We start from the raw sequence: 72,089 nt of genomic DNA on the forward strand, positions 1-72,089 counted from the left end.
CAGTACCATGATCTGCTGCCCCCACCCACTCTACTCTTGTCCCCACCACCCTGACTACCAGCAATATATCCCCTCTTCTGGCATCTCCATGGAGACAGGCTCCAGGGCCACCTGGAAGTTCACCCATCATCCCATTGATCTGGCTGGTTCCAACCTGTGTCTCACCCTACTTTGGTGCTTATGATGAATTAACTTAATCAGCTGACTACTCCAGCCCTTTCTTTAAAAAAAAAAGTATAAAATAAGCAACCTTATTAGATGAACTGATTAATTTGACATTGCAAAGAAAAATATCATGCTACTGCATCAAAAGAACCACACTCTCACATTGCTAAATGCGATAGGGGTTTAGAAACTGAACTGTAGAATGGACTCCAAAATGTAATGTGAGAAGCACGCTGTCAAACAAGGGGAGGCTGGAGAGATGCCTCCGTGATTAACAGCACCGGCTACTATTGCAGGAGACCCAGGTTGGGCTCTCAGCACCCCCAGGGTGGCTCACAACCATCTGTGACTACAGTTTCGGGGGGGGGGGATCAGATGCCTTCATAAATGAGAATAAAAATGAATGTTCACAAAATGGATTAAATGAGATCAGCAGGAGAAAGAAAGAAGATGAATTATAGAGAAAAGTGGATGATAAGAACAAGCAACATCTAGATATTATAGTGAAGGGTGAGGAATGAGGGCTTATGCACAAAGTGCTTTATAGGCTCCTTACTGATCAGTTGACGGTAGGGTCTTATGCAACCTGTATAATATTTTTTAATTAAAAAAGAAGAAGACTATGACACATCTTTAGATGAAGATAACAATCCTCTAAGCAGTATAAAAATCTTTCTTTGATCCTGGCTGCATGTCAGTAGGTGATGATTGTGTGTGTTCAATTTCGGGATGGTGACAGATTTCCAGGAAGAGTGGAAGCAGGAACCGAGAAATCACATGTGGCCACTGCTCAGCAGCTCCCAAGGGTCCTCCTGGAACACACCATCAGATCAGGAAGCTGAGCCCGGAGCCAGACACAGATCTCACTGTGGTCAGAATCTGTGTAAGTCATCATGCCTCTCTCCTCCTGTCCCCTCCCTGGAAGCCCCACTCAGCCCATGGTGGCCTCTGATTCCGCAGCCTGGCTCTGTAAATTGTTTGATCTCCAGGGCCCTCGGCCCATCCCTGGTGATGGCAGACTCCCTGTGGGTTTCCATGACACCTCAGTCATATTTCACCCACTCCTCACCTCAGTTTCATCTTTGTATCTCATGTATCCATTTCTCCATCACAAGTAAAATTGAGCGTCATGTATGAGTACCCACCTCCTTAGTGCAACCCCCAGCAGAGGGTAGGCATCCAGTGTGTTAATCTGTCTTAAAGGAAAAACAGCTGGGGCTCTCCACATAGCCCTGCAAAGCCAAAGGTCCTTAAGGGGAACAATGGCCTCATTATCTGGATGCAGGTCCTGACACAAGAGAAAGAAAGAAAAATGCGTCCTTCAATAAAAATTTCCATCAATAACTAACGTTAAAGTAACTGGTTTGATGAGGGCAAGGAAGATGTCAGGCAAAAGAAGAAAAAAGAGCAATTTTACATTTAAAAAAGGGGGAGAGAAAAATGAGAAAGGATTTTATGCATTACGGCTCCTGGAATTCAGAATTGATTGAACAAATTCCAAAGGCTCTTGCTTAGGATGTGATTAGTTATTCATACAAGTGGCATTTGTTTTCTACCTGCATGGGCATTTTAAATATGATTTTGACAAGCAGAAAAAAAAATAATAATAATTTCCACGCTTGACTTCCAAGTGGACAAAAATTGCAACTTGAAGGGCGTTGTTGTTTGGAGGCGAGGCGGAAGCAGGAGCTGTCCAGCCTGGGGCCTCTCAAACAAGGGAATGAAGGAAGAAGAAATGTAGGCTACGGGAGACAAAGAAGGAAGAGGAGGAAAGAGAAAGGGAGGAAGGAAGGGAGAAGAGAGCTGATGTGCCAAAGGAATTGATGAGAAGGAGAGAGAGAGAGAGAGAGAGAGAGAGAGAGAGAGAGAGAGAGAGAGAGAGAGAGAGAGACTTCCCATAGGAAAGTATTAATCAGAAACTCATTGTTTTTAAAGCCTATGCCACTAAAATTAGAAATAGACTCAGGAGGGGTCTAGATAAATGGACAGATAATTGCCAGGAAATTTAAATTACTTTAAATTAAATTACTTTAAAGGTATTTCATAATGGCTCCTTTAGCTTTTTTCCATTTCCAGGCTGCTGAGCTGGAAACCCAAGGTTAGCCATTTCCACGGACACCTGTGCAGCCTCTGACCTAGGTGATCAGACTTCGGGACTGCGGTTGAATTAACCCAAAGTCATCGGGAACCTCAGAACGTGGCCCCAGGTAGAAGTAAGGCCTTGGACGAGATAAGGAGTTAACCATGTGAGTTCATATCAGGTTGAGGTAAGGGATGATGGCTGTCCCTCTGGCCAGAGAAAAGGGCACAGAGACACAGACTTCGAGGGAGGGAGTCACGGGATAGTTGAGGTGGAGAATGATGCAAGCCACCACAGAAATCAGGGACAGCAGAAAGAGTGGCAGGCAGGGGTTGGGGGATGGGGGTGGGAATCTCTTGAGTCTCCAGAACAACACAGCTTTTCTGGTGCCTTGACTTTAGATGGCCTGTTCCAAGAATTTAGAACAAATAAACTGGATTACACTGGACCGTGTGAAGCTCCGTATGGAGATGATAGGTAACTGAGGAGCTGAGATAAAGGATGTCTTCACAGTGGGGCCACCATCCAATAGGACTTAGAAGAGAGTCCCTCCTCTCCTCTCCCTTCCTCTTCTTCTTTCTCCCCCCTCCTTTCTCTCTCTCTTTCCCTCCCTCTCCCTGTCACCCACTACGCCCCTTATGAAGACAGTAAGCCAGGAGGAACCCTCACATAAATCAAAACACTCTGGCACTCTGATATTAACCTCCCAGCCTCCAGAACCACAATTTTTAAAAAATGCAACTCATTTGTTCAACAGACTCAGCCAGTGGTATTCTGTGCTAATGGCCAGAGTTAACCAGGACAGCCATCAACTGTGGGTAACCAGCCACAGCAGCTACTGAGCTACGGATTGCAGAAGATTTGCAGGGCAGGGCAGGGGGTGGTGATGCATGGAGAAGTCATCACTAGAATGTCAAAGTTTACCTATCATGTTTGAATGGAGACCCTCCTAGTATCCTTCCTCTTGGACACAGACTGAAGGAGACACACTCTCCATTCTGTAAGAGACATTCAGGAAAATCTCACCCCTGGATAGAAATTCACACTTTCTACCCAGATGCATCCCAGGCTCTCTCTTGTCTGACTCAGAACCCATCAATGGAGAAGTCTGGGAGATGGAGGATGATGGGAGCTTGCAAGAAAATAAAGCAATTTATACAACTCTTTGAGGATCAAACTCATAGTTCATGAAGGTAAATTCAAACCCCAGGTGCAAGCATGACCCCCATGTGCCCAGGGAGCCTGCTGATCCCAGGGCATGGAGGTACCCTCAGCATAGGTAAAGGCTGAGAGTCAGCCAATGAGATGTAGTGGAGATGCTGTCAGGAAGCTTTGGGCTGAAGTCACTGCTGTTTTGAGTGTCTTTGTCCTTGCTCCACACTGAGTAGATGAGTCATGTTCTCTAGAGAAGTGATAGGAGGCATGTATATTATAAAGGGGACTTATTAGATTGGCTACGTGACATGGGCTCAGCAGCCCAACCACGACTGTCTGCACTCCAGCAAGGATAAAAAACGCAGGCTGCTCTGTCCACAAGACTGGATGCCTTGAAACCTGTTGCTGATGAGCTGGAGGATTCCTGGAGAGGTGTTGATCTTCAGGGTGTATTGGAAGGCCAAGAAGATGGGCTGTGACATCCTTGAAGGATGGCTGCCATGAGAGCAGCCATGGGGCAGACGCACTCACCAGTGTGGAGGGAAGACTGCCAGCATCAGCACCACTTTCCCTCAGACCTCTTCATAGCTAGGCTGTCACTCTGGGGAAGGGTCTCACAGATCTTCCCAGAGGGGCATCTTCTAGCTGACTCCCTATCCAATCAAACTGACCATCAGCAGGCATGTGGCAACTTTGTTCTTGCAGCCTCAGGTTGCACCACCCACAGGTGAGACACACAAGCCCTCCAGAGAGAGACAGGTCAGCTTCAGAGTCACCACCTGCTTGATCACTGTCCCCTCTGCCTTATCTGGGACCACACTTGTGTTCTGAGTGAAAAATATCCCCCCACCTCCGGCTTGTGGATTTGAACCCTTGCTCGTTGGCTAGTGGTGCTGTTTGGGGAGGTTGTGAACTCTTAAGGAATCGGAGCCTTGGTAGAGGAAGTGGGTAACGTGGGCAGGCATTGTGGTTTCATAGCCCAGTCCCACTTCCTGTTCTCTTGCTTCCTGTGTGTGGTCACAATGTGATTAGGCCCTTTCTGCTCCTGCCACCATGCCTTGGCACCCATGATGGACTCTGTCCCTCTGAAACTCTAAGCCAAATAAACCTCCTCTCCCTTAAGTAGTTTTTGTTTTGTAATTTTATCCTATTAACAGAAAAGTAGCTGGAGAGATGGTTCAGTGGTTAAGAGCACTCAATGCTCTTCCAGGGGACTAGAGTTTAGTTTCCAGGACCCAACTGGCAGCTCACAACCACCTGTAAGTCCAGCTCCAGGAATATGGTGCCCTCTTCTGGCTTCTATGGGCACTGCACTCATGTGCACAGACACACAGATAAACAAAAACACAAATAATTTTTTGACCAAGAGAAGAGAGAGAGAGAAGGAACATGCATACATGAGAGCTAAGACCATACCCTACCCATGTGCTCTAGTGGCCAGGCAGGTACCATAGTGAGTGGTCCTGGTGACAGAAACATCTGGGAAACTGAGGCAAGCAGATGCTTCAGCCATTGCTGCCATGCAGGGCTAAGCCTGTTGTGGCTAGACCCATCAGTTTCCTAATAAAAGTTGGTTTCTGCCTCTCCACATTAAATACTAAAATAATATATGCCCTCAGATATCAGGAAAAAAACTGAAAAAAGGCCCTATGTCCACACAGAATCAGCTTTCAGCAGATCTAGGAATCTACAAAACGTTTAAATAGTTGTTTTACTTTGTCTTTTGAAAATGCATGGTGTGTCTGCTCTTTGAGTCACAACTCACCTTTGTTCATATCTGCTCTTGGCCACGGGTGTGTCTCCTGGGTTTCTGCTGCTTGGAGACACAACAAGGTCCACAAGTCACTGCCACCCATACTAGACTGCGTTGCTATTTAGCAGGGTCACTAACTACTATCCCACTAACCAACTTCCCATCCCTCATCCCCTTTCACTCACTTCCTTCCTCCTTTTCCCTCTTCTTCCCTCTCTCCAGCCCCTTCTGTGGATTCTGGATGCCTTGGAATCCAGGTCCCTAGAAGCTGTTCCCTTCCCCTTGAGCAGAATAGATTTGTTGACAACGAAAGCCCAGGGAGAGAGTGTGCCTGGGAACATAAACGATGCAGGGCAGAAATAAGACAAGAGAAAAATAGAGGAAGAGACTGCTATTTTTAAGTAGAACATTCTTTTCTCTCCAATGACTTGGGAGAAAGGCAGACCCGGCGGAAAAAACGAGTCTCTACTTACAGCGAAGTGCTGGCGACTGGGAATCTATTTTGGACCAGAGCTGAAAACAAAATCTATTTTGAGAAACAAGCTGTGATTGGCAGCCTGCTTTGTTTGACTTTTGCAGGCCATTGTCCCCGGCAGAATGAAAAGCGTCTGTGTTTGCTCATTATTTAAACAGGCAGTACTCTTTCTCTCTCTCTCTGCTTTGCAAGATTTGAGATTTAAACTTTTGTCAGAACCCTCTCAGCAATGAAACAAGGCAAATTTGCGGAACTCCAGCAGCTCTGCCCTCCGGTCCTGCTGCTGCTCTGTCTTTGGGATTCTTGCCTGTATCTCTTGTCATCACTATTACCATCATCCAGCAAGCTCTTGTCCTGAGAAAGGCATTGTGGGATAATCCAGAGAACACTGAAACATGTCTGAAACATGAATCCTGTAGTCTGAAATTTGGGGTCTGCCTGTTCCCAGCTGATGTACCATGGGGGCCCTTCTCTTGAGGCTTTGAGGTGAGCCCCTCAGGGTAACACTTAATCTGAACAAACTTAAACAGGAAGGACTTAAGATGAGAGAAAGGCTACTGTGTCAATTATTGACAGAACCTCAGGTAGGAGATAATGTGATTTGTTTCTCTTAAAGGAAGGTGTCTTGTATCCCAGGTTAGACCACTTATCACATTCTCATTCTCTTCATTCACTGCGCAAAGAGTACATGGGACCATTCCATTCCATCTTGGCCACTACCTATGAATCTATAGTTATTTAAAAGGAGATTTTCTTTTAGACAAAAAAAAAATATGTCCCAGACACCCTCAGTCTTGTTTCTTTAAGATGTCAAAAGACCATAGGCTCTGGAAGCCTGGAGTGTGCCAGTGTGTGACTTGGTGCTAACTCTGTACATAAATTTATACTGAGTAGCATCCAGGATTGTTCTTGAGGCATGAATAAGTGATGTGTTTACATTGAGCTTTTCTTGTTGTCAAGCTGTGATACTGCCTGGATGATGAAGTTAACATGAAAACTCATACTTAATGTATAATTTCCATTATAAGCAATTACCAAGGACTACGGAGATGGCTCAGTCAGTAAGTGCTGCGGGGCAAGGATGAAGAGCTGCCTTTGGATTCTCAACAGACATGCAAAAGCCAATCATGGGGTCACATATTGATACTGTAGATACTGGAGAGGCAAAGGCATTAGATTCCCGGGGCTCTCTGCCTAGATTAGATGATTTGGTGATCTCTAGGTTCAGAGAGAGACCCTATCTCAAAAAATAAGGTGGAAGGTGATGGAAGAAGGCTATATCATTGACCTCTGACATACATGCTCACACATACATGCACAGAAATTACTGTGTGAAAGTGAAATAACTGTAGATATTGACTATATCCTATCTGCAGATTGTCACAGTGACCCAATGTGATCACAAGCATTTTCAAGATTGTGACCCTATTTTCAAGATTCATGACCCTATTGCCAGGCAATAGGGCAATAGGGTCATGGACCCCAACATAAAGAGATGTGGCTTCCTGTCTGCAAGATGTTGTTGGAGACATTGGAATATAAAATCACAATGGTAGCATAGATGGGTTGTGTCATATCTAAATCACATCAAGCCCTGAAAATACAAAAGAACAAGTTTAGATAAGGAACCAAGTCAGAGAGTAGCCAATCCTCCTGAGACAATCAAGAAGGAGCATGGGAGACAGCTTTGAGGCTGGCAGTGGGGTTTGCTGAGTAAAGACTGTTGATTCCTTTTGTGTCTATTTAAATTTTAGAAACTTTCTAGTATCCATGGCAACTGGATTTGATGATGAGATCAACTGTATTTATCAACACACATACACACAACATAATATAACATAGTTGTGCATGATTTTAGACCTTTCTCGAATACTAACTTTTGTAGACATCAGTATGTGCTTGACAACTTTGATTTTTTTTTTTTTAGTATCTCTGTGACAGATGGATGGGGTCACTAGGAGACAGCGTCAGGAGTACATTTGACACCCTTTATAAAGGTTCACCCACGTGTAGAGACTCTCAGATGAAGTAAATTCAGTAGAGAACAGAAAAGGACACCAAGTCTCCAGGGTCCTTGTGTGAAAATTCTTTTATGCTTATTTTTCCTTTGAAAATTTTCAAACAAGGATTAAAAACAAAAAAAAGAAAGAAAAGAAAAAAACAAAAAATAGGGATCTCTGCTTCAATGCACCTGCATCATACTTAACTGAGTTTCTTAATGCCTGTTTTCAAATGAGTCAATTATTTTCTTCACTGACAGAAACGAAACAAATCCTAAAAAGCATTTTGCAATAGAATTCTCCCTGAGTGGGGAGGGAGGCAAGCTTTCCTCAGAAGCCACTGGCTCCATGGTGCAGTCAAGCCCTACACTCCCAGGCCCACATTAGCTGTTTGCTGAGGCTAAGCTAATTAAAGGCTACCAGCTCATTTTGCATGAGATTTCCAAAACCTTAAGGTGCTAATAAAATTGTACTCTTAATATTCTATATCAATCACAAAGCGACTTCATTTACAAAACAAAAACAAAAAACACTTAATTGGTAACTAATTTGCAATACAATTTTGTTAACCACACTCCAGATGTGCATACTTGCTGGAAAGGTTTTTCTTTGGGTTTTGGGGTTTTTTTGGGGAGGTGCATTTTTTTTAAAGATGGGAAGGGGTCTCATGATCCTGGATCACATTTGTGGATCTGTGTCTTGATTGGACTAAAGATGAACCTGAGGACTCATGTCGAATAAAACTCAAGACTCAAATGAATTCTAGATGCATGTGGCCTTATTGTTTTACCTTTTATTCTCTATAACAAAGTGGCAGGAGCTGGAAAGATGGATCAGTGGTTAAGAGCATAGGCTGCTCTTTCAGAGAACCCAGGTTCAGTTCCCAGAACCCAAATGGCAGCTCACAAGCACCTGTAACCCCAGGTCTAAGGGACCTAATGCTCTCTTCTGGCCCCTGAAGGCACTCTATGTGTGGCGTACAAATATACATGTAGGTAAACACACACACACACACACACACACACACACACACACACACACAAAATAAATAAATAAATCTTTAAGAAATAAAGTAAAATGGTAATTTTCACACAAGATGATAAGAGCCCATGGGAATTCACTCTAAATAACTCAGAGTTGCCTCTGTCTTCTTTTTTTTACAGTTATTCACTGCCAGCTACAATGGCTGGATTCAATAACACTTTGTAAATTCATTTTTGACTGAATTGATAAATTACTATGAAAAAAAATCTATGAGTTATTTCATCAGAAAACAAAGGTTGTCAAGAGGGTTATGTGTCTGTGACTCAGCTTTTACAAGATTGTGCATGTTCAAGTCCATCAAATAGTCAGGAAGGATTGGGGTTTGCTACATGACCGACATTAACACATACTACCTCCAAATGGAAATGGTATTTTTAAAGATTTTTTTACTTTTACTTTTTGTGTATGAAGGTTTTGCCTACATACATGTATGAACGCTATGTGAGTGCAGTGCCCAAAGAGGCCAGAAGAGGGCATCTGCTCCACAAGAACTGGTGTTACAAATCATTGTGCGCAACCATGTAGGTTCTGGTAACTAAATCCAGGGCCTCTAGAAAAACAGCCGGTGCTCTTAACCACTGAGCAATCATCTCTCTAGCCCCTGAAGAGGTATATTTTTGCACATCCAATGTTCCTGCTATGGACCAGAGGAAGGTCTGAGCTTGGTCCAGGATGGGGGCCAACATTGTTCTATCTCAATGGATAAGTAATATGCCATTGTTAGGTATGAGAATATACCTGGGTACTGATAGATTACTGCTTCAGGCTGCAGGAATATATCATAAGAATTCAGCTTGTTATGGCAAAGTCACTACCTGGAGGGATCAGGGAATTCCTCCAGAGGAAGCCAAATTCCAAGGAGCTTTTGGTATTATTTGGCTTGTTATATATCAGTTGTATTCTGTTATGAAAATCATGTGTGCCTTCATAGCTTTCCCAATTGACTTTTCCCTAACAAGAGCTAACAGTGTGGACTGATGACTCTCAGGACATACACATTCCAGGTGTTTGGAGAACTGCCTTAGGAAAGGCTTTCTCTGGAATCAGATATCTCCCTTAGCCACTCTCAAGGACTAACAGCAATAACAAGTCTCCTGATTTAAGGTAAATTCCACAAGGAGACACTACCTAGGTCAGGTGGACGTTAAGTAATAGTTTTACACAATTTAGCTCGGACCCTCCTTTCTTACAGCCTTACTAACTTTATAGACCTTTAACTCCTTACCTAACCATTTCTAGAAATATTTAGATAATTTTCTGTGCTGACAGTTATGCTCAGCCAGAACCTCAGTTCAAGCCTCCCTGTAATTATTATCATTGGCAGCATCAGGCCAGGTCCATCCCCAGACAAAGGAAAGTACCTTATCAGAGATACCTCTATACTCTAAGAACAGACTTAAGCATCCAGGCTACCTGTTTGAGAAGGCCTGACGGATGTGCCAATTAAGCTTAACTTCCTTCTTTCCCAAATCTTACCTCTAGTTCCAGATCTCCCTTTTACTATCACCAGAGGCATCTACCTGTACACAGGTTGCCTAGCAACTGATCACACTTTCCCCCACCCTGCAGAAAAAACACAGATAGCTCGGACTGATAGGAGCCACAGGAAAAAAGAAGGCAGTTTTATTTTCTCCCATTGACCTAGCAACTTATAGATCCTTAACATTTTCTACTAATCATGTTTAAGACTATAGTTGAGCACATCCCTCTTCTTAGATATTACCAGAACTTAGCCTTTAGTTAATTCATTTCCCCATTGGTCACTTCCCTTTGGGCTTGCAAATGATATTTAATGGTTATTGCCTCTCTATGGGATTCTTATCACCCCTCCGTTTGACCCTGGAAGCCTGGCTTTACATTGCTAAGAGAATACTGCTTGTAAGTGTATATATATACCAGAACTTCCAGGGCACTGGAGGATGGAGAAGAGAAAAGAGAATGGAAGAACTAGATGGGTAAGAACTTGAGAGGAACAAGCTGAGATGGGGAAGAACTAGATTGAAGGGCTAGAAGAGAGGACTAGAGGAATGAGATGGAAGATGAGAAAGAGCCAGATGGGGAAGAACAAGAGGAGGAAGAACAAGATGAGAGAGAAGGAGATGGGAGAGGAGCTGATATGGGAAAGAACTAGATGTAGATGAATGAGAACCTAGAAGGGGCAGAACTAAAAGAAGGAATTAAGATAGAACTTAGAGGGGACAACAGATAAATGTAAGGAGAAATTGGGCAAGAAAGGAGCTAAAAATGAGAGCAGAGTATAAGCTTGTAGAGAGAGAACTGACACAAAATAATAAAGTATATGGACTAAGGAGTTTAGTGTACATAGATTCATTTCTTTTCTTCAAATACTAATTATCAGCTGGTTGTAGATTCTTCCTGGACCCTGGGAGGGGACTATTGGGGGGCTGGACCCCTGAAGTCCCCAATAGAATACTGTCAGATTCTTTTAGTCTTTCAATGTAAGGCTTAGAATTTTTATTTTAATTAATTTAATGTTTAATTTTTAAATATTTAGATTCAGTAGTAATAACATTTCAATCAATTTTTGCTCAAGCTCTTTATCATGGAGCTGGAAATAAAAAGTCATTTTAACAAAGTAGCATATTCTCACAAAATAGCATCTTCACACAGAGGTGTGTGTGTTCATACCTGGGACTGTATTGAGAATAACAGGGATAAAGACTGAACCAAACCAACCCACATGGCTGTTAAAATGTCATTTTGAAATTGTGCTGTTGAAATTATGACACAGGCACAGTCAGCCAGTGTGTCATTTAGAAGATAGACCTTTGTTACTTTGAGTATCCAAGGATGTGGGAAATCCTCACAATGCTTCTATAAATCATTGCACTGACAGATTCCACCAGCTGAGATGGGTGGAAGTGAGAGTCTGGGACACTTCACCTTTGTCCATCCATTCTACAGATATTATATGACCTTTCATGACAAGATAACTAGTCATAAAGTCTGCCTCCTTGGGAGAATAGGGATGATACAGGTTCACTACTAGCTAAATACTAGGAAAGACCTACGTAGGTGCCATGAGCAAGACACATAAAAGGCAGCAAAGACAGAAATGGTCCTCACCATTGAATATCTTCAGCTGTGTATTATCCATTACATCACATTCATCATCATTTCTCCAAAAGGAAAATAAAGCCTCTCACATGTTTGGAATAAGTAGAAAGTTACTCTGATGGCCAAACACCATAACCAGACACTCAGGCAGAGACACCGATGTCATTTGCAAGTGGGTGGTCACAGCTCAGGGCAGGCCTCTGAGGAGACATCCCTAGGAGCAGAGCTAAAGAAATTGATTTAATCTTTGAGAAGATGAGCTGATATCTCTAACACATGACAAAAGGATTCATAAATATTTATTTTCTAAAAGCAATATGATGGAATGGCTACTCCTGGTTGTCAATTTAACATACATGGAAAGAGAGAACCTCAGTTGAGGGATTACTTCCATCAGATTGGCCTGTGACCATATCTGTGGGGCATTTTCTTGATGAATGATTGACATGGGAGGCCCTAGCCCATTGTGGGCAGTACCATCCCTGGGCAGGTGGTCCTGGGTAGTATAAGAAAGGAGGTGTAAGTAAATTTGTTGCAACTCTGTGGGCTAGGTCCCAGGTTTTGGCACCAAAATGTGAGTTTTGTAACTCTGGGGAAAGGTGTCCTGACTACCAGGCAATACCTTGAGCTGCTTAGGACAGCTCTGACAGCTGGAGCTGCAAAGAGGCAGCCCAACCCTGGAAGGGAAATTTTTTGACTGCTCCGGTAAGTCAGGTCTGGAATGGCTTCAGCAGGGAAGGGCATCCAGACTGTTCAGAAAGTCAGGCTCTACCTGGTGTGATGAGGGATGGTCTCCCCGCAGGATATAGCAAACCTGCTCCTCTCCTGGAGAGCTGCTACATCTGGGCTTTGCTCAGCCCCCACTTAAGGGGGCTTCCTAGCAGAGCTCTGCTTCTCTAGCCTAAGATGTTGCTTCTTTTGCTTCACTCTGCAAAAGTGGAAACCCCTGCAGAAATGTAGCAATCTCTTCTAGCTCCGGAGGAAAGTTACTTTTTCAGCTCTCTCTTGCTCTGTCCACTGAGGGATGTCTCAGCAAGGATCTTCTGTTCAGCTCCTCCTTGTCCACTGAGGGATGTCTCAGCAAGGATCTTCTCTATATTAGTGAATGAAGATCTTCACACCCAAAACTCTGAGAAGGAGATTTATCTGGGAAGGAGGAGTCCAGAAGAGTAGCTACCTCTACCAGGGTGGAGAGAACAGCTCTTTTTCCTAACTAGGCAGGGCGATTTACATAGGATATCTTGGGGGTGGAGTCAACCACAGGTTAACTTGGGGCCCAGGGTTCTACTGTTCTTCTCTGTGATTGGTTGTTTTCACAAGTCTGTTGGCCAGGGGCAGAGATGGCTCTGATCTGACTGAGCTAAACTGTGTTTCTTTCTGCCCTGATCTGAGCCATCTTTCCCTAGTTCTGGGCTCCAGGGTCAGGGTAAGTTTCTTTAGCCAGCCCCTTTTCCCTACAGCAGGCTGAGCAAGCCATGAAGAGGAGCCAGTAAGCATCATTGGTTTCTGCTTTAGTTCCTGACTCTAGGTTCATGCCTTGAATTCCTGCTCTAACATTCCTCAGTGACAGAATGTGAGCTGTGAACTATAATAAAGCCGTTTCCTTCCCACACTGTTTTTGCTCAATGTTTTATACCTAGAAAGCAAAGTAAAACACCTGGGGAAAAACATAGAGGACTTATTTTCTTCTTGGGGCATCAAGGAATTTACTTTCCCATTTCACTTGCATGAGCAATCAAGTGTTTGCTGCTGTCTTAGCTCCCCTCATTGTAGCTTCATGGTGCTAAGGAATGGGCTGGTGGAAAGACTCTCAGCAGAAACCTAGACATTTAAATGACCATAGGAACAATGAATTGTCATTACCCTCAGCACCCCCAGAATCCCTTCAAAGTCATTCTGTGTGGGTTTCAGCAGGTTGGGACTCATGGGATGAGGCCAGTCATTCAGCTTCTTTTCCTCACCGGAGCCTTGATTTCAAAGTCCTTTGCTAGGCCTCGACTTCATGGTACCTATGTTAGAAAGCTTTTCATCATGATGATAAATACCAGAATTTAGAAAATATTTATTTAGGCTTAAAGTTTTAGAGATTCCAAGTCCATGGCCAATCTGGCCATTATTTTAGAAGCTGTGGAAAAACAACTCATAGCTAGGATGTGTGTGTCACAGGATCAGCTTTGACAATTGTTGGGGCAATTTTGGGGGTATTTCCCCTGGGCATGGGCATGGCAGGATCATTGGCCATGCTGGAGCAGAAGTTGCTAGAGTGAGCTACAGAATGTTTAGCACTGCAGTCATGGCAATGTAATAAGAGCAACACAGAGGTAGGTCAGTGGGGACGGTGATGGAACTGTTAATATTCCCTAGTAGGAAAAGGGAAGGGAGGGAACAGCCTCCTCACCTCTGATGCAGCCATCATTCTCTTCTGTCTGCATGCCATCCATGGTCTTGAGAGTTACTAGAATATGCTGAAGATAGAAAGTTACCTAAAGGAGTGTCCATGAGGTCATTATCACTGATGGAGTTGGACTTCTTGATAACACCACTGTTGGAGGGTCACCCCTGGACCTATAAGCAATGCATGACCACTGTTCCTATAAGTAACTACAACTAGACACATTGGTTCATCAAGTTGGACTTTGGTGGTGTCCTTACTTTCATCTGTTGTCAGTTCCCTACCTGGGGTGAGGGAATGCTTGTTTAGAAGCAGACATGACTCCAAGATTGCTACATCAACAAAGCCCACTGCCAGTACAGATGACAACTCACAGAACCTGGAAACCTAGAGCATACTTACACCACTTGTAGTCAACTCAACAGGTTGAAAGTACCCTTTCTAACTGACTCAGTTGGTCTAAACCTCTTCTGGGTACCTCAGCTGGTCTGAGGGTAACCCTCAACAGTCCTTCCTGCTTATATATACTTGTGAAGGGAGGGGCCTAGCAGATCTGATCAGTTACAGGGACTTCCTAGAACTTTCAAGCAGTTGACTTCCTGGGTTTTACCTGGATGGACTGTTTCAGCTCAGAAGGAAATGTGACACAACAGCCATCTTCACAGAAAGTCCCCTGTCCGCTTGTCACTTGAGTCTCAAGCATGATCTCCATGGCCAGCAATTTACAGACACGATAAACTATTCCCAAAGGCAGGCAAACCTTCAGAAGGACAGAAACTACCATGTGCTCTGAGAGCTGACTCTGAATAGTAACAAACAAACAGGCAGCCTCCTTTTGCAGGACCCTGGCTGGCTCCACAAAGGATGCAGGCTCTGTACCCATAAAGGAGCCTTTGCAGCCTGCACAGCTCATAATTAAGCAGCCTTGTTAGAAGATTGCTGTGTTTACTGATGCGGTGGGAAGATTTGATTGAAAAATAAGAAAGAAAGTCAAAGAATATGAAGAATTGCCTTTAAGTCTACTTTGATGTCAAAAAATCTTAAAAACATGCTGCTAAAATAAGATGCGCAACCCAAAGCAGTGTTATCCAAACGTGGCTGAGCTCCACAGCACCCGAAGGATGCTTTTGTGAGATAGTTAATGCTTATGCATGTGTATTGTTGAATTTTTAGGTATGTAAATCTGGGCTTAGGACGGATGGAGGCTGTTTATTGAACGATGCACAAAGAGGCTGTAATACCCTTAGAGCTGAGAGACCCAGACATGGCCAGGATGCAACCATGCCCAGAGTAACAAAAAAAAAAAAGTTTTGTCACCAACCAAGATTGAGCCAACAACAAAAAAGAAAAGAAAAAACACAGAACATTAGTCTCTCTAAGACAACGGGACCTCTTGAAGTGTGCAATTAACTCCTTGGTCACTGTAAGCAATATCACTTATTGAACCTTAGATTGTAATGGCAGAGTAGTTCAAATGAGTGTAGGCTATCATGATAGGATAACCCAGCGTGGTCACTAAGGAATTAGTGCAGCTCAGGAATGACTGTGTTCACCTGTCAGTGTGTCAATGTGACAGCCATGGGCTTCCCACATCTGAGAAATTTTCTTCTGTCTCTGGGTCAATTCATCCTCAGTGGAGTGAATTCAGAATCCATGGGATAGCCTCCTCTGGGTGTGTCTGTGAGGATGTTTCCAGAGATATTTAACTGAAATAGGAAGACCCTCCCTGAACGTGGGCAAAACCATGCCATCGACTGAAGTCCTGGACTAAATAAAAAAGGAGAGAGGGAGCTGAGCACCAGCCTTCATCTCTCCCTGCTTCCTGACTGTGGGTGCAACGTGACCAGCTGTTTCATGCTCCTTGAACTACCATGGGTTTTACCCTCAAATTGTGAGCTAGAATAAACCCTTCCATCCTTAAATAGCTCCTGTCAGACTTTTTAATCACAGCAATGAGAAATGTTACTATTTCAGATGACATGACAAGGAGACAGCTGGATGTATAAATGGACATCCCTGAGAACCTACATGATATTAGAATTCAGACTCATGGCCTCTGTGACCATTAGTTCAGAACAATCAAGACCTGCCCACAACTGCCATCTGTCCCACTATCCTACTCAGGACTAAATCAGATACAGCCAATCTCAGAAGATGCACTACTTCCAATGAGTCCAGCCACAGCTTCCAAATGGCTGTGGCCCACCTGGATACCATATACCTGCTCTCCATGTCCCGTGTGACTCTTCTATGGCTGTGTCAGTCTTCAAGACTAAAGAACGAAACGATGGCGGCTGGCCTCCCTGTGCAAGTGCTCAAGATGGCTTTGGTCGCATTTGAAAGGACTTCTCTTAGTCTCAAGTCGTAATACTTAAGAATGTGATTGGTTAATGAACGTAGAGGGCTCAGAGCTGCATCCCATTCTGTAGACCACTCCTGTCCCTAACACCTCCCAAGCTCTACATCCTTCAGCAGCAACCCAGCAGAAGTAAACATCCCTGCTTTTCCTCCTGAGGCAAAGAACGGGGAACTGAGATTCTGATTGAAATAGGAAAATGGGAAATAAAACAATATCAAAAAGTTGAAGCCCCAGAATATTTATTTCAAGCACACGCACACAAAAAAAAAACAAAAACAAAAAAAAAAACCCAGAGCCTGAAGCTGTGTCTGTGTTTGCTGTGTCTATTACTTCCTGCAAAGACTCACCTAACAAGAAAGCCTCTTGCAGGCCTTGTTTTTCTATACATATGGATACGAATAAGGGGAAATGTTTTGGTTAGGGTGCATGGATAGGGAGCAAGTGGCGCTTCGGGGGTTCTGTGCCCAGTCTGATTTGATTTTCCTCAGGAATCAGCCAAGTTGAAGACATCGCTCTGCATGTACGAAAATAGATTTCCCCAAATGGCTGTGTTGGCCCGAGAGATGATAAATTGTGCTGCCTTCAGTCTGTGCAAATCAGGAATGGAAATAGATGAAGCAAGGCCAGAGCAATGTCATGGCAAACCAGCCCGTGCTTCTCAAGTAGCATTGCTTCGGCTCTTTCAGGAGGTCGAGTGCAGGGTAGGGGTGCACTGACTCTCAGCACAGAGGCAGGCTGGGGTGTCTCTCTGGTTACACTGGTTACAGGTGCTATTTCTTCCTAATATCTTGACTGCCATAACCTGTGTTTGTGTATATATATATTCTAACACATACCCAGTCTTTCCATTTTAGGTGAGAAAAAAATATTGAACTTGGTGTCCTCCAGGAAGCCCTAAAAAGTCAAAGGAGAGGGTGTCTTCCTGTTTACAAAACAATTGACCCCCAAATTACTCTCAGATTCTTGCACAATGTAGATACTAAATTCATTTTATTTTCTTTTTTTTCCATGTGTGTGTGGAGTGCATTTTTTTGTCTTACATGAATGGGTGAATGAAGAGGAGGTGTGCATGCATGTGTGCATGCATGTTGAAGCCCAAGGTTGACTTCAAGAATCATCCTCCATCACTCTTCTACGTTATTCAAGGAGGCAGGCTCTCTCAATCAAACCCAGAGCTCATCAATATGCCCAGTCTCTTTAGACTGTTCTGGGGATTCCCCTGTCACTTGTCTGCTGAGGCTGGAATTACAGATAGACTGTCATCCCCACCTGTCATTTAGGTGGGATTCTGGTAATCCAAAACCCAGTCTTCATATGGAAAAAGCTTTAACTGTTGATCCATCTCCACAACCTGCAGGTCAGTTGAATGAAGACAATGTTGTGTAGATGTCTGCTCTGTTATCAGCCCAGTGCCTGGAACCATCAAAACCCAAATGGATAGGCAGACCCGTTAAGACAGAGCACAGCAAGCTCACACCAATTGCACTTCAAAGCATCTTGAAGATCATTGCTGGAGTCTGGTAAGCAGCCCTCGTGCTCCTTGGAGACCCTGGATCATTTCTTCAAAGATTACTTGCTTCTTAGAACAGATGAAAAAAACTACCAAAGATCAGTTCATATCTTGACCAAAAGTATGAGTTGATATCTGCTGATATCTGAACTCAAGACTGCAACTTGGTTCCCACTTCTCCTGACTTTATTTGGAGAATGGTTAAGGTTGAACTAGTTGCTATAACTGAAACATGATGGGCATTGGTACCTCTATGTGCTGCCAAGGGAACAATTCTTCCTGGAGGCAGGATTAACTTGGAGAAGAAACTCCTCCCATCTGGAGCCCCTTCAACCAGTTTTTGAAAGTGAGTACCATGATGTTGGACATCAAGCTGTTGAAGCAGGATCAAGTTGGGACATCTATGTACATCAGAGGGGAGAGTCAGTCAACATCTATCCATCTGCCATTGGCTGAGGCTGAGTCACATGACCTCAGCTAACTGCAAGGTGGATAAGACTCAAACATGACCCAGGAGGGAAAAGAAATTAATAAGTCATCTCCAAGAGCCCTTTTTTAAAATTAAATTATGATAGTTTCATACATGTAAATAATGCATTCTGATTACTTATACACCAACCCTCTCTTATCTTCCTCCCACCCAACTGCGCCCCTCCTCACTATAGACCCTTCCTCACATTCAGGTCTTGTTTATTTTAGACTCACTAAATTTAATCATCTATGGTGGTTTGAATGAGAATGGCCCCCATAGGCTCATACATTGGAATACTTGGTCCTTAGTTGGTGAAACTGTTTGGGAAGGATGAAGAGGTGTGGCCTTGTTGGATGAATGTCCAATTGGGAATGTACTTAAAGGTTTCAAAGGACATATGTTATTCTTAGTTATCTTGTGTCTGCCTCCTACATGTGAAACAAATGTGAGCTCTCAACTGCTCCTGCCACCATGCTTTTGATCCACCAACATGGACTCTAACCCTTTATTATCTTGTCATTGTTATATATAAAAGTAACTAAGATGCCACGACTGTTTACATTGCCAGGTTTGGTACTGTCCTGGTGGGCTCACCACTAAGTACACACCTGAAGACAATGTTGGTCCTTCAACCAGGGCCCATCAGCAACCAATAGTTCAATAGCAAGAGGGAGTGGCTCCCAAATCCCTGATTGGCTGTTGACCTGCCCAGTGAGCTACACACCCAGGGTAGGCAAAAGCAGCTGCTGTGAGATCATATTTACAAGTTCTGTGTCATGCCCCAAGATAACATTTTAAATCCCATCTCCATATCTTCTAGACCTTTCTAGCTCTTCTTTCATGAATCTACAGGAGCCTTAGTATTATGAATGTCACAGTTAGGGATGAACCTTCAATTGTCACCAATTCTAAGCACCTAGAATAGCCACATTGTCATTCAGTGCAAAGAGAAGCTTCTCTGACGAAGGTTGAGAGTGATATTTCTCTATGGAAAGAAGCGTGGATGTTTAAAAGGCACTCGGTGCCATGACAATGCAGTTGAACAGTAGCAAGTCCTCCCTAGGACCTAGGTCCTCCCCAGCCATTTGTTTAATGAAATTTAGAGTATGAGCATTAATTCTCTTTCTGTGGAGAGGCTTTAGATCTGAACAGAAAACCACCGTTTACACTCATAACAGTCATGTGGTAACTGTACACATTAGGCACATCTTGTCTGACAGTCAACCATGAAGAGCATCTCCCATTTTAGCTGGGAGAAAACTGTAAAATTGCAAAAAAAATAAATAAATAAATAAATAAATCCCCAAAAGAAAATCATTGCAACTCATAATGGAAAGATGGGAAGATCTTATTTGTACATTGTTTCAATGAATTTTTTTCTTTGTTTATTTTCTTCCTGTCTTCTTTCTGTTGTTTTTGGATATTTGGAGGGGGGGATTTCTAGTCAAGGTCTCGTGTGTCCCAGTCTCAAACTCACTATGTACCCAAGGATAGCTGTGACCTGTCTCCAACACAAGGCACATTGTGGTTATGGTTGTTGTGGTTGTAGTGAGGCAAGAGGCAGGGGCATGGTATGGAGGCATGGTGGGTAGGGTGGGTAAGTTATGGTGGGTATGTCAGTGTTGAGACAGGAGGCATGGTGGGTATGGTGAAGTATGGTGGTGGGTATGATGGTGGTGGGTAGATAGGGTATGGTGGGTATGGCGGGTGGTGGGTATGGTGGGTGGGTAGAGTATGGTGGGTATGGTGGGTGGGTAGGTTAGGTGGGTATGGTGGGTATAGGCCAGCCCTGGGTCAGTCCTGGGATTATAGGCGTTCACCACTACACCCAGTTTTATGCAGTACTGGGGATCAGATCCAGGACCTTGAATATGAAAGGCAAGCATTCCACAAACTGAGCTATGTCCCCAGCTGTCCATAATTCTGAAGGTGCACTGCCCCATGTATAAGAAGGCCTAAATGCTGTAAAAATGGATGTCAATATGTAGAATGTAAAATAAACACCACAAGATGAAAGAGAAATGTACACGTAATTTCACAGAACTGGAAAATTGCCTCAGTGGGTAAAGTGCCTGCTGCACAAGCATGAGGACCTGAGTTCAAATCCCGAGAATGCACATGACTCACACTCAGCAGCAGGCATCTGTCATCCCAGTGCTGCCTAAGGAGATCGGAAGTAGCCTGAGATCCACAGGGGCATACAAGACACCTGTATCACATAGGAGTAAAAGTGAGGACTGATACTCCTGACTACACACACACACACACACACACACGCACGCACGCACGCACGCACGCACGCACGCACGCACGCACGCACGCACAAAGTGCAATGTTATAATTAAAATGCAGGTATATTTCCAAAAGAACCTTCTGTTTTTATTTCATCAATAAAAGCAGCAGACTTTAAGTTAGTCAACCTTTAGGAGTAGCTATTTATAGAACCATAGACACAAAACTATGTCAAGAAAACAACCCCCTCAGTGACCCATCTGGGAAAGGCAGAGTTGGTATATGCATTTGTATGGTCAGGTCAGAAATACATATACACTACCAATGAGATAAGTTAATGCTGGGCTAGATGTCAATCATCCCTTCACCTGCGATAGTTTTTATATAAAACAAGAACTATGATTGATCCCCCATTTACTATTGAGGGAAGATGTGCAAATTAATCTTGGTATGATTTCCATTCGTCATCAATAGAACACCCTTGGGCAGAGTGTCATGAGACACAAGCTGGATGCTGATGCCGTGAGGGGGAGGGGTGGGGTCTGTTTCGTGTAGAAAGCCTTGGTGTGAAAAAGATGTCCGAGGTCACAGGAGAGAAACATACAGCGCCCCTGGGATGCAGTGAGCTTCAGTTGTCAACTTGACCCACCCGAGAAGAGAGAATCTTAACTGAAAAAAAAAAAATGCCTCCATCAGATTGGCCTGTGAGCAAACATGTGGGGCATTTTCTTGACTGATGATTGAAGTTGGAAGGATCCAGACCATTGTGGGTTGTGCCATCCCTGGGCTGGTTGTCCTAGATGCTAGAAGAAAGTGAGCTGAGCAAGCCATAGGGAGCAAGCCAGTAAGCAGCACTCCTCCATGGTCTCAGATTTAGTCCCCGCCTCCAGGCTCCTGCCTTGAGTTCCTGTCTGATTTCCCTACATGATGGACTGTGACCTCAGAAGTGTAACTCAAACAGAACCTTTTCTCCCCAAGTTGTTGTTTTTGGTCAGTGTTTTGTTTTGTTTTTACCACAGCAACAGAGAAGCAAAGTCGGCCATTCTGTACCTGAGAGCTGGCACAATGTCTCTCTCACCCCAACCGAGATGTCTACAGCAGGCAAAAGGAAGAGGGGATGGAAAGGCTGAAGGAGGGGGAAATGGGCAGATCTGCAAAGGTCTGGTGCTCCCAAATAGAAGCTCCTAACACCCCCTTATGAGTGTGAAGCAGCAAGCTGGGGTGGATTGATCAGAGTAATTGAGTCTTGCTAGGGTCAAGGGTCACTATTCATATACTCCAAAATGCCACTGCCATGCTGCAGAGCTTCCTCTTGCCTCATAGGTCAGGGTCAGCCATATCTAACAGCTACAGCCAGTCTCCCTCTGTGGCAGTGAGGGTCATGGGTAAGTAGCACATGCTCACACTTCTGCATGATGCTATCACCAGACCCACAGGCTGTGGGTTCAGAGGGAGCCATCTGGGTTCAAATTTCCAGCTATCAGCAAAGCGCATTTGAGATAAACAGTTAACATTGATCAACTGACTCAGGAAAAACTTAACATTTTAAAATAGTTTTATCCCTTGAAAAATTGTGAGAATATTAGTGTGTGTCTGCACGCGCACACGTGTGTGTGTGTGTGTGTGTGTATGTGTGTGTGTGTGTGTGTGTGTGTGTGTGTGTGTGAGAGAGAGAGAGAGAGAGAGAGAGAGAGAGAGAGAGAGAGAGAGAGAGTTAAATGTAATTATGAGAAGTGATTATCTGCTACATAATGAGAGGTTGGCCCTCAGGGACACTGACTTCTTTACTATAAATGAGGTTCCTTCTCTGTCAACAGAGTTTTCCCAACATGCCTCAGTTTCCTCATTTACTAAAAACACCCTGACAGTGAACAATTCATGTTTTTTCCATGCTTCAGCAAATATTCCCAATCTGTCAGACTCAGATATTAACAAAAAATAATTGCCTAAAACTATGATTTCCTATCATAAAACTAAATAATTATTTACCCTTTCTGTCCTAACCATATGAATGAGCAATAAGTTCAGTCTGCAGCCTTGTAAGATTCCTGAATGGCTCATCCTGATACCCATCAAACCATGCCCTAACATTCAAGACCCTGACTGTCCTTCTCTGCTCATTCTTCCAAAAGCCTAAGCAAAGCTATGAGGAACATTAAGTAGCAATGATGCTATAATGTGACATTGACGTCATCACTTGTTGTTATGGCAAAATATCTAACAAAACTTCAATAGGGGTTTGTTCCAGCTCACGGTTTGAAGTCACAGTCTATGGGGGAGGGGAGGGCATGGCAGCAGGAGCATGTGGTGGCTGGTCACATGGCAACCACAGTCAGGAAGCAGAGAGAGATGGACGCTGGTGCTCAGCTCACTTTCTCCTTTTTGTTCCCTTTGGGACCCCACACAGCCCTGCAGTTCTGCCAGCCTCCAGCCACTGTGCAGCTTTCCTCTGGTTTCCCTGTGACTTCTCCGCCTGATGCATTTCTGTAGCTCTTTGGGATGAGAAGCTGGTGCTGTCTTGAGTCCCAGAGGCAGCCCTGCCCACTGCCTTCACACCTCACACCTGCTTGCACGGCTCCTCTTTGCTCCAGCCTGTGTTCAGGTCTCCTAGAAACCCAGAGCACCTCCCCTCCCCCTTCCTTCTCTCCTCTGTCAGCAAAGCTACAGATGGCTGCCCTGTGTCCCAGGATGCCTGCAAGTAGCTCAAGAAGAAAAACCCAGTTTAAACTATTTCATAAATCCTCTTCTGGGAAAATGGCTAGGTTCTCAGACACTGTCTTGTCCTTTTACAGTTGCTAAGTGTGGTGACGGCTGCAGTCACACCTGAATATAGAATAAAGGCTGGATTAGGCACCTGGTTCCTACCCCATTAAATTAGTGGCCATTACTGCTGGCTAAGTCTTTTGTGGCTCCCACTGTAATGTGTCACAGGGTGAAGAGGATTTTTTTATTTCCATGATAGAAAAAGAGATTTTCACAATAAAGAAATCATGACCTCTGCTCCACAAATAATCCTGCTGATTGAAGACTGCCCAGCTTAGCTTCTTCCCTGACCCTGGCTACATCAATGCCTATTGTAAGAAACAAGTGTGTCCTGCTCTGTGATTACAGTTCTGGTGACAGAGCAGCTGTGTCCTCTGCTTTGGAAGGCACCATCCTTATAATTTCATTTACGACTTTCATGAAAAGATTTACCTTTATTTTTAATTGTGCGTTTGTGTGTGCTGGCATGTGTATATGCGTGTGTGTCTGTGTATGTGTGCATGCAGCACCTGCAGAGGCCAGAAGAGGGCATCAGCAACTGAAGCTGTCGTTACAAGAGATTGTGAGCCATCAGGTATGGATGCTGGGAACCAAATTCTTAAGATTGAAAATAGTAAACACTGACATGCCCCTGCCTCAGGTATATCCTTAGCAAGGTCACAGGATCCTGCCTCACCCACAGTCATATACACCTGGTAAAAACTGAGACAAATATGTTACCCATGGCATTGTAACATCTGCATAAATTTCTGAGGCTTATCCACCTTAAGAGGAAGGGAATAATTTGGCAACATTGTATATTGAAGTTTTGATTTTGCTTAAACCATTGGTCCTTTTCTACTTTGACAAGGTTTCAAAGGCCAGGTCTACCCCAAATGCTCTGTGTCCGACCATGTAACATCAACTTCTGCATCCTTTACAATTTATTTCATAAGACCAGATGTTAGATGCTGATTCACAGCAAATGGAAATACCTACCCTGCATTATGTTGTTAAATGAGAGTGCAGAGCTGCCCCAGGGAAAGGTGTCCAATGGTGTAGTGAGGAGCTCATTCCAAAATGGTAAGGGATGCACAGCCCGCAACTGCTTTTGATTCCCGAGATGCACTGGTTTGGCTGCCAGGTTCCATCTCACCCAACGCAACACTGTGAGAAATGATATGTGCAGTGATGGAGCAGAGATGATGAGACACAGCAGGCCAGTCAATCCTATTCCACCACGCCTCTCCATAAGAGGAAAATTCATGTCCTCTGCTTGCTCTTGGGCTTTGTTGAAATGATAACCCACAGGTCAAAATGCAAACCAAGCAGTATCTCAAAAGAATTTTATAGGGCTCCTGTCTTGGCCATGGGAGGGACTCTTGGTCTGGGTGTGAGAAGGTCCTCCGGCAGAATATACAGTCGCACATTCTACTGTGACAATGTGCATGATTCATCTCATTAAAGCTCACCCCCATGCTTGCGGCGCAGAGTCTCCATCAACCTGTGCTACCAAAGAAGGTCCCGGCATCCTGAGGACTGACTCACCCACAGTCACACAGCTGGTGAACACCAGGCAGATGCAAACATCCTGCCCCGCCCCCACCTTTCCTGCAGCAGGCTCCTGGCCAGAGGAGGATCCCTCCTCTACAGCAAAGCCTTTTTCTCTTCCCTCTTCCCTCTTCCCTCGAATAAAATCCCAGCTCTCCTGTGAGCAATGCTGTCTCCATTTTTCTTCCTGCTACTGTAATAGGATATCCTGATAAAAGCCACTTAAGAGAGAAAGCATTTGTTTTCCCACAAAGCACCATCTGTCATCCATCATGGTGGAGTCACAGTGGCAGGAACTGGGAGTGGGTGGCATCACATCCACAATAAAGAAGGCGAGAGGAACACAGGCAGATTCGAGGCTTGTTGGCTTCTTTTCAAACAGTCCAGGACCCCCTGTCCAAGGAAGGGTCCCACCCACAGAATGATAGCTCTCTCCATACCATTTAACCTAACCTGGACAATTCCCTACAAGTATGCCATCTCCCGTGTGATTCCAGACACCAGATAGCTGACAATCAACAGTGTCAGGAAGGGAGGTTGGATGAGTTTTCTCATCTCGGTGTGTTTCTGTTACCGCCACTGTTGATGACTCAATGGGATTTTGTTGATGAGATGGCAATAAATGCACAATCCAACACCCTTGACCTTAGGGGAAAGTTAGGCAGCCAGAAGCCAGAATGTGCCTTTTTGCTCAGAGGCTGGATGAAACCCAAACAAAGACCTCACTGCCATTATTACCAAGGCCCTGGGAGGATTCTAAGATGAACATCTGGGCACTCTCTCCCTCCCACACTCGTCCCAGGCTCTTAGTCCCTTATACAAGGTGAGGTCCAGGTAGAGTCTTTGCAAGTCAAGACCTATTACCTAAGACACCTCTGATGTCTGGTCTCATTAGCAGTGGAGTCAGGATAAGTCTGGAGGGAGTAAGTGCCTCTAAGTATTCTTCACCTCGGCCCTCTGCTGTGCGATTTTATGCCACATGCTCTTTGGTCTTTCCTTGCAAGTCTCTATTTGGTATTATAAAAATTCTCCAATTTCTTGAATCTATTTAATCAGCGTAGAAAAAAAGAAACTCCCCTGCCATTTAGCCCTTTCAATTTCACGACTCAGCACAGTCTTGGATTACTCTACTATTTTGCATTCACGACAGAAAAATACAAAAGGTGACAGATGAAATGTGGGTCAGGCCAACTTTTATTCTGGCCCGATAAAAGTGCAAGTCCTCTGAAAAAAAGAACCTTTCCCAGCAATTATGAATATAGAGGACTAATGTAAAAAATGTGGCGTTTGAGATTGAGGCCGCAGTCATCATTTTAAAGCAGTTAGGAGCACATTTCAGAGTAAATAGACCTGCTTCTGTATGCTGCCTGGAGATGATGAAGCCAGATAGGATTCTCAGAAGCCCTCAGAGGGGAAATGCCTGTCGGATAATCAAGTCATTGGGATACGACCCGGGGAACTGAAAAATATTAATTTTAATGATGTGAGCCAAAAATGAGTTGAGAGAGAAATGGGGGAGGGGAGGGGTGTCTCCCTCAACAATAACATCTCAGGATTTGAGGGAGGGCTATTTGTTTGTTAGTGTGTGTGTGTTCATGTGTGTGTGTGTGTGTGTGTGTGTGTGTGTGTGTGTGTGTGTGTGTGTTCATGTGTGTGTGCTTGTATGTAGAAGCTAGAGATATCACTGTCAGGCAACTTCCTAAATCACTCTCTAGCTTGTTTTTAACACAGGGACCCTCACTGAACCTGGAGCCCACTGTGAAGTCCCAGGGATCCCCCTATCTCACTCCCAGAGCTGGGATTAGCGGAGCATCCTACAGTGCCTGTCTTTTTATACAGATTCTGGGGATATGAGCTCTGGTTATTTATTTTTATGTGTATGAGTGTTTTGCCTGTTATGTGCCTGTGCACTGTGTATGGGCAGTGCCTGAAGAGGCCAGAAGAGGGCGCTGGATCCCCCTGGAACTGGAGTTAGAGATGGTTGTGAGCCCCAATCTGGGTCCCTTGCAAGCCCAGCCTCCTCCCACTCCCCTTCTCCTGTTCCCACCTACTACTTACCATCCGACTCTCTTCCTCTACACTGTGTGTCATTAGATGCCTCACTTATATTGCCTAATACAGTGTCCCAGAGGCCCACATAGGCACTTGAAAATGGCAACTGATTTATATAGTCCAACCTGCCTGTAGACTACATCTCTATCCTCCATCATCTGTCACCGATGGGCTGAGGCAGGGGAGTATGGTGGAGCAGGGGGGTGTGGAAGGGCTTACACAAAGACCGCAAACTGGCGGAAGGGAGAGTTCCTCCAGCTGAGGCTAACTAAAACTGACTGGAGCCACTGGTGCAAGGGCAGGGGCAGCCCAGAGTGCCTCAAGGTGACCCGTGTGGCTCTTTCTGATGTTAAAACACATGATTTAAGATGCTGATGAGGCATGCATGGGAGCCTGAAGTTGTATGTAGAGCTACATGGAACATGCAGAGCACACTTGAATCTACTCTGTGCGTGACGTAAAGACCCCCACATTGCATGATAGAAAGGCACGCATGTTTAGCGGATCTGCACTGTCTGACTGTCTGAACTTTGCCCTGCTGTAATCCGCTTCCATCCTCAGAAGTGCATCTTTCTCCAATCAGCTCTTCCTGCTTCAGCAACTGTCTGAGTAACTGCACTGAGTGCCTTTGTACAATTCCTCCCTCCTGGACACACACACACACACACACACACACACACACACACACACACACACACACACACACACACACCTGGAAATCCCAGTGGGTGTCCAGCAAGCCCTGTGAGCCAATATCACCCATATTTTGGTATTGTGGAAAGTGCCTTAATAAACAGTGTGTGGTGTCCCTCAGTACACTGGTTTTGCTCATCCTCTTATGCCTGTGGTTCTCAACTTACAGGTCATGACCCCCAGGGGGTTGAGCAACCCTTTCCCAGGGGTCACATATGAGATATCCTGCATATCAGATATTTACATTACTATTCATAACAGTAGCAGAATTACAGTAATGAAGTAGCAACAGAAGAAATTTAATAGTTGAGGGTTACCACAATATGAGAAACTGTATTAAAGGGTCACAGTAATAGGAAGGTTGAGAACCACTGTTATGCTAACATCACAGCAGTTAGCTTAGGCCACACTCTGCCCTACTCCATGAGGACTTCATTTTATTTACCTGTGTCTGTAGTGACCCTATTTTCAAATGCAACATCACATTTATATCTAATTGGAACTAGGCCTTCCTCCCACCACACATTTCTACCAACACCGTACAAATCATCTCTCCTAAGGAAAACCCAAGCTCTGCCTTTTCTGAGCCTGGTTTCCCATGACATTGGTGCTTTGGGCTGAGTGGCATAAATGCCAGATCCTGGTTTCCTAGAGTGGTTTCCTCTGGGCTTGGTGGGACCATCATAAGTCTGGGGAGGAGACTTGGGGGGAATCTGGGAGGAGCTAGAGGGTGGATATGACCAAAATGTATGCATGTGTAAAATTCTCAAAGAATAGATTTTTAAAAATAATTTTTATCCTTTATCTGGAATGAAATTGGAGACGATGTAGTTTGTCCACCTGCCAGATCAGAGCTGTGTGAGAGGGAGGGAAGGAAAAGATACACAGTTCATCAGAACCCAAGAGCAAAATCCAAAATGACTTTCTTTTAAATGATGGTTTTTGTTTCAACTATTTTTTTTCATTGCTGATGTATGTTTCTACATATTGGGATAAATGACTAGTAAGGGTCCTGTTATTTTTAACATGCACATAGTCAAACATGTTAACCCATCAGACTTTACTTAACAGCCCAGAATATTAAAAGAGAAGAGCCTCCAGTAAGCTGAAAACATGGGGTAGAGTCTGAATATTCACATTTAACAAATTGCAATGGGAAGGTACAGTGCTTTGTAGATGAAAAATAAAAAGACAGTAAAAGATTTTTAATAATCAAATAACGAAAGTATTTGAGTCTTTGTTAATTGTGTACCAAGTATTTGGAGGTGAGTCTAACACCTCCAATAAGGTCGGATGTTTCTGTCAACCCTAGTAGTGTGGCTGGAGTGGTAAAGGGGGAGAGAGAGAGAGAGAGAGAGAGAGAGAGAGAGAGAGAGAGAGAGAGAGAGAGAGAAGTAGAGAAAGAGAGAGCAAATATGGGGAGTAAATTGTGCCTTCCTTGACATTTAATTTGTATTTTGTGTGTATATATATGGTATATATGTCTATGTGTGTGCAGTACCCAGAGGGGTAACAGATCCCCTGGAGCTGAAGTTACAGGAGTTTGTGAACCTCCATGTAAGGTGCTGGGAATTGAACCCTAAATCCCGGGTCCTGTGTAAGAGCTCTTAACTACTGAGACATCTCCTCAATTGTTCTTTAGCATTTAAAATAATATTCATATTCACTGTATCTATGTACACAGTGAACTCCAAACCAGAAGGCTATCTGAGGAGAACACATCTGTATGGGTTTCATAGCTTGTATAATTGATGTATAATTAATTCATAGCCGATATCACTTGGCTGAACAGGAACTAACTTAGTCCACCCTTCTTCATGTAACTTTAAATACGCATGCAGCTGGGCATGCATTTGGGGCTAGATGTGAATGTGTGTAAAAATACAGTGCGGCTAGATCCAATATTTCATTCCGATGCCTTTAATTATATTTTTACTGTATGAAATATTTGATTTATATTCTTCGAACTGTTCTCATTAGTTGCAAACAAAGCTAGACATTGGCATTACCAGAGATGGGAGAAAGCAGAGGGAGTCCACTTTCTAGCTGGACTGGAATTTTCATGCTAACCATAGCATAAAATGCAGACAAATTCATATTCTCTGGCTGGGATGACAAATCTTCTGACTGAACATGAGCTGTGCTTAAGACAAGAGGTGAAGGCTCTGAAGGTGTGGCTCTTTCCTAAACGGTTGCTGTCAGCACCTTGGACAGCTCTTTGTCCCCAGCACTCCCAGACCTTGAGACAACAGTGAAACTCTCAAACCCCCATTGTCTGGGAGACTCACCAACACTCTGACTTGTGTCAGTGAGTCCTGGGTAAACTTTCCTAGAAGTCAGGTCCCTCAAACAGGACGCTGGAAAGACACACATACCGTGCACAACCAGGCTGGGTGAAACTGGGGCCAATGTACTTTTTTCTTTTCAGGGAAGAAGAAAAGGGCTTTCTATTCGTGGTCTGTATTACATCTTTTGTTCTAGTTTCCGATGTCCCTGTGGTAGAAGAAGGTGTGTCCCTGGCTGCTAGTGGGTCACCCGTGCCTCTGTGGACACCCCATATTCACATGCATATGGTACCATTAACTGGAGCTATCGATGGCTGCAGAGGCACCACTGGGGAAGACTTACACTATCCCAAAGTCCAGATTCAGTCCCAGATGTCCCTGGTCACCCCGTGTCTGTGAGGGGCAGAGAAGGACTGACTTGGAAGCTCCCTGTGGGAGTTGAGAATCACTCCTAAAAGAGAAATATCCTGGGTCTGGAGACTAGGAAAATAATGTTCTTCTTTACTGGGGAGGGAACCCTAATCAAAAGGCATCCAGGACTGTGTGTCACCAACAACTAAGGACATAAAGAGGGACGGATGAACTCCGTGACACATCAACTTGATTGCACCTGGAATCAACTAAAACCCAAGCTCCTGGGCACACCTGGGATTAAGATTTCCTTAATCAGATTCCTTGGAGCAGGAAGACCCACCCTAAACTTGGGTCACCCTATATAAAGGACACAGAAGAGGGAGATTTTGCTTTTTGCCTGCTTCACCCTCACTCTTGTTAGCAAGTCCTTCTGTTCCGTTGCTGCTGCTGGTATTAAGTCTAAATTTTCCAGAATTCTGATATAGACTGAAATCCAGGAGCTCTCCAGGAATCCTCAGGACTCTAGCACCAGATTGGGACTACAGAGAAATCCAGTCTCACAGTCTGAACAACTATGAAATTCTCAGCCTTTCAGTCAGGAGGCAGCCATTGTTGGACTGCCCAGACTGCATCTCTGATAAATCCTCTTAATATACGTGTTCATCCTGTCTGTTCTGTCCCTTCACAGAACCCTGGCTAATGCAGGCACCTAGTCTTCTGGTCCCTCTCCTGGGGTCTCTGAATCTACAGAGCATGGAACGCCAGCAGCTAGTTGCCTCTGAATAGGACCTGTGGACCTGGGATCCTGGAATTGAGTCCCCAAGATCAGTAGTCATGCTGGCCCAAGAGGTGGCAGTTTCCACAACTTGTCTGGGCAGTGCGGCCCCAGCTACCTGGGAACCCCACACAGGGAAGGGAGACTTCCCCTAAACCCCAAGAATGGGATGGTCCTGTTGGCCACCTTTAAGAAAGCTGTGCTGGCTGGGTTGAATTTACAGGTATGAACGTGTGTGGCATCAGCTGCTCTTTCAGGATATAACCCTTCCAGGTTATGTAAAATGTTCCCCCAAACTGGACACTCAAGCTTAAACACCTATGTGTAGAGGCAGTAAATGGCAGAAAGGGATTATGCATACAGTTACATAGACGAGAGAGAGAGAGAGAGAGAGAGAGAGAGAGAGAGAGAGAGAGAGAGAGAGAGAGAGAGCTGAAGCCTAGAAGGGACTCCACATGTCACTGTTGTGTTCAAGGTGAGCAGATGTGAGTGGCTTAAGCGGAAGGGAGCTCATACTGACAGCCAATAGGGAAATGATAGCCTCAGACTTACAGCTACATGAAACCAAATTCTGACAATAATGTGAATGGATGCATAAGCCAGTTCCCACCCAAGCCTACAGAGAAGCTCTCAGGCTGGCAACACAAAGGAGGACGAGCCCCACCCTGACCCTCACCCCCACCCTCGTCCCCTCAGGGTTGGATTCTGATCCGCAGAACAAGGAGACAACACGCACGTAGTTTTACATCATGAAGTCCACAGCAGAGACAGAATGTCATTACCATTGTGGACACTGATATGAAAGCCTCATGACTCTGCAGGATACGAGAAGGGAGGGGCCAGCCATATCTTCCTAAAAGAGTGAGGTAGAAATGTTCAACATTGTGAGAATGCGATGCTGGACTGTCCCCCAAAATAACTGAGAGTCATTCTGGAGGAAGAAGACGGGGAGCTGTCTCCCAGGTCCCTCCTGGGATGACAGTGTTTGGATAGATGGCAGATGGGGACACCATCATTTCAGGAGTCCCCTGTATAACACATTTGTCTAGCACTTTCGTCAGAAGCCTGACTTGATTTCAACCACCTCATGCAGCCATTTCTTTGCAGGGAAAAAAAATTCATTTTCATTGTTTAAATAGGAAGTAAAAAAATCAATCTACACAAGAAGGACATTTTTAAAGGCTAATTTAGTGAAAATTGTATGAAAAATGTAAAAAATAATTTTTTCCTAGCAGTGTAGATCTGAGTTTTCTATTTATATGCAAATGCTGGATGTCTGAGCCTATTTTATGTTTTACAGTTTTGAAATATTACCTGTTTCATAAACCTTGGATTAATGAAGTCCTGACAGGATAGTGAGTCCTTTTTGGAAAATAGTTTTAGAATCTTACACCCTTTTCGTGTAAATTTGTTACAGCGATTTCTCACTCCACAGAAAACCACAATGAACATTTTTAATTCTTAGCTATAACATGTTCTATTTTTCCCACATTATTCTAAAGATAAGTAGATTCCTTTTTAAGATCTACTTTATTTTTTATTATGTCTATTGCCTGAGAGTTTTGCACATAAGTGTAGCGCCCATGGAGACCACAGACATCAGATCCATCTGGAGTTAAAGGCAGTCGTGAACCATCTGGTGTAGGTTCCAGGAATCGAACTCAGGTCCTCTGCAAGAGTGGCACTTGTTCTTAAACACTGAGTCATCATCTCTCCAGACCCTTGATTTTTTTTTTAAGAAAAATGATGAAATGTTAGATCTTAAAAATAAGCTCACCTCTTGCAGCTTAGCCTAGAATATCTGCAAATCTCCGCCTTCGAGATGACCTTCTGTGACAGTTAATGTGACAGCTAATCCGCCTGACAACCCTCACTAGACGTACAATCGCCTAGGAGATGGATGAGGCACACCTGCAGGCATGTCTAGGAGGGTTCCTTCAGAGAGGGAGGGGGAAGAACTGCCATCAATGTGGGACCACCACCCCAAGGCATAGAATAAAGGAAGGAATGGGAAAGACAGTACAGTGCCTTCCCCCTGTCTGTTGTTCTCCCGCAATCAGGGCACTGTCCCCCCAACACTCACACACACACACACACACACACACACACACACACACACACACACACGAGAGAACCCCCAGAAACCGTGAACCAAAATACACCCTCCTTTCCTTTAACCTGCCCCTGTCCCATGTTTTGCCACCACTAAGCAACAGCAGCTGACATTGGAGCATTTTCAAGTTGCCCAGGAATTCCCTGGATTATTTGGTTCCCTGGGTTTTAAATGTATCCAATGGTCCCTGTAAAAGGAAAGTGAATAATTTGGGTGTATTTGCTAATTCTCTCATGTACAGTGAGAACTTATATAATGTAGGCATTGCCCAAGTGCATGGAGAGTTAAGAGGGCCAGCTGTGTAAACACACGAGCCTGAGTTCAAATCTCCAGATCCCAGGCCAAAAAGAGGCTGGTATGGTTGTGGGTGGACATGTAACCCCAATACTTGGAGGTTAAGAGATAAGAGAATCCCAGGGTTTTCTGGCAGTCATCCCAGCTCCAGGTTCAGGGAGAGATGCTGTCTCAAAGATTATTGCACCTTGTGTTGTCTTCTAGTCTCCATGTGCACATGTATGCATGCACATACACATATACACACATGCATGTACACACACATATACATATAAATATGAATGCATGCACAAATGCACAAATAAAGATAAAAAGATCTATAAAAAATGAATGAAGGTTTTTTTTTTTTTTTGCTATCTCTTCATTTTTAACTAGCTTCCTTGGAGACGGGTCTGGGTAGAACTGAATGTGTCTTAATTTCTACAGTCTAGGGGTCAGGCTGGAATTTGAGGAAGGGATAAATACAAGCGTAGAAACTCTGCCAGCTGTTGCCTAAGTTTACAAACTCAGAGAGCACCTGGGAAAGCCAGAGGGGGTCATGTTGCTGAGACTTCTACACACAACCAGTCTTGCCTGGCTGTTTGGTGTGGAGAATTCTTTAAACTCTGGAGTGATGGCCCCAGCATCAGCCACATTCTCGCCTTTTGCAAGCATTAGTTCATTCCTTAGTGTCCATTCATAAGCTCCCAACTTCATAGCCTGTATCCAGCCGTCCTGAGAGGAGAGTCCACAGAATGAAATGGAGAGGTGTCAACTTGATGGCTTGCCCAAGAATGTCTCTTCCTGGATGAAATGACTTCATTGAAGACCATGTTTCAATTTATTCTGATAATCAGAGGGAAATCGCCTCACTGGTAAGGTCTACAGGGAGATCGGGAAGGGGAATTATGGACACGGGCTAATGAGGTCTGGCTGAACACAAAGGCCATGAATGTCTCTAAGCCTCTCAATTAGCACAAATCTCAGTGTGCCAACAGAACTATTTATACCACGCTTGTGATCTGAGACCCAATTAGGGTTTGCCTATTGGGCCAGGATTAGACAGAGATAACCAGTGGGTAGAAAAGAAGGACAACGTGTCCAGGAGCTTCACCCTCTCACCATACACAGAGCCTTGCAACACCCAAGGGACCCCTGCAGAGGACGTCAGGTTGGACTCTACAGGCACACAAGTCCTCACTGACATCCTCAAGGAGCACGTGATCCTATTTACTATAGATGCAGGGTATTGCATGGCTGAAACCTAGCTTGCCATAGCTGCAGAGTAATCCATCTATAGCTGAAACAGAGCCCTCGTCTATGTAGAGACACTGCAGAAGAACCTGGTGGCATCTAGCAGATGGGGAAGCATCACACCGTTTTCGCTGTGGTTGTATCTGTGGCAACATCATTGGAAGCAAATTTAAGCCATTTTAATCTTGAAGGCAGTATACTCTCTCAGTAGAGGATGCTCACCATCTTCCAAGATTTCTTTTGCTTGTTTGTATGCGCATGAACATGTGTGCCTTGTTGAGCGAGGTATGCATGTGTGTGCAGAGACCAGAGGTCACCTCAAGTGTCATTCTTTAGGTGGCATCCACATTTTTTTCCTTTTTTTTTTTTTTTTTTTTTTTTTTTTTTTTTTTTTTTTTGAGATGGGATCTCTCAGTGGGAACTGGAATTCTCACATTGGGCTACATTGGTTGACCAGTGAGGCTGGGGGATTCTACTGATTCTGTCTTCTTGGTGATGGGATTCCAAGTATCTAGCAATTTACATAGGCCCTGAGAATTGAACTCTGGTCCTCAAGCAAGCCTTTTGCCACCTGAATTATCTCCTACTCTCCCTCCCTTTCAAGATCTTACATCTTTTCACTACTGGAAGGACAGAGAAAGAGAGGAGCAGGTAAGAGGTGTTTGTCAGTTTGATGGTGGTTTTTTTTTTGTTTGTTTGTTTGTTTGTTTTGTTTTGTTTTTTGCTTTTTCCAGGAAATGTCTCATATGGTCTAACATTGTTTTTATCTTGCTTGATTTTATAACATCATAATTAGAAGCAAATTTAATCCTTTTATGTTTTATATTTTTCATTTAAGAGAGAGAGAGAGAGAGAGAGAGAGAGAGAGAGAGAGAGAGAGAGAGTATATACCACATGAGTGCAGTTCCTGTAGATGCCACAAGAGGGCACTGGATCCTCTGACCTGAAGTTACAGGTCATTGCAAACCATCATGTGGGGACTGGGAACCAAATCTGGGTCCTCTGCAAGAGCATCAAGTATTCTTAACCACTGAACTATCCCTCCAGCTTCCCTTCCTCACAGTTAAGCTTCCTTAGTCTTACACACTTTTAAAAGAATTTCGCAGTCACCTCTACTCACATACTGCTGAGTGTCTGAGTCCAATGCAGGCATAATCTTCTCTCCTTCACCCTCCTTTTTCCCTCTAATGAATAGACACGAGTTAGTGAGTCTGGCCAGAGCTTCTGAGCAGCAGACACTCCCCCAACCCTGCCATGAAATACTAACTCTAGTTAAACAGCGTAAACCCTGCTCTGGATTTAAATTTTTCCAGAGCAAATGCTATCCTATGTCTGTAACCCTGTGACAGAATCCACCCAATTCACTTGCTCAGTTCCCTTTGGCAAACATCGATGTCTACTGAGTCCTTTTTCTCACTCTCTCTATTTCTTCTTTATACAGCTGAAGGCTTAGCAGCCAGTGAGTGTTGAAACTTTCCTCAAGAGTAACAAGGAACTGAGGAGTCTGTAATCCACACAGACAGACACATTTGTCTGTGTCAAATAAACACTTGGATCCTTGGAGGAGGGTGTGCCCCCGTTTCCATTTAGTGTCAGCTCACAGGTTCCATTCTTCCTTTTGCCCTGGGACACTGGGTTCACCTCTCTGCCTTCTTCCTTCTCTCTGTTGTTTAGTGGATCTGGAGGTGTTGGGACTCTGACATGGGAGATCAGAGGGCTGATGGGGTGAGGACAGAGTCCTGGCACCTGTCTTGTGGCCTGTGTTCACACATGGTCCACACCTGAGAAAAAGCCTGGTGTCCAATGTCCTCTCCCTTTGAACATCTTGGTGTAGGGAAAGGGAGTGGACAGCTTGCCTGAACTTCGCTCTATCCATCCTCTTGAGGTCTTCATCTCCTGGCGACAATTTGGATTTCCTTTTACTTATTCATGACCCCTCAGTCACTGGGTCTTCTCCTGAGTCTGGAGGCCAGCCTTAGATAAACAAATGCCCTTTCCCACTGACACAACTACAGACCCAGAGAAGGCAGCAATCTTAGTGCCTCTTCAGGCATGTCCATGGCTCCCCACCCAGGCCTGGCCTGCCCTCTTGTGGTTGAGTAGAGGCAACATGGCTGCTTCCCACCCAAAGGTTCCCACCAGGGACTCCCAAGAGGGAGATCAGGGCTCATTCTACAAATGTTGTCTCACTGTTGTGTGGTCAGTTTCTGGCCCCGAGAAGCTCTTCTCCCCTCTCTATAGTGATGCATGGGTACTGACATGTCAACCTGACTAAATGAACTCTGATCTCTGGGCATCTCTACTGCTGGCTCATGGAACAACACGAAACAAGGGCTTTGGAAAGACCATGGTGCTCCTGACTCTAAGATGTGAATATTCGCTGAGCAGAAGAGGTGGAGGAGAGCTTGGGAGTGAGTGTAGGGGAGTTTGTTTGTCCACTCAGGATAGGGGTGCCATGCCAGCACCCCTCTTCTGAAGACTTGGCTCCTAAGGGTGGGATTCAGATACTTTCCAGTTGTGTGAAGAGTTGTATGTGTATGCACAGACAGTTACCAGTGGAGGCAAAAAGCGGGCATCTGAAACTAGACTTACAGGTGGTTGTGAACTCTCATGTATGCCTGGGAATCAAATCCAAGTCCTCTGCAAGAGTGGCCAGCGGTCTACGCTGCTCATCCATTCCATCTCTCCAGCCCTCATGCGTTTCTTTCATGGTTGCACTGATATTATCGTAAGGAATTCCACAGCAGACAATGAAAATACCATTTCTAGGCTGGGGGTGTAGCCCAGCAGGCAAAGTGCTCACCTAGCATGCACAAGGCTCTGTGCTCCATCCTCTTCACCACACGCACAAAAGAACACCATTGCCCATCTCATTACCCACAGCCGGGGTCGCACTATCACCAAGTGTACAGTGTAGTGAGTGAAAACACTTTGTTACCACCAAGGATACCTTGCTTAGCTCCTGGTGATTTAAAAAAAAAAAAAAAAAAAAAAAAAGGATGGGTTTGAACTGCCTGTTTGCTTCAGTACCAACTTACCCAGGCATCATCCATCAATTAATAATGTCTGCAGATGACTCTGCTGCACAGATTCAGAGGGTAGGATGGGAAGATCAGGGTTTGATGCTGCAGCTCTGGTCTCTCTGAACCCCATAAAACAGGAAGCGGAATCCTCACCCTACTCACGTAAATGCTATTTAACATTCCTCTGCTCCAGGATTTGACCTACAGATGAAGCGCTAAAGCTGAGGTTCTATTTATAGGAAGGAATATGAATTTTAACAACCTTCTAATGTAAACATGTGGCTGGGGGTGGGGTGGGGGGAGTCCAGGTGCAGAAGGAAACTCTGACATCAAAAATATGAGTAGCCACATGTTGGTTCCAGGAAGCTGGAGCTCAGTCAGTAAGATCTCTACCTCTAAAGCATAAAGACCCCCCAGTTTGATCCCTGGAAGCTGGCTTTTTAAAATGTTCCTTTTAGCTTCTTTAAGGCAAAGGACACTGTCAATAAGACAAAACAGCAGACTACAGAATGGGAAAACATCCTCACCAACCCCACATCTGACAGAGGACTGATCTAAGAACTCAAGAAACTAGACATCAAAATATCAAATAATTCAATTTTAAAAATGGGGTGCAGAGCTAAACAGAGAATTCTCAACAGAAGAATCTCAAATGGCCAAGAAACACTTAGAGAATTGCTCATCATCCTTAGCTATCAGGGAAATGCAAATCAAAACGACTCTGAAATACCATCTTACACCTGTCAGAATGGCTAAGATCAAAAACCCTATTGACAGCCTATGTTAGAGAGGATGTGGAGTAAGGGGAACATTCCTTCATTGCTGGTGGGAGTGCAAACTTGTACAGCCACTTTGGGAAGCAGTATGGCAGTTTCTTTGAAAATTGGGAATCGATCTACCTCAAGACTCAGCTATACCACTGTTGGGCATATGCCCAAAGGATGCTCAATCATACCACAAGGACACTTGCTCAGCTATGTTCATATCAGCATTATTTGTAATAGCTGGAACCTGGAAACAACCTAGATATCCCTCAACAGAAGAATGATAAATAAAATGTGATGATTTTACACAATGGAGTATTAGCTGTAAAAAACAATGACCTCATGAAATTTGCAGGCAAATGGATGGAACTAGAAAAAAAAATCATCCTGAGTGAGGTAACCCACACCCAGAAAAACAAACATGGTATGTGCTCACTCATAAGTGGATATTAGATGTAAAGCAAAGGATAACCAGGCTGCAGTCCACAGCCCCAGAGAAGCTAGGTAACATGGAGGACCCTAAGAGGGATGCATGGATTTCCCTGGGAAGGGGAAATAAATGAGATATCCAAGGGTAAACTGGGAAGAGGGGGGTGAAGGGGAGGGAATAGGGGCATGGGAACATGAGGGATCGGTTTGGTTGAGTTAGGAGCAGGATGGAGGGGGAGAGTAATGAAAGAGATATCTTAATAGAGGGAGCCATTGTGGGGTTAGAGAGAAACCTGGCACTAGAGAAATTCCCAGGAATCCACAAGGATGACCCCAGCTAAGACCCCTAGCAATAATGGAGAGGGTGCCTGAACTGGCTTTCTCCTGCAATCAGATTGGTGACTACCCTGATTGTCATCAGAGAGCCTTCATCCAGTAACTGATGAAAGCAGATACAGAGATCCACAACAAATCACTGGGCCAAGCTCCAGGAGTCCATTTGAAGAGAGGGAGGAGGGATTATATGAACAAGGGGGGCTCAGGATCATGATGGGGAAACCCACAGAGAAAACTGAACCAAGCTCATGAGAGCTCATGGACTCTAGACTGACAACTGGGGAGCCTGCATGGGACCTACCTATGACCTCCACATGTGGGTGACAGTTGTGTAGCTTGATCTGTTTGTGGGGGCCTTTAGCAGTAGAATCAAGACCTGTCCCTGCCACATGGGTTGGCTTTTTGGAACCTATTCCCCATGACAGGATGCTTTGCCCAGCCTTGGTACAGGGAGAGGAGCCTGGTCCTGCCTCAACTTGATATGCCATGCTTTGTTGACTCCTGTGGAGGCCTGCCCCTTTCTGAACAGAGGAGTGGATGGGGGGATGGGGGTAGAAGGGAGGTGGAGGGAGAGACAGGAAGAGAGGAGGAAGGGGAAACTGTGGTTGGCATGTAAAATAAATGAAAAATTTTAATAAAAAAAGAAAAAATATTTCTTTTACTTATTTTTTGAGATTATAATTACATCACATTATTTCCCCCTTCCATTTCCTCCCTCCAACCCTGCCATGTACACTCCCCCATTCTCTTTCAAATTCATGGTCTCTTTTTCCATTGTCATTACATGCGTGTGTGTGTGTGTGTGTGTGTGTGTGTGTGTGTGTGTGTGTGTGATAACCATTTGAATGACCGGTCAGTGTGCTCTTCCTGGGGAAGACTGTTAATCCCACTCTCTGCGTTCCTCAGTTGCCCGTGGTTCTTTGTGTAGGGTGGAAGCCTCTCAGGCTTTCCCCATCCACGCCTGTAAAGCGCCTGGTTTTTTCTATGGGTGCGGGGAGCCAACTCAGGTCCTTGTGTTTGCCCAGCCGGCACAGCACTGACGGAACTGCCTCCGTGGTCCCAGAAGTGACTACGGGATGGTGTGAAGCGGCGGCTTTTCATTTCTCCTCCACCTCCTGTGGAAATTTAATTAACTGCCACCATCGCATACGAGACCAGTGCAGACGTGTTTCCATAAGTAGGTGAAGGGACACTGAGTTGCTTTGCTGGGTCCCACACAGCTTGAGAGCGACCGGTGTTCTCAGAAGCCAAAGGTGCTATTCTTGAAGTACACAAAATGTTTTAACATTTTTAAGCTACAAAATATTAAAAAACAATGATATTCTCAGACTCTCTTTAATTCTTCTCAGATTTTTGTCATATATATATCAGATTTTTGTCATATATATTTATATATAAATATATATATATATATATATAATTTTATGTCTATGGATTTGCAAACAACAATTTTCTCTGGGGTAGAATTTTTCTTCATCATTGCGCTGTTGCAATTTACAACTCAGGACTGACCTGAATTTGAATGTGCTGCTGCCCCTGCTTGCAACTGTAGGCACTGTGGAGCCCTACAGCCTGGCTCTGCTCTTGGTCCCCCAAGGTGACAGGTCTTTCCCGAAGTCAGTGAGCTCTGAAAACCCAGCCTTGGAGAGGTGGACGCTCCTAGCCTTGAAGCCTCCGCACCTTCTTCACATACAGCTGACGCTAAACTCACTCCTGAGCCAGGTGAAGCGTGCAAATGCACATTAGTACTGCAGATGATCTGGGTGGTGAGAGGAGCCGATCCAGGCCCATCTGAGCACAGAGTCTACAGGAGACAACCTGCGTTTGCATAGTCACAGACCCTGCAGTGATTCTCTGTGAAACTGGGTGTCCATCAGTTGTAATTTCACGCACTGGTAGGAAAGGTTTGGGGTCCAGGGAGTAGGATGATTCTAGATCAGACAGGATTTACATAAGACAAACGTTTGAACTCATTTCCTTCCAAGGACCTCAGGAGATCAGAATTCACTCTGGGCACCTTTGAGATTCCATAGGGAGGGCACAGACTGCCAGGGTTCATTACAAAACAAAAACAAAAAAAAAAAAAAACAAAAAAAAAAAAACAGTTTTTCACTATATGCACCAGCTTCTTGTGACTTGGGTGATCTCAGTCAGCCTCGTAGGAACCATCAGGCTGTGTATCTCAACAGGGGGAGCTACTAATGACAGGCTTCTGGTCCCTTGAATCTCAGCAGCTGTGGCCCTGATGGGTGATCAGCCGCCATCAGGCTATCTCTGCTGTATTCGATTTTTTGCAGTGGGTGGAATGAGCAGGAAGGAAAAACCTGGGAGAGATAGGGGAGAATCTTTGAATTAGAAGTTTAACACTCTTTGAGGCATGAGCTGACTCGTTTTTTACCCAAACAAAGCCTGGGAAATTAATTTGATAAACATCTTCCCTCTGCAGGCTTCAGCCACTGGGTGAAAGTTCTCCATATTCCTTATCAGAAAAAAAAAAGAAAAAAAGAAAAAAAAATCTGGAGGTATTGTTCAGACTACAGATGCAGGCTCCATCCTGGAAGACAAGAGTCATGGGGCCAAGGTGGGGCCCAGGAAGAGGGCATTCGTGGTGCATAGTGAATTCTGAAGGGCAGGCAGGCTTTGCAAACTGCAGTGGGGGGCTCAATCTCCACCTGCCCCTCCCCCTCCCTTTCAAGTTCAGAGATTAGTGCTGGGGACATGGCTCAGTCACCAGAGCATCTGCTGTGCAAGTTCGAGAACCTGAGTTCAATCCAAACCCACATGAAAAAGCCAGCCATGGTGGCATGTGCTTGTAATCCAAGCACTGGAGATGTGGACACAGGTCGATCCCAGCAGCTCACTGGGCAGAAAGCCTTATTGGTGAGCCTTAGACCAGTGAGAGACCCTGTCTCAAAAACTTAATAAAAAGCAAGCATGCTTTATGAATGTTAAAATTACTCACTACATTCCTGCTGCAAGCAGAATGTCTATCCTCCTACAAATAAGCAAAGGCATGGGATGGGGCATGTAGCTCCCTAGCTAGTGGCCATTGGATGCTTTCTGTTCTGCCTTGGCTACCTTGAGCAAAAGAACTGTCAATCACACAGCTAAGCCTGACTATCCTTATGCCAGCATCAGTCATCCAGAAAGCTCCATGGTGTCTTAGGAAAACAATACAGTGATCACAACTGCTTGCTCTAGCTCCTGCAGACAGGACTCGGGCCTGGACTGTTTCAGTTTACACTAAGCTCTTTGCTATCAGAAGCCTCTGTGAACTCTCAATTATCCGCTAGCTACCTAGGCCAGAGGGGAGCACTTCCCCTGGTGTGACTGGGGCTGGAGCTTTGGTAGGTGCAAACATAAACCATCATTTGCATTGAGGTCTGCTATGTCCGGTGCAAACCTTCATGTGCGTGTGAGCTTTGCAGGCTGTGATTGGCATAAGCACAAAATTTCGTTTGCGTGCATGTAAGGTCTGCTGTGATTGGTGCAAATACAAACCTTCATTTTCATTTAGGGATGTGCCACAGTGATTGGCACGAACATAGCCTCATTTGCATGCACGTAAAATAGTAAAGTAGCAAACACTGAACTCTGTTAGTGCTGGCTGGACAGGATTGCCCCATTAGAAATGCCCACGGTCTGAGCAATCAGTGCAGGTCCACTCAGCCAAGGTTGGCACTATCCTGTCGATACTATCACAGATCACTCTCAACTCCACATCTTTAATCAAACAGATATATTACTTAATGACCATGAAGGTCAGAAGTCCTCAAATCAAGGCCAATAAAAAAGATAAGTGAAGCCGGGCAGTGGTGGCACATGCCTTCAATTCCAGCACTCAGGAGGCAGAGGCAGGGGGATCTCTGTGAGTTTGAGGCCAGCCTGGTCTACAGAGTGAGTTCCAGGATAGGCTTCAAAGCTACACAAAGAAACCTTGTCTCAAAAAATCAAAAAAAAAAAAAAATAGTGAAAAAAGAAAAACTACTCACTAGGGAGGCAGAAGCAGCAGGATCTCTGTGAGTCGGGTCCAGCCTGGTCTACAGAGTGAGTTCCACACCAGCAAGAGGGCTCAATAGGTAAAGCTGCTTGTGGTATAGGCCTGATGATGAAAGTGTGAACCCTCAATTTCATGGTGGAAAAAGAAAATCAACTCCCTAAAGTTGTCCTCTGACCTCTACATATAGGCCATGGCATTGCACACCCACTCACACACACAATAATAGTAGTCATAAGGAAGATAGGAAGAAGGGAACGGGGGAGGACCATACATGTAAGACAGAATAGTTACTATAGATGAACAAGCGAGAGGACCATAAGGATAAAAGATGAGGTGGACACAGGAATGGCATCCATTCTGGTTTTTAAAATATTTTGCTGACTTTGATCAGACAGATGAACTTGTTTTTTGCAAAGCCCAGAGGAGCATCAGCTTCTAGTGTATTCTATAGAAGGGCATCAGAGGACTGACCCCCAAACATCACACGAACCTCTCTCTAACCGAAATCGGCAGCCAGTTCATTCAGTCCATTCTGGTCTAAACGCCCTTCCCGATCGCTGCTCCTGAGCTCTGGCTTCAAGCAGCTGAGTTTTGCTGTAAGACTGTGTCTCCTAGAAATGTCAGGAGCTACACCCATAAAGTCTCACCAACATGACTGCCCAAACATGGGCTGAACAAGGACCACAGTAGACATGCTAACGTGGATGAAGGAAAGCCCATGAGGCCTCAACCCTACACAAAGAATACAGGCAACTAAGGGATGCAAGAGCAGAAGAAATGGTCTCCCCCAAGGAAGAGCACACAGATTGGTTATCAGATACCAAATGGTCATCAAAAACGAAATGCATAAGCACACATCAATTGGTTATCAGATACCAAATAAATAAATACAACCTGCTTGGTCCATACAATGTCACTTGTATGTGTGTAGTTACATTGTATGGACTGAGCGGGTTGTATTTATGTATATATAGGTGCACACACACATATGTAACAACAATATTTTTAAAGAGAAGCCATGAGTTTGAGAGAGCACAAGAGAGGGATACATGGGAGGAAAGGGGCAAATGATGTAATTATATTTTAATATATAAGCTATAAATATATTCTAATATAATTATATTTTAATATAATTTATTATATTATATATCATATATATATATGACTTAAGAAACTGAGCATAGAAGCATCTGGTGTCTGAATGAAGGGGATGCCGATGGCCTTTGGGATCGATAACTGTTTGACCTTCCTGAGCGGGTCTGTCTTCTTGCGCGGGTCTCGCTCTCAGCCTTGACTACCCCCTGCCCTCAACCATCTGTAAGGCTATTAAAGTCCAGCCTTGTGAAGTTCCAAAGGCCAGGACAGGCATTTGATTTAACAGTGTGACACCAACCAAGGAAAACAGGGCCATAAAGCAGAGGCGGATACATCTGCTGTACCTGTCAGGGGGGGAGACAAGGATGAATGGGGGAGAAAAGATGGAGGAGGAAGCGGGAAAACGGAGGCCAGGCTCGTCTCCCCCCACCTCCATTTATTTGGTGATAAAATTTGGCCAGATGCTTGTAAATTTCTGGTGCAGCCACCCTCCCACCTGGAGTCCGATAGACTAATCACATTTACACCTGGCACCTGCGCTGTGCCATGTTTTCCTTATTAATTTTCAGTAAAACCTATGCATAGACAAGGGACTCCCACTCTTTATTTCATAGGTGAGAAACACAGATGCAGGGACAGTTAAGAAGGCTGCAAGGCTGGGGAGGAGGAGGAGGGGTTGGAACTAGTCCTGGCTCCAGAGAGAAACCCCCTAACCACTGCACAATGCTGCCTGCTGAGTACCTTTGAGACCACCTTTGTGAAGGGCGAGAGCTATGGGGAAGAAAAAACTTAATTCACAACAGGAAATGATCCCTCCCTGGGGATATTGCTCAATGCGGAAGGTGGTGTCTGGGCATGCCTGAAGCCAGGCCCAGTACCACATGAACTGGGTGTGGCAGAGGCAGGAAGTGGGGGGGGGGATCAAAAGTTCAGGGTCATCCTCAGATGCATAGTCAGTGTGTGGCCAACCTGGGCAAAATGGGACCATATTTCACCATATCTCAGAAGAGGAGAGAGAAAAGTGGGGAGGGGGAGAAGGAGGGGAGGAGAGGGAGAGATGGAGACATAGATAGATGATAGATACAGACAGACAGATGGATAGGCAGATAGACGGATTGACAGACCGACTGACAGGCAGATAGACAGATAGATAGATAGATAGATAGATAGATAGATAGATAGATAGATAGATAGATAGATAGATAGATAGAGATAGGTAGATACATGATCGATACTAAGTTGATATTCCTCAACACAATCAGAGCTTGCGGTTAAACACATGACCGGGTACATACACTCATCCTACTGAATTCCTGGCTGAAATCCACTCAACAGCAGGAAGACTTGCTCAGTGATAGGACACTGGCCTGGCATGTGTGAGGACCTATGGGTTCAACCCCCAGACCCACACACACACACTTAGTATCCCCCTTCCTTTGCAAATGACAGTTTTAAAGGAATTAAAGAAGCCATCGGAAAGCAGGTGGGAGAGGGGATGTGGAATCCACAGTACTGGGGTGACAGCATTGATTACCCTGGACAGCTTGGCTGTGCAGCCACCACAGCTGAACCCACCATCCTGTGAAAGCCTCACACATACTTTTATCAAAGGTGTCCCAAGCCTGGAGTGCAGAAATCAGAGAGGGGGGGGGGACGGGAGGAGGAGAGAGGGGCAATTCCCTAAAAGCTGAGATCCTGTCCTCCCTCCTTCCATGTCAGACCAGGCAGTTCCTACCCTTGCCCACAAAGGGGGCTGAGGGTTATACTGGAAATGATCCTCTCAGAATCCCTGAACAGTTAAAGAAATAGAATGGGGTTTATGCCTAAGTCCACCAGCTGAATTGTGGACTATCCAGGCCAGAGCACCTCATCTGACCACCAGACTCACAATGCAAGCAGCTGAGCACACCCTCTCCTGAGCTGCAAACTCCTGCAGGCCCAAGGATGTCTCTCTGAGACTATTAAGTACCCCCTCCTTCGCCAAAAAGAGAACAAATTACAAATAGAGATGAGTCTGTCTGCTCCACACAACCTAGGCACATCACCCTACAGGATGGCTTTCAGGAGTTCTAAGCTGTCTAGGCTTATGGAGCTCCCAGTCAGCCCTCCCTCGGGCACCCCACTTCAGATAGCATGTGTCAAAAGAGAAGGCAAAGATTAAAGAGAAAAAGAATCAGACAGAAAAGAGACTGGGCAGGCATAAAAAAAACTATCTTCAAGAAAAACTCATTAATATTTGTATTCAAGTGCATGGAGTTTAAAGATGGTGGTCTTTTTTATGAAAAAGAACTATTTTGTGCTCTCTTCTAAGATGGGTGGTCAGCTGTGGCCATAGCAAGAGAAAATGATTGCTAATTGGGGAATATGGTTCCATGGGTAGGGTGTTTGCTGGGCATGCATGAAGCCACGGATTCTATCCCCCTCACAGAATAAACTGTGTGTGGTGGTGCACACCTGTAAACAGCACTCAGGAGGTGGAGGCAGGGGGAGATCAGAAGTTCAAGGTTATCGTGTGATACATAGTAAACTTGTGATCAACCTGGGATGAATGTGACAATATTTCACCATATTTCAGAGAGAGGGGGAAAGGAAAGAAAGAGGGAGACAAAGAGACAGGCAGATGGATGGATAGATGGATAAGACAGTTGGTGCATGGATGAATAGATAGATAGACAGATAGACAGAGGCTGAGGCCCAGGGACAGCAAACTAAGTTAGACCTACAGGATTTAGGGACAGAAGAAGTCACAGCTGCCTACAGCACTTGACAATGTCACAGGGGGAGCCAAACTGCCAGGCTCAATAAAGAAAACATACATTAGGGAAACTGAGGCTTCAAGCTGGTTTGTTTGCACCTGGAGGGCTCCTAGCTGAGCCCTTTGGTATCTCTAAGAATTGGCCAGCCCCAGGGGCCCTCCTCTCTTGTAACCCAGCCAGGGTCTTGAAGATATCAAGTCACCATAAAATACAGAAGAATGTTTTTAAAAATATTTCAAAAATGGGAGCATTAAAAAGAAAGCCAAGAAAAGGGGTGGGGAGATGGGTCAGTATAAAGTGCTTGCAACACAAGGGGGGGACACCTGTGTTCAGATTCCCAGCACCTACAGAAAAAGTAGGTGTGATGGCGTGTCTAAAACCCAGTGCTGAGACAGGAGGATCTGTGGCTGCCCAGTCTAGCTGAATCAGTGAGCTCCAGCTTCAAAACATAAGTTGGAGACTGGAGAGGTGGCTCAGTGGTTAAAGCATTGGCTGCTCTCGCAGAGGACCAGGGTTTGGTTCCCAGCACCCATACAGCAGCTCACAACCATCTATAACTCCAGTTCTAAGATAGCTGACACCCTCTTCTGGCCTCCAAGGGTACTGCATACATGTGGTGCATAGACTATGTAGGCAAAACACTCAAACATAAAATAAAATAAAAAAATCTTAAAAAAATAAATAAATAAAATCCAATAGGAAAAGAAAAACAAGGAGAGCCGGGGGTGTGGATAAAGGAGGAGAGCAGAATTCCAGACAGAAAGAGACGGCTGAGAAAGTGTCAGCCATGTCTTCGATAAGATTTGGGGAGTAAGAACCCCACTCTTTGGACTGTGTCTTTGTGTCTTTCTGCTGTCTTCTCCTGCAGAGAACACATTCCTACTCTTCCTACCAACTTCCACTGAGCACTGGCCTCCTCCCGGGCACAGGATGACACACTAAAGAGACAGCAAAGATGACCTGTGAGGCTCCCACAGGAGAAAGACGGACAGCTTGGTGGGAAATCGGCATTCCAAGGAAACCTGAACAGGGAGGTAAAGCAGGACAGTGCCCAAAGGCCTCAGCTCTCTCCTCCGCTCTCTCCCTATGCATCCCTCATATTCCTCACTGTCTCAAAACACTGAAAACAAAACATAAAGATGGCAGGGGCGGCTTACCATCTACCAACTCACGGGGGAAAAAAAAATCTGTCACCTGGCCCTTTCCCCAATTCCAGACATCCAAAGGTGGCTTGCAGTCCCTGGCTTGTGGCCACCTCTCTCTTGAAAGTAAAACATCACTCCAGTTCCTCCTGTGTCCTCACGTCTCTCTTAGTCTACTCCCTGCCACTCTCCTGTCTCCAGCATCCGTTCTTTCTCCAGCCGTCCACAAGCAGACACATGTTTCCTTTCCACTTGAGGACAGGTTGTGGTTGGTCAATCTTGCCTGCCCATCATAAGAAGAAATCACAAAATAAAGAAATAACAAGATGGAAAGAGATGGTCGCAACTGGGGCGAAATCTGGGAGGGGGATAATCACGAAAGTGGTGTTGAGTTAAGGGATCTATGCAAGGGATGACATAAGCTAGGATGTGCAGCTGAAGAAGGACTATTCAGGCAGGAGTTTAAACCCCTGAGTCACTCAGGCAACCCTCTTCCCACCTCTTCGCCCAGCATAAGCACCGATGGTGTCCTGGCCTCTCTCCAGATTTATCCTGCTGTGGATACTTAATTCCACAAGTGCCCATTGTTTGGGCTACCCCAAAGTACCCAATTTCCCAATCCTTCTGTCTTAGTTAGGGTTTCTATTGCTGCGATGAAAGACCGTGACCAAAAAGCAAGTTAGGGAGGAGAGGGTTTATTTGGCTTACACTTCTGTATCGCTGTTCACCATGGAATGACCTCAGGACAGGAACTCAAACAGAGCAGGAACCTGGAGGCAGGAGCTGATGCAGAGGCCATGGAGGGGAGCTGCTGACAGGCTTGCTCCTCATGGCTTGCTCAGTCTGCTTTCTCATAGAACCCAGGACCACCAGCCCAGGGATGGAACCACCCATACTGGGCTGGCCCCTCCCCCATCCATCACTAATTAAGAAAATGCCTTACAGCGTGATCTTATGGAGGCATTTCCTCAGTTAAGATTCCCTCTTTCCAGGTGACTCTAGTTTGTGTGTCAAGTTGACCTAAAACTCGCCAGCACACCTTCCATATCCCTTCTTTCCTTAAGACACTTTTGCCAAGCATTTTTGTCTGGGAAATGCAGTAAAAGACTCCCCACTCCACATAGCATGCCCTCCCTAGAAACTCACGGATTGCATGCCAGTGGCCCTGGTCCTAAACTCTTCCAATGTTGATTTTCTCAAGATCCCCCCATGAAGACAAAGAGCGGAGAGTCCTCTTCAAGGTGAGTCAGGAGTGAACACAGTGTGCCCCGAAAGGGAATCCATCTTTCTGTAATCGGCAGCACGGAGAGATGGATGGAGCAGATGACCCTGTGGTTAGCCCTGCCCCGGAGAAGACATCGGCTTCTGCAGACTAATGAGTGCCTGTCAATAACTGTCACACATCTTTGAGGACTCAGTCTGAGGGTGCATGTCAGGATGGGCTACTTAGCATTCTGAGAGAGGCATCCGTTCCAGACATTTTGGGGGGAAATCTTTTCTTAAAAATTCTTAATGATTGCAGACATCTCAGAAACAGGCTCAGGGGGAGCAAAAGAGGTAGGTGGATGGAGGCTGAGGCTCTTATATCATACCTTTTCCTGGATGCCAAGATCAGAGCTGGGAGAGTGCCTTGTACCCTAAAGTAGAGGCCTGTTCAACACACACACACACACACACACACACACACACACACACACACACACACACCACATGTGCACACACACACTGACTACACAACCGATAATCATGCTTATTTCTTTTCTTTTGCAAGAGATCTTTGCAGAACCAATGCATTGAAAATAGTTCCCAACCGAGGGAAGGAATTTGTCCTGTAAACTAGTGTCTACTGAATAACTATGAGAAGTTTGTTCCAAATGCAAAATGCTCCTGATGATTTGGAAATGCTCCCAAGTGTCCACTTGCCTCCCAGAGGTACTCTCCTTGCCTCCAATCCCTTCCTGAAATTCTGGAAGCCCCTTAATGACAGTGATGCCGTGAGGATGGTCATGTGATCCTCAGGAGCAGGCGTGAGCCAACGTGAGACTGCTTCCCGGGATTCTGGGGATCAAACTCAGGTCCTTCTGCTTGTGCAGCCAACACTTCATTGACTGAGCCATTGTCCCAGTTCTGGCTTCATTTTTTTTTTCAATGATTAGAGTGACTTCTCTGACCTGCACTGCTTTGACAGAAGAGAGCTGAGGATGGGAGAGGAGAGCTGTGTTCTGGAACCTCTGCCTGGGAGAACCCTCATTCAGCTCTGGCTTCAGCTACACTGATGTATTAGTCAGGGTTCTCTAGAGGAACAGAACTGGTAGAATACATACATACATACATATCTGTATATATATGTATATATGTTCATCCTAATAATCCTAGTAATTCCTATATATATGGAATTATTAGAATAGTTTTCAGGCTATGATCCAGCTAGCCCAACAATGGCTATCTACCAGTGAAAGGTCCAAGAATCTGGTAGTTGTTCAGTCTACAAAACTGGATGTCTCAGGTGGTCTTCAGTCTATGCCAGAATCCTGAAGAAGTCGGCTCTAATGCCAGTGAAGGAGTGGACTCTCCAGAGAGAACAAGGGCAAGCAGGCAAAGAGAGCCGGCTTCCCTCTTCCATGTCCTTTACACAGGTGGCCAGCGGAAGGTGTGGTTCAGATTAAAGGTGGATCTTCCCACTTCAAACGATCCAGATTAAAAATGGGTCTTCCCATTTCAAATGATTTAATTTAGGAAAGCAAAAAACAAACAACAACAACAACAAAACAAAACAAAACAAAACAAAGCAAAAAACAGTTCCTCATAGATGTACCCAGCCACTTATGTTTTAGTTGATTCCAGATGTAGTCAATTTGACAACCAAGAATAGCCATCATAGCTGATATATTGGATAACAAGAGAGCATCTTTGGCCTTTAGTCAACAGCCCAGATTTAAATTTCTTGCAGCCATAGCCACCTTGGTACAGAGACAAACAGGGGGGCTTGCCAGCCTTGACTGGGGACTCATACTCAAATGAGAATTTTTTTTTTTAAGCTATGTATTTCTCTACTTAGAGTCAAGAAATGATTTGTTTGGGCGGCATGCATGCGTGTGGTTGAGACTGGTTATTTTTCTCTATATGTTTTTATTGGTTTTTACTGAAATATTGATTTGGCTGCCTCCTGCACGGTGGCTATCTGGGTGGGAATTCAAGCAAATGCATGCGAATCTTTACTGTTATTGTTGTATTTTTGATTCGTTTACCTTGTGTGAAGCATAGAAGAACTCATTTCAGCTTCATTTATTTCATATCGCAGCCTCCTGTTTAGTCACCAATATTCCCTGCATTAGGGAAGTTTGCTTCAGCAATAAAATACACGAGGTACAAGCGGCCTTTTCCCCACACCCTGCACGATATTTCTCTGCCATGCGCCAGGACTTGCCTGTTAGCACATTTCTTTTAGCTGTATAATTTTAGAATTTATTTGTAGGTCTGAACAGCTATTGCTGTATAAAAAAGAACTATTTCCGGCCACATTCCAATAAAGGACGTTTGATTTACAGGACGAACAACCCACAACTTCTCTTTGAAGTCTCCCTCTAAAATCACTTCCAGGGGCCGCCTGACGGGCGGTGGCCAGATTCCCTAATTTTGTTGTGAAATAAATTCGTTTCATTTTCAGACGCATCTTCCAAGTTAGCAAGTGGGTATTTCGGGCTTGATCTGCAAGAGATACTGAGTGGATGAAATCTGAGGTGCATTTGCTGAGGAAAGCCCTTTTTTGTGTGTGAAATATATTTAATCCCCAAACAACCTTCAAGGAGCTCACAGGAGCTGTGTACACAGCCCTGGGCCATGTACAGCTGAAGGCTAGTCCTCAGCTGGCATCTGGGGACTGTCACACAAAAAAGTTCAACTCTCATCTCACAGGGGACAATTGGTGTTGGCGTCAAATGTGAGGGACCATGGCCAAAAAACATTCAGGTTTCTTTTCCCAAATTCTGCGTTCTAATGTGGAAGAAATTTCCACAGCAACAGAACAAAGAAAATCACAAATCAGGACTTTCCAAATACTTTGGTGGAAACATAGGCCCTCTGGCTAAAGGCAAGTGGGGACAGCTCAGCCCTAGGCCTCCGTGATGTCTGATGGCGTCTCTAGCCTTTTGGTTGGTGGAAACTAGGATTTGGGTAAGCTAACACCTTCTGAAAAGTTTTATTTCTTTTTAGCAGGATATTAGGTCAGACACAGAGGTGTGCAAGGAATGGCTACTTAGAGAGCTAAGAACATCCCAGAATAAGTAGTAATTAGACTCTGGACCCGCATCCTTTCAACCTCTCCACATTACTGCAATTCTAATCAGCTAATCAGAAGACTCGGTGAAAGGTGCAACTTCCTTCTGGAAACTTCCAGACACAGGAGTTGGCTGGGAATGTGCCCTACAGGGATAGACACTATGCTAGATGTGCCCCCAGATGATAGACTAGTCCCCAGCAGCTGGGCTACAATGTGGGGTGTGCTCAGCCCTGCTTTTGTTCTGGAATGTTGGTGCACAACAGGTAGACAACCTCATTCTGAGTGAGGATGCCCTTCAACCATCTTTATGTTATGTGTGTGCACATCTGTGCACAAAGTGCATGCAGTACCAGAAGAGACCAGAAGGGGGCAGAAGAGTTCCTAGAACTGTCATCCACCTGCGACTTTACTGCAAAAATCATCCCAGGCACAAGTGTGGGGTCTGAGGGTTTGACCTGCAAACTTGATTCACAGATACACAGGCCTTTTGGGTCAAAAGCCTTTCTCATCAGAGTGGCGGGTCTGACCTCTCAAAACACTGGGGTGTCTCACATGAAACCCTCATCTCCCTCCCAATAACATTTTACAAAACAATTGGGTATGGGAGCTTGGAATTCCATACCGGTACTTGGAGCTCAGACTTCAAGACTCAGCAGCCACTCCTTCTAGTCACACCTAGGAATCACAGCAGACTCTTTACAAGGGTGTGTGTGTGTGTGTGTGTGTGTGTGTGTGTGTGTGTATCCTTATCCAGAAACTGAGAAAGGCCCCATTGTAGCATTCCTTGGAGCCAAAAGAAAAGAGGTCCTCAGGGAGGCGTGCATTTACATCTGACCTCCTTCAAAACACGAAGCCCATTTTAGGGGCTGGAGATATGGCTCAGTAGTTAAAAGCATTGGCTGCTCTTTCGGAGGACCTGCGTTCCATTCCCAGCACCCACATGGTGCCTTACAACCTCCTATAACTCTAGCTCCAGGGATCTGACGCCCTCTTCTGGCCTCTGTGGGCATCACACTCACATGCCCACACCCACACAGACACACACATACACGATTACAAAATAATAAGGATAAAAATTTTTTTAAAGAAGTGTAGCTTGCTGATAAACCATGTGGACTGTATTTGAATGGCAGATCACCACCCCTTTCCCATTTACATATACTAATTTGCCAAAAATGTTTTCTCTCCTTCTCTAATTGTCCAGCCAAATCTGAACTGGGCCTCCTAATAGCTCATGCTTTTTCAGCCCATCCTTCATAATCCCAATCAGCCCAAGTGTAATAAGTAAGCTTTGGGCTAGATATTCAGAGCTCATGACCTATAAACAGTCAGGAAGGATATGTATTAGGAGATATGACATTTAAAGAAAGAGAAGAATCCTTTTTGAAATAACTGACAGGCACAAAATGTGTTAATTCCTAAAGCACAGCCTGGAAGACTTTCAGAACTATGTGGATCTAAAGTGTGATTTTTCATCATGTTGCCAATGACCCCAGGCAAAAACTACCCAAGACCTTGGAGCAACCATCCTTGGGTGCTGAGTGCTGAGCACTTTCTAGAAGGTGTTGATGCCAATATAGAAAGGCTTGGCCAATGCCTTGAGAGGGTCCCAGTTGGTGGTAGCCTTTCTGAAAGCAAAAACAGACTGCGGAGGATGGCGGTGGCATCTGATCCTAGCCTCACACTTAGAAGAAACATGTTACTTACACTTTCAAACAAGTAGGCTGCCCAGCATCCCTCCTGCGGGTTTCATTATTAGAGTATCTCTCTCATTGATCATGGTTGAAGGACCACAGGCCCCTGGGGACACATAGAGGCAATTTTCAGTGATTCTGTTAAAACTCCCTCTTCCTTTAAGATCTACAGCTAGAGACGTGAGGGGGAGGGCAGCTTTGTATCAAGGCATCTGTCAGTCATCTTCCTTAGAGTCTGTTTTCTGAAAGCCTCAGGTGGCTGAGTGGGGAGGCCATGTGGGGTATCAGAAACCAGCAACAGGGATGGACTGCGGTAGACGAAGACACCTCCCTCCATCAAAAACATCAGAATCCAAACGCGGCAACAGCCTGCTCCGCATGCCGTGATAGAACTGTGCAAAAGATGTGCTCGCAAATGTTCCCATTAAGCTTTGTGAAGGGAGCTATTGATAGCGTTGTAAGGAGTTCGCTGTTGTTTGCCCATACAAGTTCTATCTGGCCTAGAACGAATGAGAAATATAACTTTGGACACTTTCTGCAAACACCAGGTGTCCACATAAATAGACCAGAGAATAAATAGAAGTGTGTGTCCCTGAACCCCACAACCAGTAGAGGTTGGTGGAATGAAAGTGTGGCTATGCCCACACTTTTTAAATACTCTATCCAAACCACAGAGTGTTGTTTCTCTCCCCAATTATAACCTTTCAGGGAGATGAGCTAGTCTGTCTCTCACTCAGAAAGAAAGTCAGGAGAGTCCAACACACGGCGGTATCGCTTTTCACTTGTCCATGAGTGAGCATGTGACCCTGTCCTGGCCAATGAGAGAAAAGGAGCTCTGAGGCCCCTGGGGAGGAAAAACCGCCTTGGGTTAAAGAGGGGTGCTGAGACGCTGGGTTTACAGGGATCCTGGGAGACTACGCAGCATCCTCGGGAGGGGGTGGGGCAAAAAGTGACATTAACAAGAAGATAGAAAATGTACCACGAGCTCCTGGGGTATCCTGCATTTGGATCTTTACCCCCTGAGACTTTCCGTGTGTGATTCTGCGCTTTTCTTTTTACTTAGATTGGTTGCGTGTGTTTGCTGTTATCTGAAGTCAAATGAATCTTTATGTAAATCCTATGTTGTGTTTAATCATGAACTCTAGGATGGCTGCTAGAGTACCCTCTTGTTAATTTATCTTATTTTTTTTTTATCTTATGTGTATAGGTGTTTTTTGTTGTTGTTTTGTTTTTTGTTTTGTTTTTGCATGTATGTCTGTGCATCACATTTATGCAGTCCCCTTGGAGGCCAAAAGAGGGCGACAGATGTCCTCTGGCTGGAATTACAGGAGGTTTGTGAACCACCGAGTGATGTGGGTGCTGGGACTTGTACCCCATGTAGCTAGAGTTTTCCTGCCTTGCCCACAGTCAGGACAAATCTCTGTCACCCGCCAGTCCCACAGCCGCTCAGACCCAACCAAGCAAACACAGAGACTTATATTGCTTACAAACTGTATGGCCGTGGCAGGCCTCCTGTTAACTGTTCCTATATCTTAAAGTAACGCATTTCTACAAATCTATACCTTGCCACACGGCTCGTGGCTTACCAGCATCTTCACATGCTGCTTGCCCTGGCAGTGGCTGGCAGCGTCTCCTTCTGCCTTCCTCTTCTTTTATCTCTCCTCTCTGTTAGTCCCGCCTATACTTCCTGCCTAGCCACGACCAATCAGGTTTTATTTATTGACCAATCAGAGCAACTTGACATACAGACCATCCCCCAGTACAGCCAAGTGCAGACCATCTCAGACACCTGCACTCAGGCCCATGGTCCTAATCATCCTCTATGCAAACCTGCTGGGTAACGCCACAAGGAACCCAAGAAGGGCTCCCACAGGACATACATTAACATCCCACAGCAACCCCAGGTCCTTTGCAAGAGCAGCCAGTGCTCTTAACTGCTCAGCAATCTCTCTTAACTAGTTACTAGTATTGCTGTGCCCGAACACTGGGAAAAAAAAAGCAACATAAGGAGGAAGGGTTTATTCCTCCTGCTGGTTGAGAATCTCCAATCCATTATGGTGTATGGTCTATCTGAGCGGGTCGGTCTGTGGGAGGAGCTTAATACAGTGGACTCCCACTGGGTGGATCAGGAAGCAGAGATGGGACCTGAAAACAGGGCTGGAACCTTCCCACCTCGTGACCTGCTTCTTCCAGCAAGTCCCTTTTTCCAAAAGGCTTCAGAATCTCCTGAAATAGTGTCACCAGCTAAGGGCTGATCACTCAACTTCATGAGCTGGTAAAGGGTATATCCTTTACCAAACAAATAGAATTTTCTCCACCTGGAATTTTCTCCAGACCTCTGACCAGGTGTTTTTGTTTTTTGTTTTTTGTTTTTTTTCCCAATGACCAGGTGTTTTAACATGCTAAATTTGAGGTGATTTGACATAGTGCATTAGGAAACTAATCCATCCTGGACAATATTAATCTAATCTGTAAAATGGGAATAAATGCAACCACCCCCAGGTTCACTGTGATTCCTCACCAGTAGGTTCTAGAAAATGCTCAATACATCTCATCATGGGATTCCTCTCATTTCCCCTCAAATGCAGCGAGCCCTAGGCTCTGTATGAAGCAAACAGCCCAGCCCTAAGACTGAAGGCATTATTTGTTATATGTGTCCTCAAGACACAGCCACAGACAGTAGTGATATCCCCAGTCTACGGGGATCATCCAAGAGATCTTGGCCAATGTGAGCTCAGGGGGACAGAAGGGTTTGAATGATGGAGCTGCCCTGTGCAAGGATAAGGGTGGCTGCACCACCAACACTGCTTTGATTCATATGTGAGAGTCACTGGGACCTAAGGGAGGGGATCCGGGTTTGGTGTTGGAAGCAGACTGTGCAATAGAATATGGGTATTCTAAATAAGGATAAAGTCATATGGAGGACTCACAGAGGTGCTGGGAAGGCATCTTTGAGGCCATCTGACTTTGCTTTCTAACGCTGTTGGCTCAGAGGACAATGTGTGTGCACAGGATGAACTCAGGTCTTAACATGGTGATGACAGGGGATCTGCATGTCAGACAGGGCCTGGCAGAATCGAGAACCCTGGGTGCAGTGGCCACCTTTGCATCCTTGTGATCCTAACACCTAGGAGACACAACTTCAAGGAGGGGAGAGATTTATTTTGGTTCCTGGCATCAAAGGGTTTCCATCCATCCTCGTGAGGAAGGCATGACAGGCAGCTTGGTGCATCACCCTGAAAACATGGTGGAGACTGTTCATGTTGCGAGTGCCAGGAAGCAGAGAGAGAATGACAGAAATTGGCCATGGAAAATATACTTTTAAGAACCTGGCCGTCGTGGCCTAATTTCTTTGAACTAGGCTTCACTTTCCAAAGTTTCCAGAAATATCCAAAGTAACATGGCCATCTGGGAATGAAGCTATCAAATCCTGAACTGTGCTGATAATTTATCTGTGTCCCCCAATAAAATTTATCTGAGGATCAGAGGATAGAGGTCAGCCACTATTAGTAAAAATGGAAGTCATGCAATGTTAGCACACACCCTTAATCCATCTGGATCTCTGTGTGCTCAAGGCCACACTAGGGAACAGAGCCAAGCGTGGTGACACACACCTTTAATCCCAGTACCAACCATAGAGACCTGGAGGTCTTTACAGAGAGGCAGTGGCAAAGAAGTGAGGTAGCTGGGCTAAGATAGCCAATGAGAGGGCAGAACAGCAAGGCAATAAAGGCACAGGTAAGACAGGAAGTAGCTGGCACTTTGGAAGCTGCAGCGTGGTGAGGTAGGGTTAGCTCATGGCTGTTCCGATTCCTCTGATCTCTGTCAGATTTTCACCCCTATTTCTGGCTCCGTGTTTTTTTTTTATTTAATAAGACTACTTAGAAATTTGTCTACGCTAAACCTGTGGAGGAACCTCAGACTCAAACCTAAGGCAAGTAGTTTGCCTCATCTTCCAGTTTCATGTTGCTGTGAAAACAAACAACAAAAACCTGACCAAGATAGACGTAGAGGAAGAAAGGTTTAATTTGGCTAACAACTTTAAGTCACGGTCCATCACTGAGAGGAATCAAGACAGGAACTCAAGGCAGGCACTTGAAGGCAGGCTCGCTTGCGGTTCCACACAACATCACCCCCAACTGAGGAACTCACAGCCAGAGAAGCAAGAAGGGAACCATGGAGGATGGGGCATAATGCTTCATGTAGGCTCACACTCAGTTACCTTTCTTATACAGCCCAGGAACCCCTGTCTAGGAAATGGTTCCGCCCACAGTGGACTGAACCCTCCTCCATCAATTAACGTGCAAGACAATCCCCATACAGACATATCCACAGGCCAGTCTGATCCAGGCAAGTCCTCCATGGAAGTTTCTCCTCCTCTCAGATGGCTCTAGACTGTGTCACACTTGCCAGCTAAAACTGATCAGGACACCTTGCTTAACAACAAGGATGAAAATGTGACAATTGCATATTCATTAAAAAAAAAAAAAGTCCTGCTTGGAGCCAAGAATTGGGGAGATAGAGGGAAAAAAATATCCTCTTGTGACTTCCCTGGTGATTGGCATGAGGTTTGGGGCGAGAGAGCCAGAATATACAAATAGATTCAAATGCACCTGCTCCCCCTTGATGGACAGGTCTCCCTTCCATATCACACCTGGCTACTGTCACCCGACTGTTGGCAGAATCCAGATCCTCCCTGGGCTGGCTAATCATGAGGAAAATGTCTTCGGATTCTTTTAATTGACTTTTCACTTGGCCTCGGATGTCAGGGTTGGATTCTCGTGACATCTTTCCCCCGTGTCGTGGACAGCGTCCATTAGCTATGCACCAGCTATTGGAAACTTTGGAGATGGCTGGCACTGAGGAGTCACTACGCTCAGCACTGCCTGCTGATGAAGGAGTATTGATTTTTTTTTTTTTGCTCCAAGAATAGATGGAGAAAAAAATTAAATGCTGAGTTAGAGTGAGCGCCCCAGAATATCCATCCTCCCCTTCAGCAAGCAGGACATGCTGGAGACCTTGCAATGGACACTTGAGGGACATGTGCACCTTCCCCTTATCCCATCTGCCCTCTCTGCTCCTGCCCAGCCCTCCCCAGGTTGCCTAGAGGCTCCACCCTACCCTCCAGAAAACTTTACACCTGCTTTACAGGCACACACTTGAGAAGGGGCAGCCTCCTGCCTCCAGCAGCCCCAGGGACAGGAGTGGACACGGCAGAACAGCCACAAAGCTGATGGGTAATTTTCTAATAGAATCTAAACGTGGTGTGATTTTTTTTTTCCCCAATGGGCTCTGGGAGTCAGGGGTGGGGGTGGGGGCAAAATTGAGTTTGACTTTCAAATGTGTATTTCTGGGACTGGAGAATTTTAGGCCATGCACAAAGACAAAGTCAGAGACTCTTAAGAAGTAGGTATAAAAAGAGGAAGGAAGGGGGAGGTGGGAAGATGAGGAGGAAGAAAAGAGTGTGTGAGAGAGAATACCACAAGATATAAGATGATGAGAGTCTATTGTTTTGGGGAAAGTGGGATCAGACATTGGTAAGTGAGTGCACTGTGGTTGTATAAGAACCAACCCTGATTGCTCTGGTCAATTCCATCCAGAAACATCATGGCTCAGGGTCTGCACACGACTATGCCTGGGGCAAGAACAGGGCCACTGAGACCCGAGACCAGAAATCATACCTATTTCTGGCATTTCCTTATCCAGCTCCCAGCTTACAGCCAGGGCCCCTTCCCTCCATACAGATCCTTCTCAAAGTACCATGTGGAATCTCTGGGCTCTGAACATGAGACTTCGTGAGGCACTCAGCATCTTTGTGCAGACAACCTACTGCTGTTCCATGGAGACACCATGAAATGCAGCGTTTATAGCCCAGAGCTGCTAGTCACAAGGACGGGCCCAGCTCCATCTCATCCATCAATCTCAGGAGCCCCTGACAGTGCAAGGATGGCCTCTGTCACCTCTCTCCCTGTACTACACATCCTATGGTTCCCATTGGAAGTGGCTCTCTGTCCTTGTACATTTCCCTGGAGTATCAAGAATGTTATCCTCCTTCCTAGTCTCCCTCATGAAGTAGGGATGGATGTGGACATCAACCCTTGAAGACTACACATGGCATCACCCCCCTCAGAACTGAGAGAGGCCAGTGTGTGAACTCAGAAAGCTACTTCCTGCCATTCAGGGCTACTGGAAGTTCTCAGAGTCAAGCTTCCTTTAATTTAATTTAATTTTTTTTTGGGGGGGCAGGATCTCACTATGTAGCCTTGGCTGGGGTCTTGAACTTGCTATGTAGACTAGGCTGGCCTCAAACTCAGAGAGATCCACCTGCCTCTGCCTCCTGAGTGCTAAAATTAAAGGCATTCACCTCTACTCCCAGCCTTAGTTTCAACCTGCTCAATGAAGACTAATACAAATTAGTCTACTGAGGCTGCCGTGCCGAAACCCCACAGACAGAAGTTTGAACATCTGAGAACAATTTTCTATGGTTCCAGAGGCCGCAAGTCCAGGCTCCCATTATTAGCAGAATTGGTTCTCCCGAGGCTGCTGCCTTCCTAGGTCCCCCTCTTCAGTCACACCTGGGGTCACTCTCCTTAGAAACACAAAAGTCATTAGGGGCCTCCTGCAGCTGTCATTGCCCCTTTAGAGGGCCCAACCCAGATAGAGCCCTAGTCCATGAACAAGGTGGATGACGGTCATCAAGCCTCCTTGAAGTTGCCTGTGTCGATTTGTGGCGTTTCGTCACTGGGGTGGAAAAATTAACACAACGCGCCACCCACAAAGGCGCGCTCATTTCAGTGCAAGTTTTATGGCTGTTTGTTCAAAAAATCGTCATAGGAATTGAGCCATGAAGCATCCCCAACTTTCCGCGCAGAGAAGTGACTACAGATCAAGTTCAATGCCCCCGCTGCGCCGTGCCCTTTTTGGCGGGACCCCCCCGAGCTCATCTCAGGGTGAAAAGATGGGATGCCTCCTAGCTGGTTTGCACTTGCCCCCCACCCCCCACCCGCTTCAAGTCTCCCAGCCCCGGTTGCCCTTGGCTGTACAGATTCTAAACGGAATTTCCTCAAATGCAAACTCTCTCCCAGAGCTACTTAAATATTCACTGCCTGCGTTCACTCCACTTGGGGGGAATCTTGCAGCCATGAAACTAGAATCGTTATGGGCGCCAAGAGCCTGAGTTTCCAGTGCTAAATTTGACTTCCTGAGCTGAAGATGAGAAACACAAGGAGCCTCGTACCTCCGTTTCAAATAACGAAGCCCTGAGTACCGCTGGGTACCCCGGGGTTCCTGGAATGTTTGAGGGACACACGTGGGATGTGTTTGGATGAGTGTTACAACGCAGCTGGTGGAAACGTGGGAGTGACGGAGCCTTGTCAGCCCAGGGAGTGTCTACGCAGCATGCTGAAGCGGGGTCCCCAGACCAACAGCGCTTAGAGTCGTCAAAGACGCGCACAGGAAAGCATCCGTTCAATGTCGATGTTAGTGGGGTCGCTTACAGGAACGCGAGTGACTCAAGGACAGCTACGTGGGGAAAAGCCCACCTCAGCCCAGAAGCTGACTCAAAAAAGCTGCATCCCTGGCTCTAGGAGTAGCCTTCTCTCCCTCAGCAAAAGCAACTGTTTGCATAACCACATGGAGAAGAGAGGCTTGTAATGTTCGGGGCTTCCTGAGCTCTTCTCTTTCCTTCCTGGGCCTTCATGGAATTCTCGGTTCTGAGGAAAGAGTCAGAAGACACAGAACTCAGAGTCGGATCCAGAGCTGAGCAAGGAATAAAGGCTGGGTGGGTGGTGATTCTCGTTCAGGGCAGAAGTCCTGCTGTGTAGGAACTGCATTGAACCAGTGAAAGCGGATAGAACCTTCCAGGGGCTGGAGTTCTCAGTCCCTCTCCCTTCCAGGTGTAATTTGCTTCCAGTCCTGGCAGTCACACTTTGTCTTTTTTTTTTTCCTTCGAGACAGGGTTTCTCTGTGTAGTTTTGGTGCCTGTCCTGGATCTCGCTCTGTAGCCCAGGCTGGCCTGGAACTCACAGGGATCCGCCTGGCTCTGCCTCCCGAGCGCTGAGATTGAAGGCGTGCGCCATCGCAGCCTGGCTTCACACTTTGTCTTTAGTGTTCCAAAATCATTACCTCAGAACAGGCCATAGAAACACTCAGGAGAGGTGTAGTCCAGTCTCACACAGTCGTATTTAGGGGTTTTCTATCCTGACCTGAGCCCCAGGATAGACAAGGGCATATATGAATTATACATGATTATGTAGTATAGACTTCCCTATGGCATTTTCATACATGTATGTAATGTATTTTCAGCATATTCCCCATTATTCTCTGAAACTCCCCAGACTCTGTCCTCTCACCAACCATGTCCCCTTTATAATTTCATGTTTGTGTGTATTTGTTTGTGTGTTATGTGTCTGTGTGTTTGTGTGTGTGTACTGTGATGTGTGTATGATGTATGTATGTGTGTGTATGATAATGTGTATATTTGTTTATGTGTGTATCATTAGTTTGTGTGTGTATGATGTGTATATATGTGTGTTTGTGTGTGTACATGATGTGTATGTATGTGGATGATGTGTGTATGTGTGAATGGTGTGTGTATATTTGTTTATGTGTGTGTATTATGTGTTTGTGTGTATGTAGTATGATGTGTGTGTATGGTGGATGTATGTGTGCATGATGTGTATATTTGTTTACAGGTGTATCATGTGTTTGTGTGTATGATATATATATATATATATGTTTGTTTGTGTGTATGTGCATGATGAGTATGTATGTGTGCATGATGTGCATATATTTGCTTATGTGTGCATCATGTGTTTGTGTGTTTTTGTGTGTGTAGTATGATGTGTGCATATGATAGATGTATGTGTGCATGATAATGTGTGTATTTGTTTATGTGTATGTCGTGTTTGTGTGTCTATCATGTGTGTATGTGTATTTTTGTGTGCGTAGGATGTGTATGATAATGTGTATATTGGTTTATGTGTGTATTATGTGTTTGTGTGTATGTGTGTGTGTGTGTGTGTGTGTGTGTGTGTGTGTGTACTGACCCAATGGTTTTGTTAAAGTTGCTCACAGGAGAATGAGTGAGGGACTTACAGGAGTGTGCAACCTCTCCAGGATTTACACCACTAGAGACCCACACCCCAGTAACTAACAACTGCCGGCAGATCCTCTGAGGAGGTGGCCCGTGAAGGTCTGTGTTGCCGACCACAAAGGCAGTGAGTTCCAGAGTGCAGCACATGCCATCCCAGAATAGTGTTCCAGGACTCCACTCCTCCTCAAGCTTCCTTCTACTCTTTCATCGATTTCCGTGAGGTGTACACCTGCTGCATGCCACACATACTGACTGGGATACCGGGGGCAGGGGAGGTAGGTCTCTGTTGCGAGGTCTCTTACACCCCACTTCCGGGAGAGACAGACCATGAACAATAAATAGATGGTTTCAGAGAGTGGGAAGCGCTGGCGTGATGATGAAAAGGAGTGGTTGCTAAGGGGTGGGGTGGCCGCGGGAAGGACCCCAGGAGAGGGATAATGAGCTGCGAGGTTTATTGTCCAACCGTTGAGTCAGCCTGTTCAGCAATGGGGAGACGAACCCACAGAGTGGGCGCAGGTGTGAAGGCTCGGGTTCCAGTGAGTCGGGTGTGAAGCGGGGAGGTGAGAAGGACTGGCCAGGTGGAACCCGTCTAAACATCGTTTCTTTTCAAGTTCCCGGGTCAGAGGAGGGATCCTCTTTCCAGTCCATAAACAAAACCACAAGAATTACACAGCCCTGAGCCGGAACCACCCCCGTCCATCCTGCCCATCCTTGGTGAGCCCCACTCCAGCTCACAGGGATGTGAGCAAACAGAGAGGTTGTGCATCCTCTCTGGTCGGTGGGCTGGATAAAGGGCTCCTCCTCTGTGCTCCTGGGAGCCTGCCCAGCCCTCCATCATTCCTTTCTGGTCTTTCCCTGTCCTTAGGATTCCAAAGCCATTCCTGCAGCAGGCATCTGGGATTTTCCGTCCACCACCTCAGCTTACATCTTCTTTAAGCTTTTATTTCTGGCTTGAAATTGACTGGAATCAGAGAAAGGTCCTCGGGGTGCCATTGTGAGCGCAGACAGAAAAGGATATTCACATAAAATTTACCTTAATCATGGAGGTCTCACCTCGAGTGGCGCAGAACCTCAGCCAGGTGTAACAGATGTGGTTATGTGGGGTGGGGCTCAGTCGCATGATCCAAGGCTGAGAGTCAGAGAATGAGAATAACGAGAACCAGGGTGGCTCCCCTAGATGATGAAACAAGAAACAAGAAACAAGGAAGATTCGGTCTATATTTGCATCATATATACCACCCAGCCCCCTCTGCCGTCATCATCCCTGGGCTGAAAAATGGCCATGGACTGACACCCTCCCTAGGGTCACTCACTCAGGAATCAAAGTCCTTCACAGCAGCCCAGAGGTGCAAATAATGCACCATCCATCAACAAGTGAAAAAAACGCAACATGTTCAGGTCTTGGTGTGCAATATTATTCAACCATTAAAAAGAAGGATGCACCGAGGGCTGCTAAAATATGGAAAAGAGTCTAGAAACAAGGCCAGGCATTGTGTCTTTAATTACAACACTCAGGAGGCAGAGGCAGGGAGATCTCTGAGTTTGAAGCCAGCCTGGCCTACAGAGTGAGTTTCAAGACAGCCAGGGCTACACAGAGAAACCCTGTCTGGGAAAACAATTTTAAAAGAGAGTCTAGAAATAAGAGAATAAATGTTAGTCACATTGATAATGAAGTGTCTGATCCTTTGTGTGTGGTGGGTGGATGTGTGTTCACATGTGGGGGGGGGGTGCACATCAATGTATTCATATGGAGCATAAACATCAACCCCAGGAACTCACCAAGAAGACCAGGCTGGGTGGTCAGCAAGCCTCTGGGATCCATGCATCCACATGCCTGGCTTTCTGATTTCATGTGGCTTCTGGGGACTGAACTCAGGTCTTGGGGCTTACAAGGCAAACACATTCTTGACTGAGACATTTGGGGGGAGGGGAATGGGGGGGAAGGGGCATGGCAGAGCCTGGGAGATATGAATTAGCCACTGTCAAGCTCTGGAGAGTTGAGAAGAAAGGAGAGCCTGATTGGCCGTGGGACATCCTCTGGGGAGTGTATGAGATGAACGTTCTGAGCTGGGATCCTGGCGTTGTTTACACACAACACTGACCATGAACTCATAGCCAGAATAATTAATTACTCACTTTTAAAGGGCTTGCAAATAATTACATCTCAATTAAAAGAAAAAATGCCAAGTCTCAGGGCCAGGAGCTTTGGGCCAACGGAGGTCACGTGCTTATCTGAGGCTAGATGGAGGGCTGATTCCTTTTGGTTCCCACTAAGGTGCATTCAGTGGGAGAGACAGCAGAGACTTCACTGTCATTCAAGGCCACGGGCAGTTAGGGGAAACTTCACCAGGAGTAGGAGGAGCCATGAGGAAGGAGGCTGGCGGTTCTCCCCACCTGTCCTCACAGACGCTGGAACCATTGGTTGTTTGTAGACAGAGGGCGGGCTCTAAGAGCTCCGGGAGAAGCCCGTAATGGTTTCTACTAAATTTGATTTTTCAAACAATCAGCAGGCAATATTAAAAATAAATAAATTAAATTAAATCCATACCTCTCTTCTGCCGACAGCCACAGGGAAGCGCGCTCTGCTTTCCCAGGGCTCGCGTTCACTTTTAAGGGTAGCATGAAATCAACTGATTAGGAAACCTAATTATCTCTGGAAGCTTCTATTTATCAAGGAACATCATACAGTCATGGGCAGGTGTCTGTATATTGACGATACCTAGATTAGCATGAGATACTGAGGATCGCCTTATGGGCACTGTGGTTATTTTGCCCTACTTTATCAAAGCCTTAGTTTATCAATGAACAGCCTCCTCTGCCACACGCTTCCGTCACTACCATGCTCTGCACCCCCTCTCCCCAGGGACTGGAGTCAGTTCACCACAGGCTCAGCCCTCTGAAACCACAATAACCTTTTCCAATGCCATGTTATTTCTGCCAGGTCACAGAAGCCGCCAGAGTGACTGATAAACCCAAGATGACCATATGCATTCTTAAGCAAAGTTTAAGTGAAGAAGGCCTTGCCTCTCTACCCATCCTCCTGACAGGGCGCTCCCTTCCCCTTGGGAAGGGAGGGGAAACCCGGTTCTCGAGGATTCTGGTCTCAGCAGATAGCTCCGCCCACTCACACTAGACTTAGCTTTTTTTCCCCCTTCGCTCTGCACATCTGAATTCAAAAGGCCAACTCACTCAGCAAATTGCAGCATCTTGCTCTCCGCGTTTGCCAGCGGGACGCCTAACGAGGTCAGACAGGTAATGTGATTTCCTCGCGCTCGCGGAGCCGTCTGAGCAAAACGGTCCTTGATCAGATTTTTATTTCATGAAGTAGCCTCAGCACATTGACCCAATGGGAACTTCCCTGTCCGTGGGAGCAAGGACTTATCGCTCTGGTTTGGTTTGGGTAATGGAGTCGGAGCTTTTGTCCTGAGACAGAGCCCAGGGCTGGGTACCTTCTAGGCTTTGCCTCTTCTTTGTACTTTTGGGAAGCGGGGAACGGAAAACCACAGCCTGGCGGGTCTTGGCCTCCCAGGAAGCTGTGTCTATAATGCAACCCCAAAGCCAAACCGGCTTGAAGGAGTCCCTGGGGTGGACCATGTCTCCTCACTCAGAACGTTGTCCGTTAAATCTTACTAGTGAACATGGTGGATTGTCACAAAACAGATTCAGCTGATACGCGCAGGAGCTGGGTTCACACCTCCGATTACATAGCTGTGTGGACAAAGCCCACCTCTAATCGTGGGGAAACACAGGATGGTAGTAGAGTCCATGGCCAAGGGCAACCTAGAGAATGCCATTCACGGGGTTGTACGGCCACTAAGCAGCAGTGGTGTCCATCTGGCAGATGGGAAACCTGATGGCACCCAGAGCGCATAAGAAATTGGGAACTGAACCCGGAGCCCTGCAGAGCTGAGCTAGCTGGCTGGTGCCTGCAGCTGTGATAACTGGTTCGTGGCACAGGCTGACCCTGTTGACTTGGCAATCAGGAGCCACCTAGACAGATATCCAGGGCTCTGCTGGGTCATCGTGTCTTTCACAGTGGTGTCTAGATATGGAACAAAAACAGTGCAAATGGGGTGGAATTTGAGACCCGTCTGCTATATTAACCTTTCTCCTAAGAGCACCTCAGGAAAAGATGGCCCCTCCCCATCCCCTCTCTGCATTCACGAGGCGGCAGAAGGGACCAAGGCCTGCTGTGTCAGCATGCAGCTGCGTGCTCTGAGGCAAGAGGCTGCCTGCCTTTGAACCTCAGTTTTATGGTCTGTACAATGGGACAGGACAATGCACCCGCAGGTGGGTAAAGTCTATTTTTTTCTTAAAGGGCCCAAACACATTAACTCTATTCTTCTTCCCTCAGCTCTGTCCAGATTCTTGCCATAAAAAGTAGTCTCAGGGAATCCTGCCACTCTGATCCTTGAACCACCAATAAACTGAACCCCAGGAGGTCTGAGAGATGGCCTCTTGGGAAATGAACTTGCCTCCAAGCCCAATCACCTGAGTTCAATCCCTGGGACCCACACCGTGGAGAAAGAGAACGGACTCCTGCAAGTTATCCTCTGGCCTCCGGGGTGTTCTGTGTGACACACACCCACCTACCATAAATAAAAGCATTCATTTTCTTCTAAAGAAAAGAAACTTCTTGGCTGAACCACAGGAATTCAACTCAAAGGGATCACAGCCTGGATTGTCTCACAACGTTTCTCCGTGGGGTTTTATGAGTTCGGCTGTTTCGTTTTGCTCTTTGTTTTTTTGTTTTTATGCTTTGTTAGTTTTCTGTTTTGTTTTGTTTTTAAATGATTTTTCCTCCATCCTTCCTCTCCCTCCCCTTCCTTTTGCCTTCAATGTCTTGCTGTCCTCTCAAAGTGAGCTCTGTTTCGTGGATTTTTAGGTCTTCCCTTTCTGCTATAAATATTAAAAACTGTAAGTTCCTTTTTTAGCAGGTTTTAGGACATGACACATTCTACAGATGTATAGATTCATCGTCATTCCATTTAAAATCTTTTCTAAGTTCCGATGTTGACTCATAAGTTAGTTAGAGGTCAATGGACTTCCAAATGCTGGGTTTTGCAAGATATTGTTATGAATTTTGGGGGGGGGGTGCAGGTAGCACATCCTAGACCATTGGGAGCTCCTTTTATATGTGTGTGCTCACTGATTTAGACCACTATATTAAGAGATTGTCAAGTGTTACAAACAGCTCATGTTCCTTGGTTCTAGGGTGGTATTCTCTGATTATCAATTGTGCGAAGGTACTTAACAATTTGTGCAGATCATTGTGTCTGCTCACACAATAGGAAGACAAAAAGAGGACCAAGAAATAGATGATATGTATTGATGTGTGGATAGATGATGAGAAAATAGATGACTGATTGATTGATTGATGATAGATAGATGGATAGACAGATGGTTGATAGATGATAGTTATGCTGATATATAAGTAGGTATATGATAATAGATAGATAGATAGATAGATAGATAGATAGATAGATAGATAGATAGATAGATAGATAGATAGGTAGATAGATAGATGATAGACGGGAGACAGATGATAGACATATGGGAGAGAATTATTCTTCCCATTACTGGTGGCGAGTGCTTGAATTCTCCAGCAGAAATTTTTGCATTTTTCTCATCACCTCTTAATCCTGTTCCATTTTTTAAGTGTTTTTTGTGTTTGATGTGGTTTGAGCCTTCGTTACTGGGTTCATATATATTTGTGATATTATATAATTTTCTTTAACTGATACTTTTAACATTATACAATAAGGTGAGTCTTTTAAATTTTTTATTTTATATGTGTGAGTGGCTGTGCACCACATTCGTGTAGTACTTGTAAAGGCCAGAAGAAGAAGTTGGATCCCCTGGAACTAAAGTTGCAACTATCTGTGAGCCACCACGAGTGGGAATCGAACCTATGTGCTCTGTAAGAGCAACAAGTGCTCACTCGTAACCACTGAGCCATCACTCTCGCCCCTTGACTGGTCTTTGTGCCTGGTTATACACTCTTTGTTTAAAGTCTGTTTTATCTAATAGTAACACAGCCATTCCAGAAAGTCAATATTTTTATATGCGTCAGAATTATATGCATCTCTTTCAAGTTTCAGTGCAATTCTTTCGAGTTAAAAAACGTCTCGTGTGTTTTGGATATCATCAACCCAGTCCTCGTGGCCACAGCTATGTGTCTTGGGGGTCTTCCCCACGCACATTGGATCGTGAGTCATTCCATGATTTGTAAAAAGTCTATCCAGAACTGAGTCGTCTTACCCCCTGCTGTTTCTTTGTTCAAATTCTTCCGTATGTTTCGGGGGGTTTCAATCGATGCAAACTCTGTCCCTGGCTCTTTAAGCCTGAAAGAGTAGATTTCTGCCGGTCCTCCCTTTCTGGGACTGACTGCAGCTGATTGCTAGGAGAAAGGTACCAATGACAACAGGCCGCTCCCTCTCTAGGCTCTTCCCTCTTCCTGCGTCAGCTAGTCTGCTTTATATTTCATGCAGTATTCAGTGGTGTCTCCTGGTTGGAGCTGGGTCCAGGAAGGTGCTGGCTTGCACCAGAGTCTGCACGTCCCCGCCTCTCTTCTTCATTCTCCCCCTGCAGCTGGAACAGACGGCTGTTCCCAAGCTCGCTTCCTCCTGAGTGTCTACACAAACTCTTCCAGGAAGCCAGGCCGTGGGCTTTGCTTATCCTCCGACGCCCCCTTCTGGTTCTTTCTTCTCCATTTCTCCCTCGGCATTCAAGGTCTCAACCTATACACAGATTTTGTTTGCTTCGGACAGAACCTGGCCTGACACCCTGGCAGTGGAGCCCATCAGCAAATAGAATGGCCACAGAAACAATTCCTGCTCCCCCGCTTTTATTGTGAGCGGGCAGGCTAGGAATCAAATCCTGCTCCCTCCTCTCTCTTGCTTTGCTCCTGGTCCAGCTAGGAACCTTGAGTTCCATGTCCTCAGTGTCTCTCTCTGCTTTCAATCATCAAGCTTCTGGGATTATTGCAGCAATCACTGTCACCTAAGTCATTTTAGGGATGGGCCTCCCCAAGGCATATCCAACTGGTATTATGAGTCAGACATAAAGGGCCAGTGGCGCTTAGAACTGCCTCTTGGGGACAAAAAGTGTGAAACAAAATTGAACTGGGAGACCCCTCTCTAAAGTGTCATTCTGCCCAGATCCAGAAATCTGAACTTTTTCTGTATACGCCCCCGACCCCCATGTGCCCTGCGCCAGCAGCTAATGCCAGTCAATACCACTAGGGGGCGCTGTTGACCCTGTAACTGGCTGCAGGCTGGCTGGGTTTGGAGCTGAACTATTCCTCACACAAATTAAGGGCAATTGCATTGCCTTGTTCCAGCTGTCAAAACAGCACGACTTTAGTGGGGTTCCTTCGGAGCTCAATCTTTTAAACAGGCTACCAGAGTCTTGTGGGACATTAAGAGCGATATCGTAGCTCTCGCTAAAGCTTACAGGTTCTGTGAGTCCGAGAAAGGTGGTTGAAAGTAGCTTGCCCTAGGCCACGGTGATCTGTGTCCTTTATAAATCTACAGTTGACAAGCAACATAATAACCCAGGTGCTTCCACTGCCTGCCGGGAGGGGAACTGACAGATTATAATTGTGCCGTGTGATGGCAAAGTTTGAACTGAATTTTCTCCCAATAAATATTCAAAATGTCGGTCTTGATGAATTATGGGTGTTCCACCATTAAGAAAACAAAAGCAAAGACATCAGAAAAGAGAGCAAAATCACTGTCACAGTGAACCTGGGGCTCTCATCACTGAAGCTTGAAGAGTTAGTATGGCCTTTGGCTGGGTTATGGGATGGACTGTGTCTAACAGGTCCTAATGCCATAACCACCTCTCTCCCTCCCTGCCTCCCTGCCTCCCTACTCCCCAACACATCTTCCTCCCAAATCCATGTCCTTGTCTTTAAGTTTTGATAACCCACGGGGTTCAGTTAACGCTGGCCACGTGTACATGGAGGTTGGATCACTCTCCCTACCTCAGCAGACACCAACCACCATTAGTTCCTCCACGTGGGGCAGCACTGGAAACCTCCTCTCTCCTTGCTGGAATTTCCAACTGGTTTAGTCCAGATTGCTTTGCATGGGCCTTGCTCTCCCAGTGGGCTCCCTACAGGCAAGGGACCTTGCTCGTAACCATCACTGGACAGCTACATAAGAATTAAAAGATGACCAGTCACAGGGAGTCAATCCTGCCTGCAGAATCCCATGACCACAAAGGCCAGGGCTACAGCTGAGTGAATGTCACTTAACACACATCATTGGCTGAGGTCTGCATGGGAATGGGTCATACTAGGGTGCAATAACAGGTAAGCCTCAAATTCCGATGCCTTCCAACACCAGACATTTGTCTCTCATTCCAGGTTTTAGGTTCCTTGGTGGTTAGCAGGGGTCTGTCTTCATTAGGGTCCCTCAGAAAGCAGGTGATGGAGTAGCTGGTACCTTTGGCCAGAGATGACTTCTGTCAGCCCTGTCCAAACACTGGACTCACTATGCAGTGAGTAACTGCTGTTAGCCGACTTTATCAAAAACAGTCCAGTCTCGTGTTTCTGAGATGATGCCACATGATCAGTTTGCTCACCGTGGCTGCTTCTTAAGAAGCAACAAAGAGCTAACATCGACAAAACTTTCAGATAATTGTGGTCTGGATGATGAGATGGCA

The sequence above is a fragment of the Peromyscus maniculatus genome, chromosome 23, assembly GCF_049852395.1.
Source record: "Peromyscus maniculatus bairdii isolate BWxNUB_F1_BW_parent chromosome 23, HU_Pman_BW_mat_3.1, whole genome shotgun sequence".
NCBI lineage: Eukaryota > Metazoa > Chordata > Mammalia > Rodentia > Cricetidae > Peromyscus > Peromyscus maniculatus.